This window comes from Eufriesea mexicana, unplaced genomic scaffold (assembly GCF_001483705.2).
Source record: "Eufriesea mexicana isolate 0111107269 unplaced genomic scaffold, ASM148370v2 scaffold3380, whole genome shotgun sequence".
Lineage (NCBI taxonomy): Eukaryota > Metazoa > Arthropoda > Insecta > Hymenoptera > Apidae > Eufriesea > Eufriesea mexicana.
The window spans coordinates 108,306-171,016 of NW_016911392.1; the positions used below are offsets into that span (position 1 = coordinate 108,306).

General features: G+C 32.4%; 2 protein-coding genes across 2 annotated transcripts; both read right to left on the minus strand.

Annotated features, from left to right (window-relative positions):
• Positions 1 to 28,336: 28,336 nt before the first annotated feature.
• LOC108550885 (uncharacterized) lies at positions 28,337 to 29,410 on the minus strand. Its single transcript, XM_017904785.1, has 3 exons — positions 29,045 to 29,410; positions 28,853 to 28,929; positions 28,337 to 28,765 (listed from the first exon to the last, which is right to left on the minus strand). Exons 1-3 carry the CDS (start codon positions 29,295 to 29,297, stop codon positions 28,382 to 28,384), a joined length of 714 nt encoding a protein of 237 aa, XP_017760274.1. The 5' UTR covers positions 29,298 to 29,410; the 3' UTR covers positions 28,337 to 28,381.
• Positions 29,411 to 34,009: 4,599 nt separating this feature from the next.
• LOC108550883 (uncharacterized) lies at positions 34,010 to 35,926 on the minus strand. Its single transcript, XM_017904783.1, has 2 exons — positions 35,584 to 35,926; positions 34,010 to 35,470 (listed from the first exon to the last, which is right to left on the minus strand). The coding sequence occupies exons 1-2, from the start codon at positions 35,813 to 35,815 to the stop codon at positions 34,911 to 34,913; spliced, it is 792 nt and encodes a 263-aa protein (XP_017760272.1). The 5' UTR covers positions 35,816 to 35,926; the 3' UTR covers positions 34,010 to 34,910.
• Positions 35,927 to 62,711: the final 26,785 nt, after the last annotated feature.

A 62,711-nucleotide genomic window follows, 5' to 3' on the forward strand; every position in this document is an offset into this window, starting at 1 on the left:
AAATTTAAATTTATTACTTTTTTCACTTGCCAAATCGATTAACTCTTCCAGCAACATAAAAATGGTAACATTACTAACGATTACCTTTTGCCTATTTTTTCTTATAAATTTTATATACCGTTAGATGAAAGTTGCATTTGTATTTATGCATTCCACAATATATATTTCGATTTAAATTATAAATCGAATTTTAAAAAACAATATACATTATTTTATTGCATTTTTCGATTTTTTGTTTCATGGAGTTAATTTGTGCAATGAACTGCTCAATACAGCAAGCCTTTTGAATGTTTGCGTTTTAATTTTCTGACAATATCAGCATAAGTTCGTCGTCAGCGAGTTTGTGTGAGATTCTATTGTCTTTATGCCTGTTCGTGAGACGTATTATTTTCTCCTGCACAGAGGGAACGTTTAATGATTTTCAGATTTCGGATCGATGGAGTGAGCGTAGTTTTTAAGGACAATTAGTGTTCCATCGTGGAACAAAGGTAGGCCGGAAAGACATCATTACGGTCTTTCAACAGCCGAGTCCTTAGTGCCAAAACAATTTGGCGTCGAAACTTTTCTACACATGCATTGTGTACTTTTGGAAAGTTTTCATTTTATGGCTTCTCGTGTTCTGTCGTATCGTAGATACGATAGACCTTTAAGGGTTCCATGCGATTCGTGACCCCGAAGTGATCACTTTCGGAAGAGTCACCAATGCGTGGGTGGACTCCGTGCACTTTGCCCAAGTGCACCTCACGTTAAAGAAGGGCTTCCCTCCACAGTCGTCTTTGTTTGGGAAGACGTCACCTTCCTTCAAGGTAACCGATTCGAGGTCCAAGGGAACACCCTTGGTCTAATTCTCTCATAAGGAAACGTCTGGCTTTTTGACAAACTCCCGATTTTCCTAAAACCGAAAAATCAAGGAGCAGTTCTATTTGAAACGTCGAACAGTTCGTGCAGAATTAAAAAGGGAGCCGGGTAAAAATTAAAGCGAGGGTAAAATAAAACTCGCCGTATCGCAACAGAGGTTGAAGGCTTTGATCCATAAACATTTAAAGGAGCACATCCGACAGGACACACCTCTTCTCGACAACTGACCCTATATTTTAGGGTTCTTTTCCACAGCGGGATAAACTCTCCCGCTACATCTAGACCCTTTCAGGTCAGAACATAAATTCTTTACGTCTATTCCAACAGTTCGAAATGTGGAATAATTAAGTTCAGACGAGAACAGTCCAAATCGTTTGAGTCGTTGAAGAGTCAAGTCTTCGAATCGTCCAATAAGAACAGATCGAATCGTCGAACAGAATCGTGCCAGGTTATTCATCCAAGCGTGCTCTACGTCTGTTACGTGACAATCTTCCCAAGATTCTCAGTCAAAGGCAGTCTCAGAACCTTTTTAAAACAATTGCCCAAGATTAATTTAGTGAGCAATATTACGAATTCACGAGACGGATTTGCGTCAGAATTTACCGAAAATTCAATAGCGATGCGACAATTAGGAAAAGCATGAGACGATCCTTTCCAGAGAGGAGTGTTGTATAAAGCTTGATAGCGAGAGGTTAAAAAGAGTCACAAAGAAGGTTGTTTAGAGTTGTTTTGTGTTGTTTTTTTATTTTTGTATATATAACTGTTTAACCAAGCATTTCCTTTATCCAATCTTATGTATATATTCAGATTCTACATATTTTTGAAGGTTCGTCTGGGATTATGTTCTACATATGAATCGTTCACTGCACAAATTGATTAACTCTATAAAACAAAAAGTGGAGAAATGCAATGAAATAATGTATATTGTTTTTCAAAATTCCCTTCATAATTTAAATCGAAATAAATATTGTGGAATGCATAAATACAAATGCAACTTTCATCTAACGGTATATAAAATTTATAAGCAAAAATAGCCAAAAGGTAATCGTTAATAATGTTACCATTTTTACGTTACTGGAAGAGTTAATCGATTTGGCAAGTAAAAAAAGTAATAAATTTAAATTTGACTAAATTTTACTTAAATTCTGATAAGACGGCACTACAAAATTCGCCGTTATCGTTCATGGCTTGCTATTGCATTTGAGTTGCATTATTGCAACGATTTACATTAGAGTACGGAGTTAATCAAAGCGACCTCTGAAATAAATTATTTATTATTCAGTGGCCAAAAAATTATTGTCGTTTAATGGTGTTAATCTTAATTATCAGGGAAAGTTATTATAAATATAAAAAGTTATGACTATACCAAGTGTTTTGATACTTAAATTTAAGATTCTTCAAAAAGTGGAGCTAATAGATTTGTGCAGTGAAATGCTTTCAGTGTTTTACAAACGGCTGCCTACAATCTCTTGCGTGTATCTTAATGTAGCTTCTGATATGTTGTGAACAGGTCGTTCAAGTTGGATGAATATTTGATGAAGATGGATCTGGGTAATATTTATTGAATGTCTTTCTGCTAGTGTGTGTATTTATACCTTACAAGAGAGTATTTACGAAGGGTGAAAGATATCAAAAGAAATAGTACATTAGGTATTTACCAAGGTTACGTTTAGGGTCACTATAGGTGCTCACATGTGTCTGTCTGTTTGCTAATGAAACATATAGTGACCAGACATAGCAATTCGAGATCAATTCACTTATAATGTCTTAAAAATATATAAATCTGCCTAGCGTCTAACTGTAATATTTGTAAAATATCTGATAGTTCTGAATGGATAGTATCTGTTAGTATGCCAAAAATGTCTACGTAAAATCTGTCCTGTGTGTCCTAATATAGCCTCTGATGTGTCATGAAGAGGTCGATAATTTTAATGAACATTTGCTACAAGTGGATATAGAAGTATCCATTATTTGAACTTTTGGTATCGTATGTATTTATGTCTTGCAAATGGGTATTTATATAGGACGAAAGTGGTGAAAGAAGAGAGTGTATGAACTTTATAAATTCAAGGTCGGGTCTAGGGTCACCCTAGGTGCTTGCCCAAAGATCAGTGTCCTCCGTGCCTGATGAACGGTAAAAAATTTAGCGAGAAAACGTAGCAGCTCAAGTTTGATTTAATTATGTTTTACAACCTGCATTAATAATTAGCTCCAAGGCTAAGTTAAAATTGAATATACGTTTTGGCTCTTTCAATCACGTGATTTAAACCTCTTGAATCTCTCGTTTTTGGTCTTTATTAGAAAACAAATTTTTTTCATAATTTTCAATTTTCGTAAATGAATCAAAGAAGAGATAGTGAATAAATAAGTACATATAGGGGTGACAAATATTTAAAAAAATATATAATATATTATAAAAAAATGTTTATAATATAAGGACGAAACATTTGCGAATTTCTTGTGGATTTTCAAAAAGAAATAAAATATCTTGAAAACTTTAATGTCTTCAATGACCCTAGATCATGTATTTTATATGCAAAATGACGCAATAAATCGACTTATGCAAAAAAGTCACGAGGTTTCATTTATTAAAGAAGTACAATTTCACTTTCTGATTGCAGTGATGCATCTGTGAACAAAATTATACAGCGATATACAGCAAGGTGATACAGTTTGGTACACAATGTAACATTTTTCGTTGCAACTTTGTTGTTACTTTATTTACAATAAAATTATAATTTGTTTCAGTCACTGCAATCACTCTGTATACCATTGTAGATATATTCAATGTATCCGATATACTGAAGAGTCTAAAAAATCTAGAAAAGACACTAATCTTTGGAAAATCATTTTAAGAAAAATTATTTAATTCGGTATGACACTGTGGGATAAAAGAGTAAATTTTTTAAGGTTTAAATAATCATTAAAATACCGAGCTTCTGTTTATCCCGTTAATTTGTATCATAGTCCGTGAAACGACGAGAAAAAGAATTTTATATACATTTCCATCAACTTTGTAAGTCTGCTTTGCTCGAGATTTCATATTGTCCGTAACATAAAGAAGTTACATTTTAGACATTTAAAGCATTCGATTCACCCAATGAATTACATTTTCTAAATTCGCAAATAATTATTTTAGAAATGTTAAGATATTACAAAACTGGAATGTTTTAGCGTAAAAATGTTTCCTATTCTTTTTTCTCTTTAAATAAATTAGAATGACGAAACAACAGTAGAGAAATTTAATAAATTGTCGTTATTTTCAAATCTGAATTACAGAGCCACTACACGATATTTAAAAAAGCGATTCTCTCTTTCTCAGTCTAATGCTAAAAGCGTGACCAATTAAAAAATTCTATTAAAATGATGTATCTTTGAAAGTGCCCCACTTAGGGAATATATGTAGAGAAACAACAGAGGTATGTCTAAGAATATTTCATGGAAATGTTGGGTATCCTTAGCAAAAATTTCTTCATTTCTATGAATTTTTTATGAATTCTGAGAGCAGAATTATGAATAAGATGCTAACTATGATTAAACGAGAAAAATTATCAAAATCTTCAATATGAAATCACCTGAAAGTCTACATATGAATTGCTATATCCACAGAAGTAGGTACAGGTAGGTACTGGTGTATTTGGATTTAAACTAGTGACATATATACAAACAAAAACGAAACAAGATGTAAACATGTATTTTATGTACAAAGACAGGTGAAAGGTGCCAGCCTTTGTGGCAACCACCGAATTCTAATTTGTTTTAATCGCAGAGAATTAACAAGAAAAAGTATCAACCAGAAGAATTTTCTTTCGACCCACACATGAAAGATATAAATTATTTTGTCTGTCCATTAAAAATTATACTATACTATGAATTATAAAATTAGAGTATTCAGTCGAATCTATGTATATATATAAAATTTTCCAAACACTTCCAGAAGTTTGACAAAAAAATAATTTTAACGAAAGTTAGTCAATTTAAAAAATTTATATTTAAACTTGTATTTTATAATATTTATATTTATATTGTAATACTTATAATATTTATATTTTTATTTACAGTTAAGATTTTATTATTGCAAACTGCAACATTTAATCAAAAGTTATTTGATAAAAATTCAAGATCCCTTTTTTATTTTAATATTATCGTAGCTGACATTTAACACAAGCTCAGTGACCTATAATATTACAACCTCCAAATAAGCTAAAATTCAAAAATCTGTATTGCATTCATGTGTGTTAAATATGTTTATCTACATGAAGCTAAAAATCAACGAAAAAATTCATTAAAATTCACCATACATATTCAAAAAGAAATTTATTACATTTTAGATTGATTCTTCGAATACGTTATTATATATACAGTAGCTCACGAAAGTATTCGCACGCTATATTTCAAAAGAATTCTCTAACCCAAAAATTTTGATTTTAATGAAAGTTTGTGTGCAGGTAAACTATAATGAGTTATGCGTGCAGTAATTTGTTGTTGGTAGAAAATGGCTTTGAGGAGGTAAAATCAACGACTAAAGTTTTAACAATTTTTTTTATTCTTGAACGAGATCTCGTACGAAGAAATTTTTACAATAGAGTGACAGAGCACCGAAAGTTGAATATTTTTTATTCGAAAAGTTTTTCTTTATCTCGCATCGTTATACAGTTACATTAAAAGAAATAGAGGTCGGAGTGTAACTTTGAGTAACGATTTCACCCACGTGAAGCAATGTCTGTAAATAACAAAAATTCAACTATGTGTAACTAGTTATGCTTTACGTACACGTATACTTTCATTAAAATCGGAATTTTTGGGTTAGAATACTGTCTTAAAATTTGTATGGTGTTCGAATATTTTCGTGAGCCACTGTAGTTATCCAATCGCTTAGGACATTATGAAATTATCAATAATGACTATATAAATTAATATAGTTTCACATAAAATAGGTAAAGTGACTTCAACGTTTTCTTAAAAATTAAAGGATTTTAAGAATTTTTTGGTATATGATTTTAATTTTTAATTTTTACTAATACAATTTGTCGGCTAATTAGTAATATTAATTATTGCTAATTATTGCACCGGGGGTCACCGATGACCGGCGACGCGACCATTAGTAAAAATACATAATTAGAGTAAATATCAATACTGATAAATTTTTAAATAGTACCATTGTTACTATAATGGTTCGAAGAAATTAATGCCATGCACAACATGCAAAAATAATTTTATTTATACAAAGGAAAGGTGAACCAAAACAGTCGGCACAATATGTCGCCACTTTTTTAGTGCAATTCTTTGCTCTCATTCTTCCTAGCTGATTTGAATTATTTTCGTAGCACACTTTGCAAAATCGCCTTACATTTCGCACACTTTCAGGTTTCTTTTTAAATTCGTAACGACGTTATTTCTGTACGTAATTGCTCGATGAAATGCAATCTTCGTCATCGGAACATTTCACTAAATACATCGCTAACTTCATCCTAAAATCGGGAATTGAAATATTTTATCGAGTTGCTTTTTAAGCAATTCATAATGCCAAAAATAGTCTACAGCGCCACGGGGGTCACCGGTGATCTCCACCACGAAAAATACATTAAACGCAATTATACAACTCACCTTATCTGTTGTAAATAATATTTCAACATAATATGCATCGCATAATAAAATATTCATGTTGGCATCATGGACAAACCACGTAAAATGCGCATGGCAGTCAACGTGTTAATAAACTATATATCGCATATTAACCCTTTGCACTCGAGAGGCGACCATTAGCCTTTTCGTTACGGGTACCGACTATAGTTGGCGGCCGCGAGACGATCTATGTATCTGGTGCTGACTATAATCGATGTGTATGCGACCTCAAATTGTATTTTTACTTATAATAATAGCAAAATTTCTAAATATGAAAGACGTAAGTCCGAACATCGAAGACTATCAACGTACAAAGTGCACACTTCGCGGCGCGGTGCCCCGTTCAGTGGCGTCCCTTCAGCGTAGCGGGCTGCTGTAAGGAAAGGGTTAGTCGCCATTAGATAAAATCTCGAAGATCGATATTAATTAATATGTCAAATTTAAGATATTGTAACGGTGTGCGAGCTATCGAAATCAAATATTTCTACGTGTCAATTATTATACGATTTCTTATATACTGCTCAAAAAATATCATCAGCCTTATAGCAGAAAATTTTTCAACTCGTACCCTTCTTTAGCCAAAAAATCGTCGAGTGCAAAGGGTTAATTTAATTTAAGTTTATGAACTCAGGGTTAATCGAAGATCAGTGTATTATAGGTCACTGAATTTATTCCAGCATCTGTTACTATTAAATCAAAAATATATTGCACATGTAAACAATTGTCGATGTAATTTTTAGCTTTTATTAAAAGAAATATGCTTTTAGCATATTTTAAATATCATAATTTGTGTATTTTAAATAAAATATACAAATAATATAGAATAAATATAAATATATTTTAGTATTAGATTACCAAGGGTATTTAAAAATCGCGTATATCGTTTCGTACAACAGCCTGTATACAATCTTCTGAGAAATGCAAAAATTTATGAGGATGAAGGAGGCAACTTGGCGACCTTGTGCCACATCAGAACGCGGTAAATGGGCAATTGTACGTGTTGAACTCCAAGATAAATCAGCGAAGGAGCGAGAGCCATAGCTAAAAGACATAAATTTAAATAACATCCTTCCTTAACCGAGAAACATAAAGAACCATGCTTCATATTTAGTCGAGACCATCCGATGAAAGAAGTGGAAAAGTATAATCCTCGATGACCAAACGATTCGATTTTATATATCTCTGACGTAAAATTATTATTCCTTTATTATACTTTTTATTTATTTTGAGGGTAGAGCATATAAAGTGAGACCTGTTCTTTCCACAAGTATCTCAAATATCACTATTTTTCACAATTTATCATTTTTATTTAATGTAATTGCTTTTTCCATTAAACGATTAAAGCAGGTAAAGTATTTAGTGTACATGGAATATTTCTATACTCTTCAATTGTATTTTTGCATTCGTACTTCTTCTAATTCAAAGCATTGTCTTCGGTTCCAAATGGAGTGGCATATTAAATTTCTTTCTTTTTTTTAAAGATAACAGTGATTTAAAATATTCCTTTAGAAAATATTCCTTTGCATAATTGTTAAATTACAATAAAAAATACCCCTCGCGAATAAAGCTTTCACGTTATGTTACAAAATACTAAAACAGTGCATTCTATTTTGAAAATTATTTTATTATTTCTATTTTGAAAATTATTTTATTATTGCTATATTAAAATTGTTTTATTATTTCTATATTAAAATTATTTGAAGTCGTGTCCATTTACTAGTAAATGGGTATTTATTCTTCCAACGATATTGCTTAGAAAACAGCAAATAAATAAATATGTCATTCTTCTTGAAAAAGTTGAGGACAAAATTTTTGGATCTTAAGAAGTAAATCCATAAAAATTTGATGCATGTCAGATAATTGATCATCTTTAATCGTTTAATAAAAGAAAAAATAGAATAAATCGAAATATAAACAGTTGTATACATAACAAAGTATATAAGTACGCTTTATAATTTTAATTAATATAATAATATATACACAGGGTGTTTTACAGCATAACATAAATTAGTTCATAGGTCATAACTAATCGGCGTCATTTGGGGTGGGTAGCTGTATCAGCTAGCTAGGATTTAGCCGGCACTTTGCATTGATATATCTTCCATGAAACTAATTTATGTCATTCTACGGCATGGAATGATATCATGTAGGTTAGGTCACTGTATTCAACAAGCGCTATTAGATTTTGAATAATAAAATACAGAGTCCCGGTTACAAAATTAACTCGTCTTTGATATCTCTTTCACAATTATACCTGCAGAACAGTAATTTATGCCATTTAATATCCTCTTTTATATCGAATAACTTTTGTTCAGGCAGTTTTTGGTGACATTAATCGCTTGTGAAATATTTCAGCTTTTTTTAGTTAAAATGACAAATTGAAAGAAGAAATTTAAAGAAGATTAAAAAATAAACTTTTCCATTTTAAGTGAAATAAAAGAGCAATTTTGTTTTATAGAAAATCAATTTTAACAGGTGAAATTAAGAATCGAATTTTCAGAATATTATTTTATTACAATGTGAGATAATGCAAAATTTTTCACATAAAAGATATCTGTTTTTAGTGCTCCATCACCTGGTTCCAGAAAATATTTCCAAAAAAAATATTATATTCGAAACACGAAAGATGTTGAAGTTTTGGGGTTGATTTCAATTTTCTATAGAAGTCTTCCATTAATAAAACTACCTCATGTGTAACTCATTATACTCTACGTGCATTAAAATTTTTATTAAAATCAGATTCTTCTGGTTAAATGAATTTATTATCTATTATGAATTTATTATTGTCGCGAATTATTTATTTTATACCCCTGAAATCAAAACATTTTCATGAGAAAAGAAAAAGTATATTTCAATTGTAAAATGAATAATGAAATATAATATTTAAGGACTTGTATTGAATATTAAAACGAAACCAAAATAAATCAAATAAATGGCAAGAAATATATTAAATTGATGAATGAACAATAAAATACAGAAATGTTAATAAAATACGTGAGTTTTTATAAAAATTTACAAATAGGAAACATAGTTTTCAACTAGATAATAATAGCAAGAGTAATAGTGCAATAGATATTGCTAAATCAGCATAATAATTCGTAACCATTTAAGGATAAATGTCTCCAAACAGCCAGGAAAGTATTTTCACTTATTTGAACGACTTGCAAAACCATTAGTTTCTTATGGACATAAACTTCTATAAGCTAGATCAACTATCTTCAACATTTTCCATCTCACGACATAAGTACATAATCCGACTTAATTCCACGATACTTCAAATGAGCCGTTCACTGCACAAATTGATAAACTCAGTAAAACAAAAGGTGGAAAAATGCAACGAAATAATGTATATTGTTTTTTAAAATTCCCTTTATAATTTAAATCAAAATAAATATTCTAGAATGCATAAATACAAATATAACTTTCATCTAATGGTGTATAAAATTTATAAGAAAAAATAGCCAAAAGATAATCGTTAGTAATGTTACCATTTTTACGTTACTGGAAGAGTTAATCGATTTGGCAAGTGAAAAAAGTAATAAATTTAAATTTGACTAAATTTTACTTAAATTCTGATAAGACGGCACTAAAAAATTCACCGTTATCGTTCATGGCTTGCTAGTGCATTCGAGTTGCATTATTGCAACGATTTACATTAGAGTACTGAGTTAATCAAAGTGAGCTCTGAAATAAATTATTTATTATTCAGTGACCAAAAAATTTTTGTCGTTTAATGGTGTTAACCTTAATTACCAAGGAAAGTTATTATAAATATAAAAAGTTACGACTATACCAAGTGCTTTGACACTTAAATTTAAGATTTTTCAAAAAATGGAGTTAATCGATTTGTGCAGTGAACGGATCAAAAAACCTATTACGTTTTCTGCTGATATCATAAAAAAGAAGAGAAAAAGTGTCGATTGAATTACAAAAAGAGGAAACAAAATAATAGACAATCGTCTATTCTTTTTTTTAGATAAGTATCCCAAACTAAATAGGTAAATCAGTTATCGCAAGTTTAAAAAATTTTCGCTAAAAAATCTTTACCGTATATGAAGAGCACTGGATTAAATCTATTTGCCGTAGAACTCGATTTTTGTTTGAGCTTTTTCAGAGTCTAGCTTTCCTTAACTCTGTGCAAACACTTCCGTAGGCAGCAATTCAAACGTTTCTACCATTTTCAACGCGTGTCTGCGGATAGTCGCCTAAGCATTTTTACATTTCTGGACGCGTGTCCACTCTGAGCTCCGGTATAAATTTTTTTTCGGAACGAACTGGTTTCGCCAGAGCATATTTTTGCATGACCGCAGTCCAATCTGCAAAGGGTTAATTTCAGAAAATGTCACACCAATTTGACCCAACGAGATTAAAAGATAAAGTTGAAATTCAGCACAGGCGCTTTTATAAAACGTATCCACGATATTTCATTTATCAGATGCAATTTATTTATTGCTCGACAAAATAACGAAATCTGATTTTTAAAATATAGTAGATTATGGCACTGCTTTAATCGATTTCTCTGTAACAATATTCTATAAAAATATTCGATATGAGACAATCGGAAACTGTAAATAAAAATTGTTATTTTATTACTAATATATGCTACATAATTATTTCGTTGTATTTTCATTTCATTTTACGACATTATGGAGCCAGTTATGAGAGATACTGCTATCAATGATCTGTAATGTGTAGATACGTCAGGAAATAATATTTGGTAGGAAGTTGAAATAAAAATTGTATTACTGTATATATTAATCGCCAAATAGCACTATGAGAAAACTGTGATAATAGTTGACATAGATTTTAATACATATATTAATGTAAAAATAAATAATGTATGTAAGAAATACATTAGGGTCAGTTGGAATTCAGAATTGATCGAGAGTAAACGTGTGTACGAATATTTTAAGAACGAATAGACACAATTAGATATATTTCATCGATTATTTTTACCCAGTGCTATAATATTGTTCAATAAATATTTAATATATTCATTTAAATATAATATCTGCGACTAACAAAAACAAGAAGGGTAGTTGAGAAAAAGAAATTCGGTTCTCATTCGAAAATCAAAATGCGCATTGTCAGCAAAAAAGTATTTTTTTCTGTTTATTTACATTCATTTCAAATACACCCTTGTGTGCGAGTAATATTCATTAACCCTTTGACTGCCACGTCGAAATTATATGTTTCCCTCAGGACGCCAGGGGAGTGCACCGCTAGATGCAAGATTTGTTCTATGTTCTTGATGTTCTAATACAAATTTTTAATTCTTCAATGCAGCACTTTTTATTTCAAAGTATCTTCTAATTAGCGATTATACTCAAAATGCACTAACTGTCAATTTTCATTCAATGTAGTTCAAGTAGTTCAAGTGCTCCGGTCACCAATGACCACCATGGCGTCACAGGAAAAACCGTGGCCAGTCATATATGACCAACGTGGTAGTCAAAGTGTTAATCTAACAGATGTAAAATTCTCCCTAAGAATAAAATTTCTATTTATGATAATTATACATATATAGATAATAATACTATTCAGCATTCAATTAACCATAATGTAAAAGATTAGATTCATATTCGTACCATGACATGACATAATTGAAAACGAAATCTGTAGCTCTATAAACACCTCTTTTCGATAAATCATCCTTATCGAATTGTCACATGTTCAAAAATATTCCAGTAAAATAAAAAAATTAATATTTTAACAATTAACATAAGTGGAGAATTTTGTATTTATTCGTATGTACTTGATCTTCATTAACACTAAAACTTTTAATATAATTTTTCTGTTCCAAAAATATTTTTTCGGAAACGTTATGAATTTTATTCGTCGCGTATTATAGCTAGCGCAAAAATAAAGTAGCTTCTTTTTCAATAAGCTTCTTAGAAAATGATTCTTCGATGAAATAACGTTACGTACTAACTCGTAATATTTTTATCGAATGAAGATATCAAACAAATTTATCATGAGTTTTTCTCCTATTTGCAGTACATAAACACATATATGTAAACGTATTATTGTTGCGCAAATAGTAAGTGCTCGAACTGCATGTCGCGTTTCGTAATATAAAGTCTTGCTCTTTTCATTAACGTGATTTTTACGGAAGATAAAACATTGACGGAAATAGTACTGAATGTATTTCATTTTCCTTCTCTCTGTAATGTTTCACGTTGAAATATTGAATAAAATGTTATTTACATGAATATTTCAAATTCTAGAATTACTTGAAACTATTCGGAAACGCTGTTCTGAAAAAAATACAGTTAATGTACAATGTACAAACTCTGTATAAAATCTATATAAAATCAATTTTTCTAAATTTATACAGAAATCGAAAATAAAGCTCAATCCATCAATCTATAGTTCTATCTGTATATATATTTATATATAGCTGTAATATCACATTATTGTCCAGTAATATAACATTTTATGAGTGTGTATGTATATGTATATAAATATAAATAAAAATATAAATAAATATTTATATTTATATCACTATTTATGCTTATACAGTGGAACCTCGATTATCCGAACTTGGGATGAACTGAAGAAAATTGTTAAAATTCTGGGAAAAACTGCTATTTTAATTTAATATTTACATTTTATAGAATATATCAATATAGGCGATCTTTCTTTCTGTAAAAATAGTATTATTTAATCGTTATAAATGTCTAATTATTAACACGGTTATTTATCAAGAATGGTACGTATAATCGAGATTCTACTGTATTTATATTTAGACTTAAACTTATATTCGTGTTTATAGTTACACTTCTCCTTATATTTAAATTTAGACTTGTATTTATATTTTTATTTTTACATTTATATTTATATACAAGATGTTATGTGTAAAGAAGTATAATATAATAGCTTCGAAGTCTCGGCTAAAATTCATTTATACTCGTTCATAAACAATTTCTGCTTGCCAGCTGCTGACGGAACTCACGCCGTGAGGTCAGCATGACTTAATCGTCGACAATTCTCCATAGTTGCATATTAACGCGCAGCCAAGTCCATTGACATGTCTATTGCTCGCATTATCTTCCGTAATGGCGACGTTTTTTCATTAAACAGAAACAACGATATAAGCTGTAATAACTCGCTTTATCTAAGACTACAGTGCTAAATTTATTTCTTCCGCTAAAATCCATTTACAGTGTTTTTACATTAGCGAGCCTGATTCACCGCGCACTTCCACGCATGCATTATAGTTTCATTTTGATTCATCGCTTGTAGAGCTCGCCGCAGAGTTTCTAGTTTCTCAAACTTTTCACACACAATTCACCGAAGTAAATATTTTAACACCAAAACTTTAGACTCGCACTATATAGCTAAGCAAAGTATATACAGCGTGACCGAAAAATCGTGGCACAACCTGCTGCATAATAATTCCACGTGCGAAAATAAGTCGGAGAAGAAGAATAATATTATTCCATTTAAACTTTCCTAAAGTTTCGTTCTCGAAGAAAATGAGATTGAAAAGCCGTCAGTGCTCGTGTATTAACTGTGAGTTTCGACTTATCGGAATCCTGTTTCTGTTCGTCTTTGTATTTATAAACGTAGACAATATTATTATCTGCTATCTGTCACTGTTGCTATTATTCTTACTGTCGATTTGCGCTATTAGCGATACGCAAATCGGGAATACATGGATATGATTCTTGCTCGAGGCTTGGGTAGAAACTGATCTTATGCTTATTCATGAAACCTATGAAATTCGTTACAAAAGTTTAGAAAATAATAATTTTATTATTTAATGACACGAATCGAAATCGAGAAACTGAAATAATAACAATGACAGAAAATACCGTGAGATCGTTTCCATATGACCCTTTGCACTCGAGAGGCGCCCTTCAGTCGCCATTTGATAAAATTTCGAAGATCGATATTAATTAACTCTTTGACTACGGCAGATTTTGATACGCAACGGCTGTACCTAACGGCAGGTGCCATTTTTCACGATGTGCGCCATTTTTGTGAAAACAAGCGCCTTCCGTGTCACAAACGCAAAATTTCTAAGCGCCTATAAGCACCCACAGTAGCCAAGAAGTTAATATATCAAATTTAAAATAATGTAACAGTGTGCGAGATATCGAAATTAAATAATTCTACATGTCAATTATTATATGATTTCTTATTCACTGCTCAAAAAATATCATCAGCTTTATAGCAGAAAATTTTTCAACTCGTACCCTTCTTTAGCCAAAAACTCGTCGAGCGTAAAAGGTTTATAATATAAACACGAGCAGAAATATAAATTTCAAAAATCGAAATATATCGTTAAAATTAGTATACGAGCACTTAGTGAATTTTCGAACTGATTTTTCTCAAAAGACGAAGACCCGAGTAACAAAATTTTATCCTCTTTTCTTTCATTCATTTTTGCAGGCAGTTTTACGTGGTATCTGTGTGAACACGGTTTCAATTTTATGTAAAATTTTCTTTGCCTCGTGTTAACACTGTCCTGCTTTATTCGCTAAATTCATGCAAAATCACGTATGCTCAAATTCTCCAAAATATCAACTTCTTTGTAATTTTGAACACGATAGTTATTGAACATCGCTTACTAAATTAATAATAAAAAAAAATTCGGAAATTTTTGAACGATGCATTAAAATGGTACGATGAGAATATATGTACAATTATGTTTTCGTGTCAATTGAAAATGAATATCAATTTCGTCAATAATAGCTGCATATTTGCAATAATTGCGGAAATAAAAATCCGAAACTAGACATTTTATCTATTTGCCAGTTTTAGAGTTAAAGCAGTGAACTTTGATATTATTAGTATATAATTATTGTACAACTAGAGTAGTATTTAATATTTAAATTACGTCTTTAATTAAAATAACATAACTCCGTTATTTTAAGAATCTGAATGTGAAACTTTATAGCAATCTCTAGAAAGATATATTTGTACGTGCATACGTATTTTAAAGGAAATACGTATTTTGAGGTGCAACCTTTCTTAACGTGCTTACGTGCATATAATCTTTTAAAACGTTCTTAATGCCGTTCAGCCTTGTTTAACAGGTTGAATGCCGGACCAGTTTTATATAACTTGTCCACGAAGTCGGAATGAGGTTTTTGTTTTAACAGTATATCGCAGTACGCTCGTATAATACAGCTGCCTATACATTTATATACAGTTAGACTTAAAACTATTCAAATAGAATATACGAAAAGAATTATATTAGATTTTTTACGTAATTGTGATAACAATGTCCAAATAAGGAATCTTGCAAACATTTAAATTTATTAAATTAAATATTTGTATCAATGCAACGATATTTAATATAAAAATTTAATATAAACATTTTTTTCTTAATATAAAAATTGATGTATTCATCTCTTTTATCAGTTTAATAAGATTTATAATTACGAAAATTATCGTTTTTATGTGGAATTATTTATCACGTAGTGAATATCATATATGAAAACAAATTTATTATTCGCTGTAAAGAAAATCCAACAGGATTTACCTGATTGCAAGAATAATTTAGTTTCTTAAAGTACATTGGTAAATATGATTGCTAATATAGTCAATTTTTAAAAAGTTAATTTTACTGAAATAATAGATCTCTGGAGGAAATGATAGGTCTCCATTATCGAGCAACAAATTTTGCTATCCCTTATGCAATAAAAGAAGTACTTCTTAAAAGTCATATAAAAAATTCGCTATGTCAAAATTTGCTTAAAAGTTGTAACATACGACTATGTGAAATATCGAAGTAAATCGACGAAGTATTTTTAAAGCTATCAGGGCATTAGAAAGGTTTTCAAAAGCCATAAAAAAATATAAATTTAAGTGGAGATTTGAACTACAGCACGCAATGAATTTTTTATTTCACTATAAATTATCGATTCGACTGCAAATTCATAAAAAGTTCGTCGTTAAAATTCAAAGCAATGTATTTGAATATTTTATTAAACTTTTGTGATATTTTTATATTTCTTTTCCTTAAATCCCAGCCTGCTTCAATTTTTGATATCCGTATCTTGGACAGTTTCTTTAATTTTTGGCCAAAATTTTGGTATAATATCCTTGGCATATTGCAATCGACATATATATATCCTCTTAACATTAAAATTATCGATCTGTAACGTGTACTTAAATATACAAATTTATCGTGTATCTAACACAAATAAAGTGCAAAGAACAATTAAAGCGATATGATGAAAATAACTAGGTATACCTAAATTTCTACCTGAAAAAGGTCAATATTAATTTTGTCATTTGCTGATGTATGCTTTTATCAATTGTGAAAGTAACAAATTTTAAACCAGTTACTTTCATTGATTTGATATTTCGAATATCGATTTACATTACAATTTACTTTCACAAAAAAAAGTTTAAATATTGCACGCGCAATAGTGTTCTAGAAACACTCACGAGAGGGCACTGGAATAGAAAGATCGTAGTTCATGGTTTACCATTTCGCACTGCTAAATAGCACTAGCTAAAAGCCTGCTTTCGTTTCATTTCAATACGAGGCCTGCATTCGATTCTAATATCATGAGAATAGCGAGGTCTAGAGATTGATAACGCGGTGTGTGTGACGAGCAACGGATAAATCGAATCCTAAACGAAGCGGCGATTCGTTTGATTTCAGCAGCCTCATTAACAAAGAGCGACCACAGATAAAAAGCATATGGAGGAACGAAAACGGTGCAATATTGTATCAGAAGCTAGAGAATATTGTGGGAAAGGATCGGGTTTATAGAGATGTAGCTTTAAACTTTAATTTTATTTTATTCCCCGGCGGTACAAGTGTGCGAAGGCTCAAGTCTCGTGCGATGCGTAATGCACACGGTACTAACTTCGAGGAACCATACAGTTTATCAATTTTCCTCGAAGCAAAATAGATCCTGATGCAGGATCTATTGACATCATAAAAATAAAGATTCCTCTCGCAATCCAAATATTTAATATATTTTCACTTTCTTTGAAGATACAGGATTCATAAAAATGGAGAATTGAACCAGTATGTGTTTTAAATATCACGTTATAGGAAACAAGACTCGACAAAGCGTTATTAATATTAATATTGATTAGGATACCGTTCTAGATGAATAACTAGCATTCTAAACAGCACATTCTATAAAACTTATTTTCAACTACTACAGACGTTATTCGACAATATCCATTTTTGAGCTAAACATTCTTTAAACTCCCACCTTATACTGTAACATTACTACAATACATCGCGACACATTATGCTAACCATCGATTTTAAACCTTTGAATTGGTCCACAAATCTTCGAATAGGTATATTTATAAGTAGACAAAAACGTGTTTACATTAAACGCTATAACAGCAGATAAATATTCCCGATACAGTATATTTGGATACAAAGATTTTATTTTCAGTCAAATATTCGGTTGTATTTTATTTGAAAAATGTTATTCGGTATTTACTGGACGTATATTGTTAATCCCTCGATGTTAGATTTTTTTCGATTAAAAATGCACAAACCTTTTAACCTCTGATAAAAAATGCAAAATCCTTTTAAAATCCGATAAAAAATGCACAATCCTTTTTTTTTTGTGAAATTGTTTTCTATCTACGTAACAACATATTCTTTTATAATAACAATATTATAACTTAAATCTTCGATATAATGAAATGCAAAAGATATGGTAGATATAGCTCGTCATGAAAAAAGCTTGAAAATGTTTGATATTTAATTGTTGTTGTATTGAACTTATTTATATTAACAATATAAGCAATATCATAACACTATTTTCGTAAAATAAATCACTTTTATAATTATCAACCGATGAACAGTGTGAATTATGATACTATTATAAAAAGACAGGATAATTTTTATTACTGTTCGAAAGAAACCCATCTACAAATGGAGTCGTATAAAATCGAATGACAAAGGAAATAGGATACGGTAGTGCTTTGATCTAGCGTCTGCAGTTCAGAACTATACAATATGGACGACTATCTAGGTAAGTGACTTCCAAGAATTTATCTAATATAAGGAAAAGGGGCAAGTGCAAGAGAGATACTAAAATCCGATACGGACATAAGGTGTACGTATATAGGTACATACGTATCAATAACAAATTAATATCGAAGACACACAGTGAACTAAATTTCAAAAATTGAGCTCGCAATGTACAAAAAGATAACAGCGAACACCAATAAGGATCCAGATTTTTGTGTAAACAGTACATATTACACATTGACACTGAATGCGATAGATCACGTCGGAATGATATTATACATGTTGCTGATACTCACTATTAATTTAATCGAATTTAGATATTTGAAGGCGTATTCCCATTTTGAAAGAGAAAAAATTAATTTTTCTTTTTATTTTACTACTCTCTACTTTGTTTTATTTTCTTATAGCATAATATTTTGAAAATCTATTCCCAAAATTTAACGTTGAAGTTATAACAATTTCAAAGAAGTGGTGCATCACGGATGACAGATTAACAGTGATTTCTGCGAACTAGGAGTGTTCCTTACCTTATATACGTGTTAGAATGTGTGAATACGTGTGTGGGATAATAAAATTGCGTGTCATATGAGCCGCCCACTGCACAAATCGATTAACTCCACTTTTTGAAAAATCTTAAATTTAATTGTCAAAGCACTTGGTACAGTCGTAACTTTTTATATTTATAATAACTCTCCCTGATAATTAAGATTAACACCATTAAACGACAAAAATTTGTTGGTCACTGAATAATAAATAATTTATTTCAGAGGTCATTTTAATTAACTCCGTACTCTAATGTAAATCGTTGCAATAATGCAATTCAAATGCACTAGCAAGCCATAAACGATAATGGTGAATTTTTAGTACCGTCTTATCAGAATTTAAGTAAAATTTAGTAAAATTTAAATTTATTACTTTTTTCACTTGCCAAATCGATTAACTCTTCCAGCAACGTAAAAATGGTAACATTACTAACGATTACCTTTTGGCTATTTTTTCTTATAAATTTTATATACCGTTAGATGAAAGTTACATTTGTATTTATGCATTCTACGATATTTATTTCGATTTAAATTATAAAGGGAATTTTAAACACCGATATACATTATTTCATTGCATTTCTCCACTTTTTGTTTTATGGAGTTAATCAATTTGTGCAGTGAACGGCTCACTCCTCACAAGATATGTAAGGATTCAAAACATTGTACATAGCTGAGTAGATTGATGAGTTTGTCTAAACTTTAAACGCGCTTTTCTGAAAACCCTATTTTTCAAACTGATTGCCAGTTTCCTTGAAATTTTCCACGTACACAAAATAAACAGTCATTTATCCGCTGTGTCAGAATTATATCGATATCTAAAATAGTTCTATTCTCAACGCTCAAGAAAATAAAAAATTTCGTGAACAAAAGGAGCAGAAATTATTTTCACTTTCATTCAATTTTGTTTGTCTTCCCTGATGTCAAAACACAGTTTCCTTTTCCCTTTTCTTCAAGTACAGAAGATAATTGTTCATACTGGTCAAAATAATCTTTGATTTGTCCATGTTAGACAAATGCAATCGTATGAATTATGATAACTATCTAAAATGATAGGAATGATTGCAAGAATTATACAATAACCTGAGTAATTGTTTATTATTATCGAGCAATGACAAAAATCTAGGAAATTATATTATCTTCAAAAATGTCACATAACAAACGTATAACAAAAATTTCAAATTCATTAATCTATAATTGTATAATATTTCCTAATTTAATCGACACTAGAATGTCGATTATACGAACGTCGATATGCGAATTCTGATTATGCTAATGACCGATTATTATTCGGATTGAATCGCGTATATATGTATTTAAATTTAAAAAATAAAATTAACCGTAAATTGAAAAATTTATGTATCAATATATATGGATTGGAAGATTAGTCAAAAATATGTACAATATATTTCAATTCCGAACAAAATTTTAATCTTTAGTTGATTTATGACATAATGAAAAATTTGCTTCTTTCAAGCCGATTATCCGAACGAAATTTTCTCCCAATTAATTCGAATAATCGACGTTCCACTATAATTCAAAATCGATCCATCAAAGAATAAAAATACCTAAAAATGTCACGATACCGCGCAATAAAGCGAAAGAAATTAAAAAATAACTTTCAATTTGCAGTTGCTTGATAGACTGTCAATTATTAGCAGCTTACTGTATATTAGCTACCAGCAAATTGTACAATATTTAATATTTCGAATATTCGAAATAACTCGAATTTCTCGCGAAGCATCGTCAGCAATACTCGAGAACGCATTTCAAATCGACATCGTACGGCATGGATTATCGCTTAAGCCATCTATCTCTCGAAAATATCTTAAATCGCTATTTCAGAAGTAGGAACATTTGTATATTTACGGTCGACTGATTTTACGACTTTGCTACATCGCACGAGCCAACTATAACTTTTCCTGTTACTATATCAGCATATGCTGTGAGGAAGTTAAAGGAGGGGATTTCCAAAGTATCACAGGTGAAACTAAGTGGAGCAAGTAGAATACCCTCTTGTCCCTGTGCCATCCCATTAACTATCTTCTTATCTTTGGATAATACATGTAACACGTGTGACTGATAGTCCTACTTTATGTCTCTCAAGGAGGTATACCATCTTGAAGGGATATGAAAGCAGATAATGCTTGTGGATTCTTTTGACAAGTAATTACTGAATGAAAAATTCCGAATTTTTGGAGTCACGTTATTCTAACTATAAACTTTACGTTTTTATAGTCTTTTTTCTTGTAATAAAAGTGATGCACAATGGCGGAGGCAGTGGCAATTTTGAGAGCCTTTTTTAAGAAAATTTTTGGTAACATTCGTGGAGAGAAATGAAATATTTAAAAAGAAAAATTATTTCCGATTCAATAAATTAGTTCTTTATACTCTGCTTTCTTTAAGAAGACATTGTAAATCTAGAAATAGTAAATTTAAAAAAAGAAGTGGAATGTTCCTTTTAAGAAGACACGTAAAGATTAATGGTAACTGTATAAATTAAAATTACACGGGCTACAATTTATCAAAAATAAATATTTAATGAGATCTTAAATTAAATATTATTCGAATAAAATAGTTGGTCTCTAAAATAGTCGTTATATTGTTTTATATATTTAATATTTATATATTTAATATACATTTAAATATTTAAAAGATTGCAAAGGACTAGAATTTATACGGCAAAATATAACGTAGAATTAAAAGAAAATATTATTAATTATAAACATGGCATTACTTTGAAGCAAGAAGATTATTTTCACCGGCGAAAAATCAATTTTAAAAGCTTCTAAAATTTAAAATATTTGAGATATCAAAAAAATTCTAAGAAATATTAGAGATTACGACAAATATTTCCAAAATTTCTTAAAATTTGAAAATAATCAAACGCGTAGTTCGAAAGAATTAGTGGCAACTAGGTCAGAAAGAACAGTTTTCGAAAAAATACAAAAGAAGTTTCAAGATAATTGCCTAATTGATAAACATTTTTAAATCTTACTCTTATTCAGTTATTCCAAATTTATATAGCAATCTTTCTACCTCAGAGAAACTTTCGACTACCCCTTTCTCAATTGCTTTAAGTATTTTCCAAGCTATTTCACTGTTTCACTTTGCTACAACATTACATTTCATCAAAATTATAACTAATTATTCTCATATTTAAATCCATTTTCACAATCATTTTTAAAACATTACTGTAGCCATCGTTAAGTATGTCGATTGCTATAAATATTATAATATCGACTATATTTTTACAATAGAACGTTGTGGATGACGACTAGCCCGTATCGCCGCACGCGTATCAGCACCTACTCATAATGGCAGTTGAAAGGATTTTCACAACAAAAGTAAAACTTGTTAAGAATATAATGAATCGATGTAGATGAGATGCTCACAAAAGGGATCAAACGTGATCCGTGGCATGAGGAATATTCAACAATTGGTAATGGAGAAAGTCAACTCGCGGATTATTCCGCGCTCGGTGATAGGAGATAGTTGTAGTTAGCAGAATATTCCGCGCTCGGTGATAGACGACAGTCGTGGCTCGCGGAATATTCCGCGCGTGGATGCAAATGGGTTAAACTGAATGACGAAATCTACAAACCTGCAAAGTTTCAACTAAATCGGTGACCCGAAGGACTTGCACTCTCCTTGTAAGTGTGAACAATTTTTGAGTTTTATTTTTTAAATTATTATGGTATAATATATAACGTACTGCAATTGCAATTTGCATAATGTTGCAGTATGTATATGGCTCCAGAAGAAAAAAGTTGAATATGACTTTTAACAACATATTTTACAGAACAAAAGTCAACAAACTTAATATTAAAAATAATACTGTATATTAAAAATTCAGTATTAAAGAATATTCAAAATTTAACACGTTTACTGTACAATTTAATATAGTAACTAAATATGGTTACCATATAATTTAATTGAATATTAACCTTTTGCACTCAGCGATTTTTTCGTTACAGGATTATAGTAATTCGAAAACTTTCTGCCATAAAGTCGACGATATTTCTAAAACTGTAAATAAGAAATCGTATGCAAATTAAGACGTAGAATTATTTTACTTCGATATTCCACACGACGTTGGGTAATTGTAAATTTGATATATTAATTAACATCCATCTTTAGAATCTGAATAAATGGCGACTGAGAGGCGCCTCTCGAGTGCAAGGGGTTAAAAATTTAACTTCAAATAACTTTCGTAAAAATCCTATAACAAAACACGTGGCTTACAATCTCTCTGCAAGAAGCTAGCTTGCAAGAAAGAAGGAGTAAGTCACAGGCTTTTTCTCTCTCTGCAAATTATTGTAAATAACCATAAAAATGGTTACGACACAATAGAGACCAAACAACGTCGAGCAACGTCAACATGTTTTCTTTAATAGACGACAATAAACTGTAGTCTCTAGTATAGTTAGGGTCCCACAGGGACAGTCTAACAAAATCCTAGCCTACCTTGGAGAACCCAGAGTCACCGTGGCAAAATGAACAGAATTCGAGGAATCCTCGTCGCGTCGTTTAAATGAAATGAGACTAGCATGTAAAAAGTATAGAAAAATGGTGGAATTTTGGAAGCAACGAGACTATATTTATAAAAGTTTCTCCACTTCACTTATGCGAACTAATGTCACCACGATACCTGGTTAACCGAATATATTTCAGAAATTTATAATCCAGCTCTACGCGACATATTATTATACAACTTACAGTGGTTCTTAGCCAAACGTTGAAATTCAAAATTTTACACAAATTGTAGCGACCAAGTTCTTACCCTCGCCAATAGATGGATTCCTATTTGAAGGAGGTTCGAGAACTTTCTTACAAGTCTACGGTGAAACCTCGACTTCTCTTAAATAGGAGTACCCGTGTCACGTAAGTATCCCAGTGTCTAAGGCAGGACCTGCTAAGCAACCCTTACTGATGAGTCCGCTAGCAGGCCCGGGACGAAACGCATCCCTTCCTTTTCTCGTCGTCCTTCTACCTGCTACCCCATTTATAGCAACGACGACCACGGGGATACCACCATACCAGCACTATAGGAACAACCCCATCATTAAGAGGTCAAAGAAGACACTACCGCACTTAGCCAACCTCTCCCTTGGAGACGGAATATTGGGAATGGGGTATCTGCCCAAGATACATCTATTCTTACACAAATTTTGAGCAAAGCTAATTTATATTTTAAAAAACTGATTTTCCGTGTAAGTAATATGAAGAATTTGTAATAAAAGTTGACGCACTTTAACATAGTAATATATTATGGTAAACTCGGAAAAGAATCACTGCCTTTTTACTTTCTTAATTGAAATAATTGAACCATATTCAAAAATATTACCAAAATTGTTGCTAAATTATATCGAAATAAGGATTAAACGGATAAATGTCTACAAAACTGATCACATAGTTTTCCCTGAAATGAGTTTTGTAATGAAAAAACAAATTTCTATTGGCAATTTTTCATAAATTTCGCATACCAGTTGACGTAGCAACACCACACGTTGATAGTCATTATCTTATATAGTCTCCTATGTGTATCCTTACTTACACATATTCTATACATATTCACTCGTCGACAGTTCCTTCATTTCAATTAATTGCTCATTTATTTTTTTATTATTCATTTATTAATTAATTTAGACAACTATAAATAGTGTTAAATCTAAATTTGAATTTATACACGTCTTATTCCTTTTATACTTCTAATTTATTAACAAATTTCCATTTTATAGTATATTTGGGTAAGAACTTGTGGTAATGGTTACATAGAATTTTAAATACATATGTGTTGATATAATAAAGGAGCGATGTATGTAAGAAAGGAATAAGTGGAACAAGTATGCATAGGATGGCATTATCTAATGAATTCAGGTTATTGTGATAAATGAGTATGCGTGTAATGATCGAGGTGTTGTGTGAATTGTGTATGTAATATGTAATGTCCGAAAGAAGAAAGAACAAAACGAGAGTGACTTGGCATAGGTCAGCTGCAATTGAGTTTCAATAGTGAGAAGAGGTGTGAGCATGTGATTGTGATAAATTAATTATATGTAAACTTAATATTTGTGTTTGATAGCCTTTGTAATTAAATAAAGAATTGTTCTTATTGTTATTAATATTTCATCCACTACTAACAGAGCACGTTACTATTCTTGCTGTAATATTTACAAATTTCTATCCAGTCTGCCTATGTATATATGTACATGATAACGAGTTGTAACATCAGTGTAGCGTCCTATTTATCGAATTCCTTCGATGTCCTAGAACGCTTATCACGCGCCAAATTAATATTGCGTGACTAGTTGCAATAATAAGGATTCAGAGTGTGTGGTTAAAAGAGAGTGTTTATTTATAGAAAAGTATAGAATAGTCATAATGGAGACGTTGAACGGAGTACCGTTTCGAACACGCGTTTATATGTGTAAGTAAGATGTTTCAAGGATCGGCGTCGAAGACGAACTGATTTCTCAAATTTGATCTATGTCGTGTCTCGTCGTGTCCTGTCCGGTGTTTTCTCCAGTTCAGTTCTGATTGGGCAAAATAAATGTTGGTGGTGGAAAAGTAAGGAGTTTTAATTGGACAGAGGGTGTGACGGAAGGACCTTTGGCTAAGGAGCAGGAAACTGTCAAGGAGCCAATTTTTGATGATCAATGACGTGATTTATAAGTGGTGTCCGTCCGTCGCTTGTTGGGTCTGTCACACGTGGATCCCATCTGTCGAGTCTGGTACTTATAAAATTCCTAAACTTTGCTTTACCTTTATAAACTTAACCATTTGCACTCGAGAGGCGCCCTTCAGTCGCCATTTGATCAAATTTCGAAGATCGATATTAATTAACATGTCAAATTTAACATAATGTAACGGTGTGCAGGATATGGAAATGAAATAGTTCTACATATTAATTATTATACAATTTCTTATTTACTGCTGGAAAAAATATCGTTAGCTTTATGGCAGAAAATCTTCGAGCTCCTACTCATCTTTAGCCAAAAATTCGTCGAGTGCAAAGGGTTAATCCGCTAGAACGGCGTTGAGGCACATCTAACCTCCGAAATTGCAGTCGCAGTATAAAATTTAAAATAAACTGTTAGGTTTGTTAAAAGTGTAAGCCGTAGAATAAAAATCATGTTATAAACACGCTCTCCGGAACGGAACAATCAGTGATGGTGGAATTCAGTGTACTTGTACTCACAACACAGATATATTTACACGAATGAGTAGAGAAATCAGTTATATGAAAATAAACTAGAATTATACGAACGAATAAATAGCGGGTGGAAGGAGAACTAGTGGACTGCTATTATCCGACAAAGTCAATTATCCCATGTGTCTTGTACCCCGACCATGCCGGGTAAATGGAGTTCTACTATATTAACACTGGAACTACCAAACTAGATAAATTACCTGGTTTCATACTTTTTGCTTTCGTGATTGTCGAGAACATACAGTTACTTCTGACAAAATTAATTTTAACTTTTACTCAGACACGAACGTAATTATTTTCTATATATTTTCGTCGTATCACTGTAACTATCATTGCATACGTATATGTGAATTTGTTGTATAACAACCGTATATTTATTATAAAATTATAATTTACACACGTCTTATATCCTAATTGTTTCCTCTCACGCTTCTTATAACAAACTGAATTTCCTTATAACATATTGACTCTGATCCATAGCAACTGCATAACACCACGCTTTCTATATCTTCCACTCGCACTTCTAAAAACATACATATCTACATTCCTGCCATTACTTGACCTCACACACTTGCATTCACACTAATAAAACCAAATCCACATTCACAACCTCAAGAAAGTTTAGTTCATTCGTGAATTAAGTTGCGAAATATGCAATTTACATATTTATCAGAAGAAATGAATAAAAACAAATGTTATATGTTCAAACAAATCATACAACACAACCAACTGCTATTATAAAAAATTCGTGTTCGGAAATTTAAATGACGATATCTCGAAAATGAAAGCATGTGACATGTTTATGATATTTCGATACGCGTCACAAATTTTATGAATCTCAAACGCAGAATTTCGTGAACCTTCATATTTTTTCTCAGAAGATCTTACTCGATACGATAAGATATCCTTACATCTTATATTATTTTTATCTATTTTATTTATATTTATTTATAGTATTTATAATTATATTTTTATCTAAGCTCTTCGCAAACTATATACTGCTTCGTCAACAATTTTACAGTACACTATACAGGGATACGTGACAGGGTATACCTATGTAACGTGACCATCTCGATTATTTGCAACGGTTTCACTCGAGAAATAATAAAACGTTATCTTGTCGAAAATAAAACGAGAAGATAATGACACCTGATTCTTGTTAAGTTAACTGTGTCACTGAAAACAGGAAAAATCGTCTTATTGAAAGCGAAAATGATGGAAGAGGTCACGTTTAGTGGCCCACCTTGTATATTACAGCTCTATTAACAGGGTCATCATCTATGTAAATAGGTACTGTGAATATATCGATTTTTTAATCCTACTGACATCTTTAGGTGAAGTGCAATTAGAGCTTTAAGTGCTTCTCGTGAATTAAACTAACTTAATTATAAATGTATTATACGATAAAAGCTGTTGCACCTTCATAAATAAATAAATAAAAGTTTCGAAGCTGTCATTAGCCAAAATTCAATTTTATTTTCATATTTTTTTAGCCGATAATATATCTACATTGACATGTCTCTGTCAAATTAAATTACGACACAAAAGATAATGTTTTGTATAGCATAATTAAAAAGAATCGAATGGAACAGAATGCAAATCGACATATAACTGCGAACGATTAATATTGATCTACATAATTTATGATACTACGAACAGGATGTAGTGTAAATTGATTTCAGATATACAACAAATGTTATAAAACGAATACTATAAAATGAAGTATATTTTGCAATTAATAAGTATATTTTGTAATAAATAATTATAAATTTACACACGAAAATGTTCAAACGCTTATATTTGCTGTTTGTAACAAATGAAAGATACAGAATAAAGCAAAGTTTTTGAATTAATATGGTACGTATAGCAAGAGCTTTAAGACTAAATGAATAAAATTAAAGAATAATTCAATGAAATACTAAACAATGTTTACATTACATTTATTACATACTCCACTGGTGGATCACAATGATATTCGAGTAACATTCGAATTAATTGAAAAATAAAGAGTTTTAATATGAGCCGTTCACTGCACAAATCGATTAACTGCACTTTTTGAAAAATCTTAAATTTAACTGTCAAAGCACTTGATATAGTCGTAACTTTTTATATTTATAATAACTTACCCTGATAATTAAGATTAACACCATCAAGCGACAAAATTATAAACGACGATCATTATTCAGAGCATAAAAGTTTCTCTATCGTAGCACGTAATTCCAATATCATTTCCATCAATATCGACATTTTTTGTTCTATAAGAATCGTAAGCCTATCTATTTTTGCACTAACAGTGTTTGCAGTAATTGTGTGCACGTTTCTGATTGTTACGCCCTGTTTGGAGCTTTTGCGAGGTGTTGTGAGTGTTTGCTTTTGCTTTTGGTTTTCGTGACTTTTCGTGCATACTGAGGTTTGTGATTCCGGTGTTACTTGTACTCCTTGTGTGGTTTGGCTTATTTCCATATCTTGGAACATGGAAAACGGCTTCTCCCATGTCTCTTTCGGAATTTTACCTTCTTCCTTCAGCAATTTACAATGGTTCCTATAAGCACTTTCTGAGTGCTTCCCATAAGAATTTACGCAGGTTACATCGTCGAATATTTTTTCTTCGGAATAATGTGCTGAGAATTGTGACTGAACGCAACTTACGCAATATGGTTCCCGATTGTCTGTGTATCGTTGACAGCATTCGCATCGCGGAATGTCCTCTTTAGATGTTGATGGCCCTACATTAATGACAATATTAATGATAGTGTTAGTCTTGTAATTTTCTACGTGTCATTGTTGTTTTGACCTAGTAGCAATTCTATTACTTCATATTTGAAAATTTTTATGATTTACCTGAGTTAGATGATTTCTTACTGGTTGATGGCTCCCCGTTTCCAGTATCGGCATTATTATGGACCTTTCTTTTCTTAGAGTTTTCACTTGCATCAATGCCTACATTTGTATATTCATTAATTAAGGGTTCTACTTCTATTACTTCAAATTCGTTTCTTGCCAGCGGACTTTCACTTTTTCTTATTGTCCAATTGTTCTGTGTTTGATATTGGGTACTTTTAGACGCTGCATTTTTTTTTATAAACTTATCCATACTGGTTCCTGTTTCGTCTTTATTTGGTTTAATTTTATGACACCATTCCCCTATATATTTATATATTTGCTTACGCTTCAGAGTGTATCGTAACACGTCTACACTCTACGAGTATTGACACACGACTCGGTAAGAAAATAAAAAATATCAACTAATTAAAATGTAATAACACATCGGGTTTAAAAAGGAAGGAAGTATATACAAAGCTCATTAACAGCGTACGATAAGTCAACCGATTCACTTCCCGGTATTGGACGATTAGTCCTAGGCAAGGCTGATATACGGAGATGAAATTATTACAGAAATATAGTAAATATTATTCATTTAAAAATTAAAGCATTATACTAAAATAACAATTGTCGCAAAGATAACAATTCAGCAAACAAATCATATTATTGTAGCATCCGATACTTAAAATGAAACACGTATCACAAAATTCATCTTTCCCCATAATTTAAAAGTATGCTAATAAATATATACGCTGCTATATAAAAACTATAAAATGATTCCGGATTTTATGAAAAAACTGTAATATTCATAATTTTCTTTTTCATCTGTAAATTCTTCATTGAATAGTAATACTTTTGTTCAAAACATTTTCTCGTTAAACAGTTAGAAATATATATACATACATATACACGTTACGGAACCAATCTGTGAATTCGAGGATCAATGTAGCGGGCATGGGTGTTGGATTATAAGGCCAACGAGTGCAAAGGATTCGGCACGAAGGACCAATGATTCGTCAAACTTTGACTCGGATGATCCAATGATTGCACGGTGCCACACGATTCTCGACGTGACCGTGTCCGTTCCGAATATGTAGCAAATAACCACTGAACGATGAACGGTTATTCATAATGCTTGATGAGTCGCTGAGACTAACTTGGGAGCGACGTGGTTCGCTCCCTGAATGAAATATAGATTTGTTTGAAGCGATGTTTCGTTCTTGAAGTTGGTCAATGTCTGACATGTTGGAGCGATGTTTCGCTCCTGAAACTGCATGTACACGTAGTTTTACGAAAGTCACCGAGGGTTCAAAGGCCAGGTCAGTCAAATAGCATATTGTACTAATAATAAAACGAACAATATTTGTGGTACGTATCATAAACGAGTCTGTAGTAGATGCTCTGCTAAACTAATTGTAACTTGCAAAAAATGTCTTTGACTTACATGCGTAATTATTTTTTAAATTATTGTTATTATATTACTATTCTTATTCAGTTTATATTCAATTCTCGCTCAGAAAAAAGAAAAATACATAAAAATGTAAAAATTGCTATGTCTTTTCTTAAATGACCTATGAATTTATGAAACAGGTCATTTTAACCCCCCTCCCGGAGAAGTAGGTATACGACAATTGTCGGTTGTTCTAATGTTAAAATTAGGCGCTGAAGAATGCCTGGTATCTGGTGACCCGAGAAAACAAACAGAGGTTTGCAAAAATGTATAATAAACAGATAAAAATGAAACGTGCGAAATGTGAAATGAGCTCTAGACCTGGTTTTTGTCCCACGATAGAACAGCACGAAATATTAAATCGTACACGCACGTATGTATTATACATATGCTACTATATTATATCTGTACGATTATTGGGTGGCAGCAAAACAACGGTGGTAAATAATAAATATATAATTTGTTATGAACTAACTTATTCTAAGCTTATGACTTTCACATTGACTATCTCTCAAAGCGCTGTCCTCATACGCATCCTCGCACCCTTTTTTAAACCTTGCACTCTGTTTCCTTTCATACTCGTGCTCTCTTTCTCAATCACGCATTTCTCACAGCTTCGTCCTCGGTGTGTCACGTATCCAAAACACTCAGATGCACTTCGCTCTTCACTTGCATCCATACTACCATGAATATCCCGTTCATGCGATTCTTGCACACCATCACTCGTCCTCCCGCACGCACTTCAGACAATACTCGGAACGTTCGAGCCTGTTGTAATAAAATGAAATAGTAAAGTAAACTCAACATCCTAGCGATGTGGAGGCGATCCCTTCCCCTGCGTTTTGTCTTTTATTTCCTGTTTTCTGGAGACGTCCTGTGACTTGTGTGGCCCCAAACAAGCTAGTTCAAACCGTTCATCCGTTCAATAAAGATCGATACAGTTTTTCCACCGTCTCCACTGACTACTATTCCTTTGTGTTATAACTCCATCAACAGAGCTAAATCCGAGATCGCTGTTTATCATCCTCTATTTTCGAGGAACGGCCCACGCGTTCCCATGCACTCTACAGTCATACCTACGCAAAAGATACTGTCACAGGCTGTGATCTTACACCCTAATCACACCGCGCTCACCATTCCCACATATATGTTGAAAAGGTAAATTTAGTTATATACAAAAATCAATCTAGAATATAAGATGCGAATAAGTAGTTTATAAGACTTAAATTCCGAGAATGAATCTGTATATCGTCACTAGGTCGGTCTTAGTTGGCAACGATTAGCGACGAACGGTTCATTGAGGAAGGTTGTGTCTAGATTCGATGTGTATAGTGGACTGTATTTTAGAAAACTCTCTTCTTGACGGTTCTGCCGGTAGTTTTATAAGAGTCCTCTGTCTGCTGATTGGTTACAAATAATATTGGGGTGTGTCTATCTCCAGCGACTTTCGGTGGTGATGGATGTTTAAACAATCTGGGTTCCCATTCCCATCGTCTTAAGGGTGATATACTGTTGCATCTTACGGTTATACCTAAGTGGTAGCTTAGGTGACAATGCGTGTATAGAAGTCAAGGGACGCTGACAATAAAGACATAAAACAGTCTTCCACTTGACCTGCGATACTGCGGTTCTAGGGCAGCAACAGGCCGCATCCCTGCAACATTGTCGCATCCGCGTAATAGACCATACAACCCCGCGAAACTCCGAAAGATTTGACCTGCGATACTGCGGTTCTAGGGCAGCAACAGACCGCATCCCTGCAACATTGTCGCATCCGCGTAATAGACCATACAACCCCGCGAAACTCCGAAAGTGAAAGATGCAGTACTCGGAACGCAACATAGATATTTGGTTTAACACGCTAAGTGCCACGCCGGTCCCCAGGGACCAGCTCTAGACTTTCCGCTTGGGCCCTGCCGGTCCTCGGGAACCGGCCAAGACTAGGACCAAAAGGTATTAACTTTTCGTGTTAAATTTTTCGCCATCTTTGGATCTAACGTTTGGAAATTCCTGCTACAACAATTGGTACAGTATCTCCGAGTTTTATGAACATTTCACCCGCCACCGGTGGTTCACTTGCCGGCCAAATTTGAGCCTGAATGGAACGGCAAGCAAAATGTGCTGGACACTTAAAGTGTTAAGTGCATGCGACCTCAGTAAATATTCAAAGTCGATTTTTCGAAAATGGAACTTCAAATCTAAAAATTGTATTTTTCTTTTTCGATTCGCTTCTGCATGTAGAATTACTCCCTTTCCGGTTGTATTAGCGTTGTTGGGACGCCCTGTATATATCATTTGTATAACGTAATTAATCCCAACGTTGTACCGTTTTATTTAAAAAGATTCGTTCCCCAAGTACAAAGGATTAAATCAGATGACTAAAATTTATCTACAAATAGTTCGACGATATAATCAACAAATGATATAAATTTTAGACAACTTGATGACTGTAATTGTAAAATTTGCACGATTTAACAGAAGAAACATGTAATTTATAGAAAAAATTGTTTATCGTCGTCGGTATTACGTCGGAATGACTGATCGAATAGGGGACATATTAACTTTTGCTTATCGCTATTGAGCTATAAACACCGCGAGCCGCAGAAATCGAAATGTTGTAGATATGTACACAATACCTAACAATGAAGATGTATCAGGAAATTTACTGGTACTATAGGATATGTCATAAATCTAGGTCGATGAAGATCGTATCAGTCAAAGGAAATTGACTATGTAGCATAGTGGTATGAAGACCAGCAGGTACGTCTAATGCAACAATAAAGCGAACTTGGAGACACGTGGAATACAAAAATCTTTTGTTTCTTTAAATTTCCTGAGTTTGAAACCTGAAGTGAAACATAAATAAGCCTTGCATAATCGATTAATTCCACTTTTTGAAAAATCTTAAATTTAAGTGGCAAAGCACTTGGTATAGTCATAAATTTTTATGTTTATAATAACTTTCCCTGATAATTAAGATTAACACCATTAAACAACAATTTTTTGGCCACTGAATAATAAATAATTTATTTCAGAGGTCACTTTGATTAACTCCGTACTCTAATGTAAATCGTTGCAATAATGCAACTTGAATGCACTAGCAAGCCATGAACGATAACGGTGAATTTTTTAGTGCCGTCTTATCAGAATTTAAGTAAAATTTAGTAAAATTTAAATTTATTACTTTTTTCGACTTGCCAAATCGATTAACTCTTCCAGTAACGTAAAAATGGTAACATTACTAACGATTACCTTTTGGCTATTTTTTCTTATAGATTTTATATACCGTTATATGAAAGTTGCATTTGTATTTATGCATTCTACAATATTTATTTCGATTTAAATTATAAAGGAAATTTTAAAAAACAACATAGTTTTAGCTTAACTGTTTTCTATAGAAAATAGATAATTGTAGAAATGGTTTCTAGCTTTCTAAAAAAGACCTGAAATTTATTCTTCTTTTGATCGAGTAAAAGTCTTTTAATCTGTTTTGTTAACTTGTTCACAGTCCTATTATTTTCAGCAGTGTGATTGCTTTGCCATCTTTTTATTGCTCTTCTCCTCTCTTTGAGTTTGTCTAGTATGAATCTAAATATTTGCTCGTGACTGTATTGTATCTTGTTGCCATATAGTGCAACTTTGCATGCACTCGTTTGAATTGTTATGGTGGTGTATTCTTGGCCTTCTTCTTCTGTTTTTAGGTGGACGTTGCACGTTAGGCTTTTATTGATGTTTCCTAGAATATTAGCCAGTGTGTGGATTTCGTTGTGACTGACCTTGATTCCATATATCGCGGATTTTTGTTTAGCGTGAGGATAATTGGTGAGTGATCTGAAGTCTCTTCTGCCTTGGTCTGCATGTCGCTTACATTTGGGAAGAAGTGGGTAAGCAAAGTCTGCCTGGCAGGATCTCTTTTCTACTGGGCCAGTACATTAGCCTGCTTTGACTGATTGTTCTCAGGTTCCTTTTCTGTATTATTTTATGAAGTACAATTCCTCTGAAGTTGTTAGTCGCGAACCCCATGACAAGAGCTTAGCGTTGTAGTCTCCTCACATTATGTATCTCCCTCTTAGTTCTTTCAGGGATTGTTCTATGCCGTCTGTTGGATTTTTCCCTCTTGGCGGGCAGTACATGGGTGAGAAAATAATTGGCTGGATGTCTGAAAAGTATCTTTTCACATTGATATTTTGGACGAAGTCGGAGCTCGTACCTTGTAATTTTCCGTGCTTGAAGTCCTTTTTCACAAGAATTGCTGTTTCAGCTCTGCCACGAATATTCGGGTTTCGTGTACTATAACAGTGGTATAGGTAGATTTTGTAATGGTTTCTTTCTATTTCATGCGTCTCTTGTAGGAGCAAATTCCAGTACTGTGTGTATGAAGAAATTCCTGCAATACTGTACCTCTCTGTTATAACCCATTGCAGTTCTAGATCATTATTTAGGGCATAAATATTTGTCTACCATAGCAGTTAATTTCAATATCATATTCACCAATATCGACAAATGTTGTATTTGTTGTTCTGCAAGATTCGTAAGCCTGTCTATTTTCTCAACAACAATGTTTGCAGTACTTGTGCGTGTGCTTTTGCTTCTTGCGCTCGGTTTAGACGTTCTGCGAGGCGTTGTAAGTGTTTGTTTTTGGTTTCGGCTTTTGTGACTTTTCGTGGATACTGAGGTTTGTAATTCCCGTGTTATTTGTACTCCTCGTGAGGTTTGGCTTATTTGCTTATCTTGCAATATGGAACACAGGTTCCCCTGTGTCTCATTTGGAATTTTATGCTCTTCTTCCCTCAGTAATTTACGCTGGTTCCTATAAGCACTTTCTGGGTGAATCGCATGACAATGTACGCAGGGTATATTGTTGACTGTTTCTTCTTCAGAACATTGTGCTGAGAATTGTGACTGAACGCATCTTACGCGATATGGTTCCCAATTAACTGTGTATCGTTGACTGTTTTCGCATAGCCAAATGTCTTTTTTAGATTTTGATGACCCTACATTAATGACAATATTAATGATAGTGTTAGTCTTGTAATTTTCTATGCGTCATTGTTGTTTTGACCTAGTAGCAGTTCTATTACATCTTATTTGAACATTCTTGATTTACCTGGGTTAGATGATTTCATACTGGTTGATGGATCCCCGTTTCCAGTATCGGCATTATTATGGATCTTTCTTTTCTTAGAGTTTTCACTTGATTCAATGCCTATATTTGTGTGTTCTCTTTCTCTTACACTTAATTCGTCTGTTGACGGCAGAATTCCCATTCTTATCCACTTGTAGTGTGTCTGATTTTGGATAATTTTAGACGCTGTATTTTTTCTTCCGAACTCATCCATACTGGTTTCTGTTTCGACTTTATTTGGTTTAATTTTATAGCACCATTCCCCTATATATTTATATATTTGCTTACACTTCAGAGTGTATCGTAACACGTCTACACTCTACGAGTATTGATACACGACTCGGTAAGAAAATAAAATTGAAAAAATATCAACTAATTAAAATGTAATAACACATCGGGTTTAAAAAGGAAGGAAGTATATACAAAGCTCATTATCAGCGTGCGATAAGTCAACCGATTCACTTCCCGGTATTGGACGATTAGTCCTAGGCAAGGCTGATATACGGAGATGAAATTATTACAGAAATATAGTAAATATTATTCATTTAAAAATTAAAGCATTACACTAAAATAACAATTGTCGCAAAGATAACAATTCAGCAAACAAATCATATTATTGTAGCATCCGATACTTAAAATGAAACACGTATCACAAAATTCATCTTTCCCCATAATTTAAAAGTATGCTAATAAATATATACGCTGCTATATAAAAACTATAAAATGATTCCGGATTTTATGAAAAAACTGTAATATTCATAATTTTCTTTTTCATCTGTAAATTCTTCATTGAATAGTAATACTTTTGTTCAAAACATTTTCTCGTTAAACAGTTAGAAATATATATACATACATATACACGTTACGGAACCAATCTGTGAATTCGAGGATCAATGTAGCGGGCATGGGTGTTGGATTATAAGGCCAACGAGTGCAAAGGATTCGGCACGAAGGACCAATGATTCGTCAAACTTTGACTCGGATGATCCAATGATTGCACGGTGCCACACGATTCTCGACGTGACCGTGTCCGTTCCGAATATGTAGCAAATAACCACTGAACGATGAACGGTTATTCATAATGCTTGATGAGTCGCTGAGACTAACTTGGGAGCGACGTGGTTCGCTCCCTGAATGAAATATAGATTTGTTTGAAGCGATGTTTCGTTCTTGAAGTTGGTCAATGTCTGACATGTTGGAGCGATGTTTCGCTCCTGAAACTGCATGTACACGTAGTTTTACGAAAGTCACCGAGGGTTCAAAGGCCAGGTCAGTCAAATAGCATATTGTACTAATAATAAAACGAACAATATTTGTGGTACGTATCATAAACGAGTCTGTAGTAGATGCTCTGCTAAACTAATTGTAACTTGCAAAAAATGTCTTTGACTTACATGCGTAATTATTTTTTAAATTATTGTTATTATATTACTATTCTTATTCAGTTTATATTCAATTCTCGCTCAGAAAAAAGAAAAATACATAAAAATGTAAAAATTGCTATGTCTTTTCTTAAATGACCTATGAATTTATGAAACAGGTCATTTTAACCCCCCTCCCGGAGAAGTAGGTATACGACAATTGTCGGTTGTTCTAATGTTAAAATTAGGCGCTGAAGAATGCCTGGTATCTGGTGACCCGAGAAAACAAACAGAGGTTTGCAAAAATGTATAATAAACAGATAAAAATGAAACGTGCGAAATGTGAAATGAGCTCTAGACCTGGTTTTTGTCCCACGATAGAACAGCACGAAATATTAAATCGTACACGCACGTATGTATTATACATATGCTACTATATTATATCTGTACGATTATTGGAGCCCGCATGCACTCCATACAATACGTTCGAGCCTGTTGTAATAAAATTAAATAATAAAGTAAACTCTACATCCTAGCGATGTGGAGGCGATCTCTTCTCCTGCGTTTTGTCTTTTATCCCCTGTTTTCTGGCGAAGTCCTGTGACCTGCGTGGCCCCAAACAAACCAGTTCAAACCGTTCATCCGCTCAATAAAGATCTATACAGTTTTTCCACCATTTTCACTGACTACTATTCCTTTGCGTTATAACTCCTTTAACAGAGCCAAATCCGAGATCGCTGTTTATTATCCTCTATTTTCGAGGAACGGCCCACGCGTTCCCATGCAAAAGATACTGTCACAGGCGGTGATCTTATACCCTAATCACACTGCGCTCACCATTCCCACATATATGTTGAAAAGGTAAATTTAGTTATATACAAAAATCAATCTAGAATATAAGATGCGAATAAGTAGTTTATAAGACTTAAATTCCGAGAACGAATCTGTATATCGTCAGTAGGCCGGTCTTAGTTGGCGACGATTAGCGACGGACGGTTCATTGAGGAAGGTTGTGTCTAGGTTCGATGTATATAGTGGACTGTATTTTAGAGAACTTTCTTCTTGATGGTTCTGCCGGTAGTTTTATAAGATTCCCCTGTCTGATGATTGGTTACAAATAATATTGTCTACCTCCAGCGACTTTCGGTGGTGATGGATGTTTAAACAATCTGGGTCCCCATGCCCATCGTCTTAAGGGTGATATACTGTTGCTTCTTACGGTTATACCTAAGTGGTAGCTTAGGTGATAATGCGTGTATGGAAGTCAAGGGACGCTGACAATAAAGACATAAAACAGTCTTCCACTTGACCTGCGATACTGCGGTTCTAGGGCAGCAACACTGGTACATGTAAAAGTTCAGAGCCTTCGCACAGTCTGTTCTAAACAAAAGGATGAACGAAATACCGGAACGATATTCAAGGATTAACAGAATGTTTAATTTTTATTAATTTATTTCAGGGAACTACGTCATGTAGCCTCTTAGCACACTCCGACGAATCGGTCAGTTGCTCTAGAGAAGCACTCAAAGATAGCTATACCTCTCTTGAGTAATAAAAGAATTTAAAAAGGAATTATATATATCGTGGTTATTTTACAGTTATAAACCTATAATCCCAATAATATATTATATAATATATATAATACATTAATATTTTATAACTTATTTTAGTTTGATTTTAGCACGATGAGGTAATCATCAATTTGAATATCATACAAGAGGCAGAACTGAAAGTTTATGATTAAACTGCTGGATATTAACTGCTGAAGATTGAGTAGCTGTCTTATAACCAGATTATTACCAGATTATAACACCAGATTATTACTATAACTTGTATAACTTCGTATACCTTAATAGCGATGTGTATATAGTTACGAAGTCCCTTAAGCTCTCACTATTAAACAGATGAGAAAGGAAAGATTCCATGCTTAATTCCGAGAAAGGAAATTTAAACCAAAATTTAAAGGTAATTACTATGTTTATAGTGAATTCATACACTTATATAAAACACAGAACTGGGAAGACGATTAGGCGGTTATCAGACACGTGTCCGTAAAATGTATTCAATATAAATATAATAATTATTGGGATTATGGGTAAAAAGAAATAACTATCATTCTTTATAAAACACTTCTAGTAAACACTTCACGCGTTCCTGGAACTTCTTCGACACATAGTTCAAAGACATGTCTATTTCTCCTATGAGACTGATTTTTTAAATGTGTTAAGAGGTATCTTATTTTCAACAATAGCAATATTTATACTTATTACACTACTATACTATTCTATTCATAATAGTATTTATAAAATTATAAAGAATATTCTTTGCTAATTATAAGAATTTTTATTCAATTTCTTAATGTTAATTTGTTATATAACTATGACGCCACTGTAAGTTGCAGTAATCCAAGGTAATCACAAGTGCAATAAACAAAAATATAAAATTCGACTAAGAATTTTTCTTGCACTCTAAATTAATTGGGCTAGACCTGGTTAGGGTTGAACTAAAGAATTCTGATGTACGATTGTACTTTGGCGTTGAATTGATCGTCGCGGATTGGTCTTGACTGCTTTAGATCGAGGTAGAATTCCTCGTGATGATCGTCTTTTCTTCTTGGAATTTTGAGGAAAATTCTCCGTTCTCCGTGCATCCTATGTCGGTGGTTTTATAAATTCGTACATCTTCTGATTGGTTAGTGTAAAATGTAACTGTCGGGTGTCTTCCTATTGGTTGTGAATAATATTGGGTGTGTATTAGCTTCGAAGTCTTTCAGTGATGCTGGATCTTAAAACAAATTTGGTTCTTTTGTCCATCGTCTCAAAAGTGATTTATTAACCTTGCTAAAATTCACCCAAATAGTGGCCTGGTGTCAAAGGACACGTCACAACTTGGGACGTGCGGTTCCAGCGACGCAACAAAGATACTTATAATAGTATAGTTATTTGACTATAATCAATAACGCAGCAATACGCATCTGGATTAAAGTTCAACCGAAGAGGCACCCACACTTGAAGACGAGGCCGCGGAAAGGAGATGCGCCCTATAAGATTGCCGAAGATACGTTTTTGAGACATTCGCCCAAGTCGAGGACTGAATAGAACATTTAGCCACCAACAAAACGCTCTGTTAACTCTTTGCGCTCGAGAGGCGACACTCAGTCGCCATTTAAACAGATTCTAAAGATCGTTGTTAATTAATATCTCGAATTTAAAATTGCCTAACAACGAGTGGAATATCGAGGTAAAATAATTCTACGTCTTACAATTAATTTGCATTTCTTATTTAACGTTTTGAAAATATCGTCGACTTTATGGCAGAAAGTCTTTGGATTACCATGTTTCTATAACGTAAAGAGCGCCGAGTACAACGGGTTAATTAAAATCTCCTACATAAGATTATTATATTGATTAAATTACGAACGTGCATGATATATTTTTCTCATATACATCATCCAGTTCAAGTAATAATTGCGATAAACAATTTCCATCTAATCACGCGACTTTATTCTGCACAACAGCAGTGCTTGATATCGAAGACTCGTGTGTAACAAACGATATTGCATTCTAATGCAACTTATTAATTTCGATAATCAAATCAGATTAAATTTAACCAAGATTATAGTTCCGAGAACTCTTCGTTCTTAAAATATACGATACGTTTTCGTAGTGGATTTCTCGTGACAACCTTGTCACTAATACATATAGACAGGAAATGTTCCAGAAAACAAAGAGATATTGAAATGGGAAATTGAATTACATTCGTAAATGAGATGTGTAAGCTAGAGCTGGGTACATCTCCTCGTAGAACATTCGAGATTATTTTTTCGCATTTAAAAATGCATGAAATTTAAACTACACAGGAAACTATGCAAGAATCTGAGAGAATGATAAATAATAAAATAAAATTTGATAAAATTTTCTTCTAAACTTAATTCCCTGATAAGAGGTTCATTGCTAATATTATATCTATATATACGTAATATGTATATTTTCTTCTTTTTCTATATTTGTGTTACACTGCTGGACCCCAAATGGAATTATTAACAACATGCACATCACTATGCAAATTATCATCACTGACACAATGTTACATAAATACAAAATACAAAAATAAGTCAATTTGTAATACATTCCTATTCCCCATCATTTCTTCGATTAATTATAAATAAAATTCAACAATGGACAGCTTTGCTTTTATTTTTCACTCATATTGAAATGTCTACTATATGAAAAGAATGCGTTTGATAAAATTTGTCATTGATAGCATTTTTCTTCAGAATTTCAGTATTCTCTTAAAATGCTTCTTCAAAGTGCTGCGTGTGTTTGCAGTTCCATCATGCAAAAGTCTGAATAATGGTACACGTGATAATCCTAAGTTGACACGCCGCACTCTTTCATGTTTCTAGCAGAATTTTCTACGCGAACAGATAAACAGTGGTTTATTTGGTACTTGTGCTCGTATGTATAACTTAGGTAAGTACGACAACGAAATGTGATCCGGGTTTTGAACAGTAAAAAGTTCAAGTTAGTGCAAAGCACAAAAGACTCTAGCGTGCTGAAATGAGAAGTTTATTTGATATGTTAGAGAAGTTATGACTCCCGCGAGGAGAATACGCATTGATTCTTAAATTTAAAAAAAGAATTCTGGTTCAGAAGGAAGATAGAAAATGTTATGAAGTTGTATAAATTGTTCCGTATCGATCCGTGATGATCCCTGCAATTACGTTTATAAAAATAATCATTATAAATGACAAATTTTACACGCAACATTCGGTTTATGTAAAATTCATTTCTTACTAATAATTGACTTGATTATTATATATTTTTTACTTACTTTTTAAATAAACAAATATTTACACGGTAAAGTATTCTTTCATACAAAATAAAATTTTTATCATATGTACATAAAAATTTTAAATAGTCATATTTGTAAAATATATAAAATTAAAACAAGTTTCTCCATGCCTTCCGTTCTCTTTAAAATCTTAATTTAAAAAATTAATATTTTAATATTTAGATCTAACACTCCAAAACTGCTTCTTACTGCTTACTTGATATCATGCAGTAAAAAATTTCCTGCCAATTTTCATTAATTTATAGCAAAACATCTCAGATTATCCAAATGCAAAACATTTGATATCTCAAAAGGAAACATACACGACTTAAGAATGTTGCAAGATATCAAATTTGATTGAAAGAATTATTTTTCTTCGTAAATTATTAAACGAAGAATAACCTACTTCTGTTATCATATAATTTTGATAATATATTTATACCAACAAAAATTCCACATATAAATGGTTATTATTTATTATATAATATCGCAAAAGCGATTCTTGCGTTTTAACTTTTAATTTGTCTTATTCAATTAATTTATCATCGCGCAGCCATTGTTCATGCATGACTTGTGACCTTTTTCTAAATATAATTGCAAATATTATTTCATCGTCGGTTCACTTTTATGCATCTCAAATATGCCTTTGTTCGAACGTTATATTACAATCAAACTCCGCATAAAGAATCCCATTTTATGAATATCCCATTTTATAGTTGCATAAAAATGGTTCCTATTGAATGGAATACAATGTCTGGTTTTATACGGGTATTAATGATATTAAAATATTTTATTAATTTTATATAAATTCTTTTATATTACTTAATTACATTAGTTATTATTATTATTATTAATTAATTGTATTATTTATTTATTTATATTACTTTTAGTAATATTCTGTTGCTTCTAACGTTATATACATTTTAGAATTACGTAATTTACTTTTAAAAAATGTCCGAAAAATATCCAAGATATCTCGTTATTTTTAAATAAAATTATTTTACTAAAATAATTTTCAACGAAATGAATTATTTAATTCATTCCAACCAGCCTGAACTGTCATTTTTAAGAATTCTTTTATTTAACATTCGTTTTACATTACGTTTCTTATTCATACAGTCATATAATAACGGTTTTTATTACGGCTAATTAGCCTTTCAAAATTTAGAATTAAATTTCATAAAAAAGTACTCAACGAATTCTCCAATATCTGGACAATAAAAACATGACGGAATATTACGTCCAGTATTACCTCTAAAAGCTGTTTCATTCACGAGAATTATTTAATACGTAAAATACTTTTTAATAACATAAGTGGAACACCTCTTGAGAGCTCTTGTTTAATATTACAACCAACAAACGCTGTTAAATTAACTCGTGAATTCACTGTTTTGCTTTAAATTTGAAATTTGTAACGGAAATTTTCGACAAAAGTACGTGGTACTACCTAAATTAATTTTGCTAATTCTCAATGTTATTTTAGAAATCAGGTTTACAACACAAAACGAACTGAAAGTGGTCAATAAGCAGCGTTACACGTGGAGACTTTTGTTATTAATATTAAAATTCGGGATGACAAAAAGTAGAACATCGATATGCCGATATTAATAACCGTCGATTAATTAAAATACTATTAACATTAACAGATATGTTAGTAGTAAAGGAAACTTTTCTGAGGATTTTAATTAAACTTTTATATTTATCTGAAACTTTTATTCAACGATACGAATATTTCTCTCATATCCTATTTAAAAATATTCCTTAACTTTGAAGGGATATCGTGGGTATTAATGAACGAAGGCACTACTTCGAGAGAAAATACGAGAAACTTTATTACGCGAAGGAAGCTGGTACAGATTGCATGTGGTGCCTTTCTCCGGAAAGCTCTGTTCCGCACTCTGGGCATTAAGGAATTGTTTTTCCGGGGCCTAGCCCAAATATTCGAGGTGGTGCGCGTGTCCGCGAGTCACAGGATGCTGATCATAATGACATGCACTAGGCCCCCATTGACAAGGGATCCTCGATGTCGCTAAGAGTGGAGAAACAATATGTTAGCTTTCCTTTTCCGCATCGACGGATGCGTTCCTACAGTTCATTATTGAACTAAATAAAAGATATTTTTGTGTCGATATCAAATCTGTTTCAAATAGCAATCTTTCTGACTACCAATGTAGCAACAGGATATAAATATATTTCTGAATCAATATATATAAATTTAAATATAAAGATCTTATAATATTTCCTATCAAATACATTGTTGCAGCCCTAGAGCCAAACGTCCCAAGTGGGGGACTAGATTATTTATTTATTGCCAGCGTCTCTTGACTCGCGGAAACTCGTTGTTACCCGGCCATCACTTGGGTGAACCTTAGCAAGGATCAGTGAATCAACCTTGAGACGATGGGCAAAAGGATCCAATTTGTTCAAACATCCATCACCAGCGAAAGACGTCGAAGCTAATACACACACCCAATATTATCCATAACCAATATTAACATATTGACTGCCAACTACGAGATATCTCGTAGATTGTTTCCTGGCTTAGAATGCCTACTACGAGTTATCCCGGCCCTTCATTATTTGTCATATTTGTACAGCTACGAGGAAACCCGTAATATAACTGTAGTATAATTCAAAAAGAAAAAGTTTATACAAGTTTATTCATGCAGAATAACATTTGCATCAAAATCCAAAGAAGACAAGACAACAATCACACCAAGGAGTTCTACCTCAAATCTACGACAATCAAGACAAATCCAGGATGATCAATTCAGTGCTAAGGAACAGTCGCACATCAGAACTCTTCATTTCAACCCTAACCAGCTGTCAATTAATTTACTGTAGGCCGCATCCCTGCAACATTGTCGCATCCGCATTACGGACCCTTACAACCCCGCGAAACTCCAAAAGTGGAAATTGCAGTATTCGGAATGCAATATACATACTTGGTTTAACACGTTAAGTGCCAAGCTGGTCCCCAGGGACCAGGCCAGTCCTTAGGAACCGGCCCAGACTAGGACCAAAAGGTGCTAACTTTTGGTGTTAAATTTTTCGCCATCTTTGGACCTAACGTTCGGGAATCCCTGTGACAACAATTGGTACAGTATCTCTGAGTTTTAGGAACATTTCGCCCGCCGCCGGACGAGAATCCCTGTGACAACAATTGGTACAGTATCTCTGAGTTTTAGGAACATTTCGCCCGCCGCCGGTAGCCACTTGACAATCGAGTCTTGGCCTGAACGGAATCGCAAGCAAAACGGGCTGGGCACTTAACGTGTTAAATGACATGTTTTACTTCGCGTACAGGATACATCGCGTATTCTTTTAACCCTCTGCAGACGGAGCAGTTTTGAGTAAACCGTACCATGGAGCTGAGCTGCTACCGCCGATAGTCATTTAAAACTATCAGCGCTCATTTCTGCTTAAACGCGATTTTCGTTCATAACGACGCTGACAATAACGACATAAAACGGTCCACCACTTAACTTGGGCCGCGAGGCTACTAGGGTCGGGACAACAGGCGCATATTTGTGCTTCTCGACCATGGTAATGCGTTTATGTGTAACACATTTATGCTTCCCTCGGCTCTATCGGTTATTTCGTCGAACGCATATATGTAGCGCTCGTCCGCAAAAGGTTAAGCTCTTAAATTGACTCGCTAACTCGAATAAATTTGAAGTTGTCAAGTATGAAAAAATATCGAAATCGACAAAAAGAAAGGCATCGATGATTTCGATATATCGAATTTCAAATATCAGTGGTAAAACCATCAATGTTGGTAAAACATCGAGGTATCGTTGCCATCTCTAATTAAAGTAGATCTAAAGTAGACCTTTCCTTCATTCCATATTTTAATGCACGGAATTGTGTTCAATTAGAAACAAAAATATATTCCACGGTTTTTTTTTTACATTTGCAAATGTTCTTCAAAAGACAGTCGCCTTAATAGATGACGAAAATGAGTTATAAAGTAGCAAATCAATGTATATGGATCAATCGAGGGTCTTCGTATTTAAGATAAATTGCTGTAAAAAATAATAGGTTCGAATGTATAACAAGTTAAATATTTTAAAATTTATTAGATATCTACGCAAATGATGTTTATACATATAACGAAAATCGAGTTACAAACATCAATAACAAACTTATACTGGCAAACTAATTCAACCCTAATGCTTTAAAACTGTAATACAGATATTTATTTCTTTTTTATTTTTAATTTAACCTTTTGAGTACTACGACGATCGCTTCTTGTAAGCTTTAAACCAGTCGATAGTGAAAATGTTTAATCAAAGTTTTCAAAGAGTCGAGGACCATTTTAATTTGTTTTAAATCACAATTGCACGTCAGGATCCGTAAGACCTTTCCCTAAAGCTCTATCTCAGGAAAGTTTAAATATAGGTAAAAAGAAAAGGCTATCTGCGGTGGTGTGCAGAGATATGTCTGAAAAGGGAAAGATTAAAGCGAAACATAAAGATAAACAGGGAAAAAGTGGTAAGATATATACGTGACCCAAAACTGGAAGAGAAAAAATTCTTAAATAGGAGATAACCCAAAGAACAAGAACTGGAATGAATATGGTGATGAAGAAGACGGCAATATTATTGCTTTGTTTGCCTGAAGCCATATGCAACAGAACAAGTAGATCTGGCGAAAAATGAGTGCAGTGTACAGAATGTAAGTCATACTTGTGATTTAAAATAACCCTTAATTAGGTAACAAACTTGTAACTTTTAAATAAAAATAAGTGAAAAGAAATTAAAAGAAAAAAAAAAAATTAAATAAAAATAATTAAAGAATTACAAATAATTAAATTTAAGGTATTAAATGACTAGCAAATTTTGTATTATTTTCAGATTCAGATATTTTCAGATATTTTGTCATTATTTATAAAGACATACTCAAACTACTATTTATACACTATAGTATATAAGCACATAAACAAATATTCCATTAAGAACGTAAATACTGTTTTTTTTAGCTAAAATCTCTTTATTAAAGATTTTGTTTATTAAAATTTTATTAGTGTCAACCCCATATCCAACCTAACACCTAATCACACTACGTTGTTTATCAAATTTTTCATCGTTACCGTTTTTGATTCACAATTTTCATGTTACATATTATAAGAATACAATATTATTACTTCGTTACTCTGTTCAGTAATATTAGATGAATAATGTTGCTATACAAACGAAATATTTATAATTATAGGAGTGCCTGCGAAATTGCATTTCAAAATTAAATTAGCATTTTCAACCTTAATGAAAGATAAACAAAAAGTGGGCCACAAATGAAAATATTGCCAGACAAAATTTAAAGCGTTCTGAAATTAAAGAGTTTACTTTATACAAGGATAATTTGAAACATGATTTGATAGCGGTATTTATCTTGATAGTAGTTACAATGAAGCTTGCAAAGCCTTTCGAAAATATTTCGCAGGGACGAAAAAAGCGAGGAGCTGATTTGATTTGATTAAAAACTGTAAAACTGTGCTTTAAAGAAACGTAACGCAGCAAATATCGAAGAATTATCAAAGTTAACCAAACCTCCACAACGTGTTTCACTAATAATTACAGCTGCACGCAGAGGAGTATTGATAACAGAAGATTTAATATTTTATGTAAATTTAAAAAAGACTCTAATTTTCATATAAGTTGACGAAGAGCAACAATTATCACAACTATCTATCCTAATATAATCTAATAATATGCATTTATATTATTATTATTTATATGTTATTTAATAATAATATTATATATAATATAATAATATTAATTTTTATTATTTATTATGTTTATTGGACTATCATCTTTTTAGCAAGTGCGATAGACGAATGGAAGTTAGTTTGAGTGCGACACGTGTTCAAAGTACCTGGTCCACCGAGGTTGCGGTGAAAGAGACATGATTGAGAAGAAAAACCTAAGTGTGAAAAAAGGACAGAATGGATGGTTTAACCCTTTTAGTGCCGAGCGAAAAACGGGTGCCTATGCGAAGATAACCGGACGAATTTGATAAATTTACTAAGGTTTGGGAAAAGCTAATAAAAATCAAACTGTGAATGATATTTAAAAAATTCAAAATGCAGCGTATTACGGAAGAAAGGAAAAATAATGCAATGCCAATTGTATTTCAATATTAACTGAAAATCATACAAATAACATGAATATAAAACATGATGGAAAACATAGAAAGAAGTTTCTCTTGTACAAACAATATTTGCACATAAGAATAATCATCGTTTGATCACAGTTTTATGTAAGTCACGTAATATGGAATATAAGTATTACATTTTCGGCCACTTTTAATAAAATGACCAATATCGGAGCTCAGAACGAAAGGATAACTCCATGATGCACGGCAAGCGTCAGACAGATCTATTACTGAACAAATAGATTTGGTATAACGTCACCGAAAAAGAATTTTGGTAGTATTATAAATATTTATATTCAGTTATCTGCCTACTAAAAATATGTAATATTTACTTATTTTTAATCACACAAACAATTTATTTAGCAGTGATGCTTACCGATGCATACACCGTGTAACACTTTTCTTCCCGCGCGCGGATTGACGGGCTTTTTTCTACCTTTTTCACATACTCGCGTCAATAAACCGTCGTTACTGCACCTAATTGAAAGAGCACAGTTCTTACACCCACTAAATTATCATAAACATATTGTGATTACGGTCCCAAGAAACTATCCCGCGTCGAGTTTTTACCTTATTGCTCTAGCGTATATAGAGCCTCGACACCAACCGGCATAGAATATAACAAAAAGTTAAACCCAGAAACAATCTTTTAAATTCTTTTGGAATGAAATTAGACCGTTTATAACGTTTTATAAATTTATATTAAGATAAAACTTTCTCGCAATGCGAGGAATAAGGCGCCGTTGCATACGTAACAATATATCGTCGTTGGCACTTTTCACAAGTGTAGCAAACGACGATATATCGCGGTTCGGCGCTAACAAGGTTAAGAAACCAACAATACTATCTTAAGTAGAGTTTATAACATAATTTTATTCTAGGGCTTGCACTTTTGCCAAACCTAACGGTTTATTTTATATTTTATAATGCGACTGCAATTCCGGAGGTTCGATGTGCCTCAACGCCGTTCTAGCGGATTAAGTTTATAAAGGTAAAGCAAAATTAGGAATTTTACTGGTACCAGGCGCGACAGATGGGACCCACTTGTGACAGACCCAACAAGCGACGGACGGACGGCACTTATAAATCACGTCATTGACCATCAGAAATCGGCTCCTTGACAGTTTCCTACTCCTTAGCCAAAGGTCCTTATGTCACACCCTCTGTCCAATTAAAACTCTTTACCTTTCCACCACCAACATCTATTTTACCCAATCAGAACTAAACTAGAGAAAACTCCGGACCGAACACGACGAGACAGGACATACAGCAAAATCGAGAAGTCAGTTCGTCTTCGGCACCAATCCTTCAAACATCTAAATTGCACATACAAACGCGTGTTCGAAACGGTACTCCGTTAACGTCTACATTATAACTATTCTACGCTTTTCTGTAAATAAACACTCTCTTTGATCACACACATTCTGGATCCTTATTATCACAACTAGTCACGCAATATTAATTTGGCGCGTGATAAGCGTTCTTGGAAATCGAAGAGATTCGATACCGTAGGACGCTACACCACCCAAAATCCGACCCTACACACATGAACAAAATTCTAGAGCATTGGATGCACAGTATTTCAAGAATCCACTCTCAAGTGTCGTAAAAAGTTATACCGAATTCGTAAATGAGATTACGACGGAAGTAGAGACTACAGATAAATGAAAGCATTCTCACTGACCACAAACAATTATAAATAATGTAATAATATGCTTTGTTCCAATTAACATCTAGTAACAACGCATGCTTTATTCGGAGAAACTCATGTTGCTCGTCCGTTAATTACTATGGACCATTAAAATTTCTATTTCCACCAGAATCATCGCATTAATTGAAACAGAGGTTCAAAGCACTAACAATAAAATTAATAATTTCCAACCGAAACACTTACATAATTACTAAACGTCAGGAAATTGAAACTGAATTCGCAACATTATTAACAACAGATGCCGATAAAATATGCAGTGCAATTACAAATACAAGCTCGTTTCAAAATTAACAAAGCAATGGGATGGAAGCAGCTACAGGGCCAGCATGTTCAGAATAGTGACAACGTTGAAAATTACGGTTCTGTCATAATACTGTTATGCACTTGGAGAAGTAATTTTATACGCTTATTGCACATCAGTTGTTGTTTATATACAAAGCAATGGTAAATTGGAAAGCGTGTGGAAGGGAGAAAATTAGCAAGGAATTAGCTCTTTGCAGTCACGCAAAAATACGCTTTGAAGGAGCGAAGCTTTGTTTAAGAAATTCAACGCAAAGATGAGATAAATCGCTCTGGAAACATTTGGATCAGAATTCAAAGTGAACTGCTATGTTTGTCAATAGTTTTTAATTTTTAATTGCAACTGACACGTGTCCAGAACCATCAAAATAGTTGGACGTCCACAGATAAGAGTCCATAAAAGATTAAGAGAAGTTGGAATTTAAAAAACGTTCAGACAAAAATTGGTTTCTTTTCTTCTTTTTCTTTATAGCAAATAGATTGTGCAATTCAACCCATATGCCATAAGGAAGAGATTAAAATTTTTAAAACCTGTATGCAATATATTAATATAATATCTAATTATTTGATTAAGGATACCGATATTTTTTCCGTAAAACTGACAAATAAAAATAAATAAAAATTGCTTCTAATCATTTTGATAATTCGTAAGAATTATATTAATTCTAAGATTCGTAAGAAATTGTTAAAAACGAAATTCTTAGAATCACTTTGAAGTTGAAACGACAAACTTACTACTGCTATCTTTATCTTCTGGCAAATTAATCAAAATTTTACTTATTTTGTCCTTGTCACATCAGTAAAAGATATAATATACTTTTTCATTTACTATAGAATTTTCGTAATTAGTATCTGTGTACATATGATGAATACAATTTTGTCCATGCCTAAACAAATATCCATTTATGTCCATTTTTGTGCACCTAACCTAACTTAACCTAACCTAGTTTATCAAAATATACAGAAATCTGTCAAAAATATGGTTTTGCAAATGACAAAAACACGATAAAATTTTGTAAAAATTCTGCCATAAGTGCAGAAATCAAATACTCGATGACAAATTTAAATAATGTTCTCCACTTTATGTCTTACAGTCATTTTATTGATCCAAAAAAATTCAAACGAAAGATATTTAATCCTTTGCACTCGGCGATTTTTTCGTTACAGAAAAATAGTAATTCGAAGACTTTCTCCTATAAAGTCGACGATATTTCTAAAATGGCAAATAAGAAATCGTATGCAAATTAAGACGTAAAGTTATTTTACTTTGATATTCCACGCATCGTTTGGTAATTTTAAATTTGATATATTAATTAACACCGATTTTTAGAATCTGATCTCGAGTGCCAAGGGTTAACATCATATTTCGGATATTTCGTGTCAAGTATTTCCAATTGCACTGTAACTGTGTCAAATTTCTTAAAAATTGACAACTGATGCCCCAGTATTATCCTTCTAAGAACGAATTAGAGAAAGAAATAGCAAGTGACGATTACGCCATTATTGGTGACGAGCCTGACATCATTGAACCTGCTCAATGACAAATCAAACAAAAGATTTCAATGAGTCATTCATTCATATAAATATTTCTTTTTATATCGGCATTCTTTCCGATGGAAATCACTCTCAGTATGACTTCATTTTACACACATTTACATATTTAACTTCAAATTACTATCTTTTACGTCTCTTTTCTTTTAATGGCGTTAATAACTGGAGAAACCACGTTTAGTCTATTTTTTAACAGGAAGCATTAGCAATTTAGTAATAATAATTTCGAGATCTAATGAAATTTATTGTCTAATCTAATCAATCAATTGAATTTCTCCAATTGTCAAGAATTCAGCACGCGCTAATTTAATATTGCTTAATTAGTTTTATATTTTTACAGGTCACAAGTATAATTTGAAATAGATTATTTATTTGTAACTAACCTGTGTAATAGTTAAATGTGAAATGTTAGCGGAGTATCGTTTTGGACACGCGTTTTACAATATTTATAAGGTGTCGAAAGATATTCCGTGTGTCGAATGCGTACTGATTTTTGTTTTCTAATTCTTGTAATGTCTCGTCGTGTTCTGTTCATTGTTTCCTCGAGTTCGCTTGGATTAGTTAAGAGTGGATGTTAGTAGAGGAAAAGTCGTTTTGTGATTGGACGAAAATGTGTCGGAAGGACATATGTGCCTATGATTATGAAAGTGGTCTAAATCACTTATATTTGCTTGTGAAATATTAACCCTTTGCATTTGACGATATTTTCGTTACAGGAAAATAGCAATTCGAAGACTTTTTGCCATAAAGTCGACGATAATTTTAAAACGGTAAATAAGAAATCGTATAGAAATTAAGTCGTAGAATGCCATATATTAAGGCCCGCCAACGTTCACAACATATAACATATAGCAACTTTCGAGTGTTGCTAACACACGTATATATTTCAACAAAAGAAAAAGATTATCCCCTGTCCTCTCCAAAGTTGAACCTAGGCCCTACCGCGTAGGAATACTAGAAGTTTGTTACCAATACATCAAACCATTACATGGTAACCTCTCTAAGTAGAATAGAACAAAAATTACGATAAATCTACGATTGCAAATATCTTAAAAATTATTGAGTGCTGTAATCATATACTAACTAAACCACCAACTAAATCTACAATCCTACAAAATTTGAATCAAATCGGTGATTCGAAGGCCTTGCAGTCTCCTCGTTAGATGTATGACTTAATCCGCTGGAAGGGCGGCGAGGCACGTTTAACCTTCGGAGATGTAGTCGTAACGCAAAATAATAAAGTCTTTAGAATTATCAAAAATAAAAATATTAAAATAAGTGTTATGCTATAAACACGATCTCTGATAGAAAACAAAATTTATAAAAATACAAGTCTCTTTAAGGAATGATTAATCAAGCATCGCAAACCACTTCCTATGGTTTCAGCATCAACTCTAACAACCTCGATCAGTGAAAACGTAACTATTTATTTGGAAATTATAATATTTTCAAGTAACTCGACATTTAGTAAATCTAAAATAAAAACGAATGAATATATTTCAAACAAACAAATATACTTTTAAAAAGGTAAAAATCTATAGGGCAATGCGGAATTTAATAAATTTGGATAATTTGAAACATGCTATACTAAAAAGATAGAAAGTAACGAGTAAATAAAGGAGAAAGAAGAAACGGAAACTGTGGAAGTCAAGGGTTGAAAATATTCAGATAAATAAATGCTCGCGAAATAAATACTCGCAATTAAAGATTTATTATGTTACTCGAATAAAACAAAGAAATAGAAAGTAAAACGTGGTCTTCTCGAATGAAATTGCATTTACGTACGTGAAAAATAAATATCAGGCATTCAAATCACGTGGATTACGTCATGGCAGTTTATCGTGACCGCTCGATCAACGCGTAACAACGTCGTTTCATTACGTTCGTGCCTCATGAATGATATATGTCAACGATAATGTACGAATTTCCGTTAATCTACAGATTTCCTAGACAGTATCAACGTTACCCGTGCTTTTCAATTAAAGTTGAGATATAAAAATGCGTCCTACGTTTTAACTAAATAATACGCAAACTAGTTTATGCGTATATCGAACGTAGTTATATAAAGTTTAAATTTTATTTCAAACATCAAAGTCATTAAAAGTTTCAAAAACCGGGCTGCCGTTTCGAAAACGTGTCATGAACTTGCTAACGAAATTCCTAATTATTCTTTTTACGTTACGTTACGTTACATACTATCTCTACGTCTATCCGTTGACGAAAATAATTCAAACATTTGATAGATGAATGTGAACTTAACCATTTGCACTCGATCTTTTCGTTACAAAAACATAATAATTCGAAGATTTTCTGCCATAAAGTCGACGATATTTTTAAAACGGTAAATAAGAAGTGCAAATTAACAATAAGGTGAAGGATTATTTTACCTCGATATTCCACGCGTCGTTGGGCAATTTTAAATTCGAGATATTAATTAATAACGATCATTAGAATCTGATTAAATGGCGACTGAGACTCGCCTCTCGAGTGCAAAGGGTTAAATAATTTAAATTTTTTAAATTAAATAGTTAAATAGTTGAAATTAATACTGGGAAATGAGAAATATATTCCCAATTTTAAAAGCAGGATTCGGTTAAAAATAAATAATAAGTATTGTCGATGCTGACATTGCTAACAATTAGCTATTTCTACCGAATCGGACAAATGAGTAGTCTTTAAACAAAAGCTCTATTTTTGCAACTGAATGCAAATAATAGTCATTTTAATGAGAACAATAATTAATAAACAAAATAAATGTTAGACAAAAACAAAATAAATTAATCTTCTTTCATTTTGACTTTAAATAAACTGGAGAAATAAGGAATAATAGTTATACAGCTTGCAATTAGTATACAAGGAAGTAACAACAGATATCTAATTTTTATCTACTATAATTTCTACAAATTAAAGGTTTTGTCATTATACATTTTCTACGATCATATTTCTGACAGTTGAAACAGTCCTTAATGGTTTTATTGTCCTCCGATACCTTATTTCCATGATATAAAAGAGCAAAAATTTTTCAAGCAATAAAATAACAGGTAGTGGTAGATGAAAGGGACTACACACGAATTTTAGAATCTACGAAATAAGAAGAGAAACAAATGCTAAAAAATGTAGTATGCATATATTATAACAAAAGTCGTGAAATCCATTGACGAAAGCGATTACGTTGATTGCGATATTTTTTAATGAAAAGTTTTAAAATGGTTATTTAACCAGCCATGATAAATTCAGCATTAATGTCCACGACTTAAGAACAGTAGCAATAACGTATAATATGCGATAAAACAATAGCGCTTTTCATAGTTTCTCGAGAAACTGCAAAATAGTATATGTCGGTGTATGATTATAAATGAAATTCAATTTTAGAGGGAAAAGTGGTAGTAATAATATTATATGAGCCGTTCACTGCACAAATTGATTAACTCCATGAAACAAAAAGTGGAGAAATGCTGTGAAAAAATGTATATTGTTTTTTAAAATTCCCTTTATAATTTAAATCGAAATAAATATCGTAGAATGCATAAATACAAATGTAACTTTCATCTGACGGTATATAAAATTTATAAGCAAAAATAGCCAAAAGGTAATCATTAATAATGTTATCATTTTTACGTTACTGGAAGAGTTAATCGATTTGGCAAGTGAAAAAAGTAATAAATTTAAATTTTACTAAATTTTACTTAAATTCTGGTAAGACGGCACTAAAAAATTCACCGTTATCGTTCATGGCTTGCTAGTGCATTTGAGTTGCATTATTGCAACGATTTACATTAGATTAAAGTGACCTCTGAAATAAATTATTTATTATTCAGTGGCCAAAAAATTTTTGTCGTTTAATGGTGTTAATCTTAATTATCAGGGAAAGTTATTATAAATATAAAAAGTTACGACTATACCAAGTGCTTTAACACTTAAATTTAAGATTTTTCAAAAAATGGAGTTAATCAATTTGTGCAATGAACGACTCACATAATGCTGCAGACAAAAATATTTAAAAAAAAGTTACTATTTTTGGAAAATTTTCGCAAATATAGTAAATATCGAAGGCACTTATTCATTTGTTTTCTAGACCTAACGTGATAGAAGATTTTTCATGTGACTCGATCGTTAGGATACTGTACCACTGTGTACCACCACTGGACAACTGAATTTCCTTTCTTTATACTTTTTGTTTATATTTATTTATATTTTGTTACATCTTTCCTACTGGCTACATCGTTTCGAGAATCGAGCAATGTTCCGTTCTCTTATTTTAATTTTACATTGTAAATCATAGCGAAAAATTTAGCTATACTTTGTTCCTAGAATAATATTAAGGAATTTATGTATAACATACATTATTGATCTATTAAGGAACAAATTATTTCATAAAAATCGGTAAAAAAATTCTCCAATTTTTCTTTATCCTCGAATTAATAAATGTCTACAATATTTACAAATAATTTTATAAAATTCGAATATACGCGGTTTTACATAAATTCAGCGAATAAAGTAAATCTGTGTTAACACGAGGTAAAGGAATTTTTACGTGAAATTAGAATCGTGTTAATGCAAACATAGTCAAATAAGGGGATAAAGTAAGAATATTCTATATGAATACGTATGTACAATTTTCATACATAGCATTAGATTCAAAAAATACGAGAAATCGTAGATTGTGCTAGCATTTTGCCAAGTATGATAGATTTACACGTAATATCACGTTTGAGAGTAACACAAACATATGATGGCAGTAATGTCAAAGCTTATACGCAGAGACATGCATATACAATGGTCATCGTACACTCGCTCACCAGAAGGATTCACACCAAAGGGAATACTTGGAAATCCTCATCTAATTGACCCTTTTATGCAAATACACATATCCTGTGAACTCACCTCTACCATTACGATGTCTAAAGTACGAGCCTGCTAGGAAGCTTTGCTGATGGATCCATTAGTAAACCCCCAATAAAATCTTCCTCTCCTTTTCCCTTATTCATTATTAATCCTTCTCTCTCCTACTCTCTTACACTACCACTTCATAGTTTCGAACAGTTTGTGTTAACTGCCATATTGACACTTTAGTTTATACCAGGGCTAGGTCGATACTTGGATTATCGACTAGGTTCTCGTATATTCGTTTTGTGAATACTTGGGTATTGGAGACTCGAGGATAGCCAACCAATTTAAACCAAATATCTGAACACCTGAGTATTCGGATATTATATAGATTCGGATCCAAATAGCGAAACACCTACCTAACCTATATCGAGTTTCGGATTCCTTCGATAGAGAGACTAATCAAATACATATGCAATGAAACTTTAGATCGTCTCATTATACATACAGTCGCTTGCGATAATATTTCAACACTTTGAGTCTCAAATTATAACGCACAAAGTAAGCACATTGGATTCAAACTTCTAAAATAATACCACCTAAAATAACATACAAGGTTTCCTAATGTATGAGTGAAATGGTATAACAATTATAAAAGGTTAGGACATTGATCACGAACATTAAGGTAACTTTCCTGATAAGAACTAATGTAGGGACCAACGTTTTCACTCTCGCCAATAGATGAATTCCTATTTGAAGAAGGTTCGAGGACTTTCTCGCAAGTCCTCGGTGAATCCTCGACCTCCCATAGAAATTCCTATGCCACCTAAGTGCTAGAGAAAGCCTTACTTGACGAGTCCACTAGCAGGCCCGGGACGAAACGCTCATCCCTTCTTTTTCCTGTCCTCTTTCTACCTACTACCCTATCAATAGCAACGATGATCATGGAGTACGACATCATATATAATTGGTTTTGATGATACTAACTAACAATAAATCATATTGTGAATCTCATTTCTAACTATAATAAAACCCCCATTATATGAGCCGTTCACTGCACAAATCGATTAACTCTACTTTTTGAAAAATCTTAAATTTAAGTGTCAAAGCACTTGGTATAGTCGTAACTTTTTATATTTATAATAACTTTCCTTGGTAATTAAGATTAACACCATTAAACGACAAAAATTTTTTGGCCACTGAATAATAAATAATTTATTTCAGAGGTCACTTTAATCTAATGTAAATCGTTGCAATAATGCAACTCGAATGCACTAGCAAGCCATGAACGATAACGGTGAATTTTTTAGTGCCGTCTTATCAGAATTTAAGTAAAATTTAGTAAAATTTAAATTTATTACTCTTTTCACTTGCCAAATCGATTAACTCTTCCAGTAACGTAAAAATGGTAACATTACTAACGATTACCTTTCGACTATTTTTTCTTCTAAATTTTATATACCGTTAGATGAAAGTTACATTTGTATTTATGCATTCTACGATATTTATTTCGATTTAAATTATAAAGGGAATTTTAAAAAACAATATACATTATTTCATTACATTTCTCCATTTTTTCTTTTATGAAGTTAATCAATTTGTGTAGTTAACGGCAATGCGTCACTACCCAAATTCATACTGCTCTGCGTTACTCTGCTATTCCAATTCCAATCAGTAGAAATCATTTGTCGACTTCGCACGGTAGCCTTTTGTCACCCTTTGCTTTTTCGTCGATCAATCAGTCGCCTATAAGACGTTCCACTGTTCACATGGTCATGGAAAGCTAATAAATACGTGGTTTCTCTAAATTTATACTAGCCTGTGTTATTTTATTATCTAATTCTCACCAAACTGTTCGGCGACCAACGTTTTACCCAATGGGTGGTTTGACTTTCGTCTTGTCCACTTTTTCTTTCCGGCCCTTTCCCTCTTGGGGTCTACGATACCACATATACGAGAAAAAATTGTGGCCTGTACATTGCATACGAAATATAAAAGATAAAGTGGTATGCAAATGTTCGCAAATTACTCGCAATGGCCTGCAGACAAAGGAAGATAAGAAAGCAAGTACCGGCCACGCGTCAGGCGGGATGCGAATGATTGGAAATCAGCCTTGTTAGTTATAGAAGTACCTAGCACGTGATCCGTTCGTGTTACTTTTGCTATCAGTTCGTTGCAATAAAGATTAATGTTCAACAGTCTCATTGTAAATTCTCCCATATGACACCAGAACGTAGTTCAATATGCCAAAACTGCAGAAAAATTGGTAATTAATTTAAAAAATTTCGATTTACTATTTTCGATTCTGATGATTTCTAACTATTCTAGGACCACGTACGATTCTTTCTTTTTATTTGAATTATACTTCGAATATATATTAGATTTGTTAACGATTTGATAACAAACTTAATTCACGATATCATACAGTTTTCCATTATAGTAATTTACTATAGTGTAAGATGCACGAGTTTTAGTACTAACAACGACAACGACAAGGTAATCTATGCAATATATAGACATTCATTATGATTGAAACTCAAAATTTTAAACAAATTTTGATTAATCGATTAGAAAACATCTGCAGAATTATTATACTGATTTTGCTGATTCATATATGATAGGTAGACAAATAAAATGGTTAATTTAAACTTAATTCTTATACTTTCGTTATCATTTGGTTGGTAGATGTAAGTAGCGATGGTCATTCGAATTTCAACTTTGACACTATTTGAACTTTTGAACACTATGATTTAAATAGTTTCGAGTATGATTCGAATTTTAAAAGTCTTGAATCTGAAATGTTGCAAGTCTTGATAAATTATATTTATTTATTTATTAGTGTAAGATACAAAAAGAAATCGCAAATCGGCTATTGCCAACAGGAACAAATTGTAAACCGATCGATATCTTCTAGAAGCAAATCGAAAAGTTATTTTATATAACAAAATTAAGTTGGGAGGTGAAGCTTAGGTTAAGAAAAGCATAAAAGCGTGGTCCTTGACAATCAAAACAGAGTCCTTAGAAATCGGTTGTGACCAGCCCAAGCGTGAGTTGCTTGGTGTTGGAAAAAGAGTTTTAAAAGAGTACATCTTTGTGTATTTTCGTTATCTTGGTGTTCTTTATTCTTTCGATAATTTTCGGTGTCTTAAGACCAGTATTCGCCATCCTACATTAAGTGAGAAAACAGCTGATTAAAATTCGCTATACAAGCTTGTGCTTTATGTTAAATCGCGCTTGTAATTTTAACATTGGAGTTATGATAATTACACAATACACAAGCTATACATACAAATTATAATAATTGTAATAAAACGGTGAAAATAAATATGCATAATTATTTACCAATTTGAATAAAAATCAACGTTAACATTGTCAGAAACAGTAATTTGGAAAAATAAAATGTCCGAAACAAGTCATTTTTGACTCGTTTGATTCTAGTATTAATCGATATAATTATTCAAAAACATCTCATAATTACATCGGTAAAAATTTTACTCGGCAAACATAAAGGACAAAAGAAATTTCGTCACTACATTATTTATATGCATCTATTGTTTCATTATCATGAGTGATCGATCTCCTCGATCGCAAGACAACAGTCGAGTCGCTTTCGAAATGCAATCGAAACTCTCGAGTAAAGGCTTTCGAGACATTCAAGGCTTGTCAATACTTTCAAGAGTTCTAGACTTCGAATTATGTACATATATTCTGAGTGATTCGAGTTCTCCGTCGTATACGATGCACAATGAGCCATAGAAATATTTATACTCCTACAGTAGCTCATTTCAAGCGATTAGCAATCGTTTTACAAAGCGATTTTCAAAATGCTTATCAATGAGCATATACGTATCATATCGAACCACGTGAAATATCGAGATAGATTAGATTCGAAAATATTTTCATTTACTGTTCCAGATACGATAGATTTTTGTGGAATGAATACCTTTGTGAAATTTATTCTAATTTACTTTAATTCCTGTTTATGTTATTTACTTAATTTTTATTTTCTGAGAAAGTTTATAGATAGATAGATAGATTTATTTATTTCAGCTTATACTGCCAGGAAATGGACTTGCTTTTACATGAAGTCTACCTTGTATCTCTCTTTTACTATTCATCTCGTTCATAGAAGACCTATATATAATCACACATACACATGTGCCTTGTGGTACAAACGTTCATATATACATACATACCCATACATATCCACCCTTACCTCTATACACCTACATATACAGTATAATATAATATAATGCAACATAACGTGATATGACTTAATCTAGCATGGTATAATACAACTACAGGTAGCCCTCCTACAACACGGTATTCTATAACACAGTTTCGCTCTAACACGATAAGAAAATTGCAAAAACCTTTGCGCAACACTGTACTTCTACATGAGCAATGACGATGAAGAAATTTATTAAATTAAAGTTGCGTTAAATTAAAATAATATTTTCGTTTTTGTTTTGTTTCGTGTTGTACATACATTTATATTTTTAATAAAAATTAAGTTATCTATGTAGAATTTAAAAAATAATTTGTTTTTAGTAAGTTTTCGGAACGTAACCCCCCTTTTTGTACTGGCTCTGGGTCTCGTACAACACGGTTTCACGCGACACGGCATTCTCTAGTAACCTATCTACCGTGTTATAGGAGGGTTACCTGTATTTTATTTATATCTTACATTTCTTTGCTTTTTCTTTATTGCCATTGATTTTCATGTATTTATACTATTTATTTATTTATTGTCCTTTCATCTAGCCTATTCTTATTTCTCTACCTGTATAGTCACTCCGTGTTCACTCTCTCTCACTCCTCACTCTTCCATACATGCATTCTTCTTCCTATATATATTCGTTCTTTCCTTTTTATCCTCTTATTGCACTTTCTCATTATCGTTACTTTATATAATGTTATTCAGTTATTAAGCTTTTTTCTTTTCTTTTCCTATCTAATACTTTACACATTCTATAACTTCCTCTTTGTATCCTCTGATATTATTTTTTGTGTGCTGAAGCCTATTCTGTTTAATTCTTTGCATTCTTTAACCATATGCCATAATGTACCAGCCTTTTCTTTGCATAGTATGAATTTCCTCCTCTCCTCAGTTTCCCAATATTTGTTGTCATCTTCCATGTTTCCGCATCTGACCTATGCTTTTATTTTTTTGCATCATCTTTTCCGAGAAAGTTTATATTTTTCCATTATTATTTCTTACTTCCTTTAATTATGAATTTTTTAAAATTATAGTCACAATATTTGTCATATTAATGAATTTTGAAATAATAAAATTATCGTTTCTTCGAAACAAATTAATTCTTCGAAATAAATTAACTCGTTGGATTGGTTTCTTTGCTATTTCGTTGTAACTCTAATTTACAGTAGATGCATTTACTCTATGTTTGAGGAGTATACTCTTCATTGCTCGATTGTAATTACTCGGGCAGATAAAAATTTCCAAAATCACAATTTACGTCTGAGAGATTGAAAATCATTGAAATCGCAAACATGTTTACTTTTTAAATAATTAATTGAAATCGTACTATTTAAATCAGGAGCTCAAGATCATTGTTAATTCCATATTTAACTATTACACATACATATTTACTCAACAGGTGAAAGAAATAAAACCATATAAAGCAAACACCGATTTGCCTTTGCTTTGTAACCGAATAACGTGATATAATCTATCGGCATTATGTATACCTATTACGAAGGAGTCACGTTAGATAACGAGTATTATTCTCTTACAGGAAACAATATTATTGCACAACACGATAACAAGAGAAATTCTGAGTAAACGTTAAATTCAAATTTGCGTCAAAAACGTAGTAATATTGCGTATGCGAGGTAAGATGGAAATTATTTCGCTATTACAAACAAAAGCAAGGTACACGATGCAACCTTCGTTTCTCTGCTTTCCAAGCACAGAATTTAGCAATTCTAGTTAAACAGAATTATAAAGTTTCTTGGTCCTCGACGATATTAAAGCGAATCTATCGTAGTTATTATATAGTTAGTTATAGTGGTATTATATACCTTAGTAGTAGTATTATATACCCCTTAATAAATTTTTTTAGTATTATAGTAATTATTATATATGTCGGATACCAAAAGAAATCGTAAATCGGCTATTGCCAACAAAAACAAATTGTAAACCGATCGATATCTTCTAGAAGGAAATCGAAAAGTTATTCTATATCACAAAATTAAGTTGCGTGACTCCTCTACGGGGAGGTGAAGCGTAGGTTAAGGAAAGCATAAAAGTTTGGTCCTTGACAACCAAAACAGAGTCCTTTGAAATCGGTTGTGACCAGCACAAGCGTGAGTCGCTTGGTGTTGGAAAGAGAGTTTTAAAAGAGTGCGTCTTT

Excerpts from the sequence above, each read along its gene's own strand:
- LOC108550885 (XM_017904785.1), bottom strand. The coding sequence starts at position 29,297 with ATGGATAAGTTTATAAAAAAAAATGCAGCGTCTAAAAGTACCCAATAT. Across the intron at positions 28,930-29,044 it reads TAAGAAATCATCTAACTCAG|GGCCATCAACATCTAAAGAG; the intron begins GTAAATCATAAA and ends TCATTAATGTAG. Across the intron at positions 28,766-28,852 it reads ACAATCGGGAACCATATTGC|CACTCAGAAAGTGCTTATAG; the intron begins GTAAGTTGCGTT and ends TCTTATGGGAAG.
- LOC108550883 (XM_017904783.1), bottom strand. The coding sequence starts at position 35,815 with ATGGATGAGTTCGGAAGAAAAAATACAGCGTCTAAAATTATCCAAAAT. Across the intron at positions 35,471-35,583 it reads TATGAAATCATCTAACCCAG|GGTCATCAAAATCTAAAAAA; the intron begins GTAAATCAAGAA and ends TCATTAATGTAG.